The sequence below is a fragment of the Capra hircus genome, chromosome 19 (genome assembly GCF_001704415.2).
Source record: "Capra hircus breed San Clemente chromosome 19, ASM170441v1, whole genome shotgun sequence".
In the NCBI taxonomy this organism is placed as follows: Eukaryota; Metazoa; Chordata; class Mammalia; order Artiodactyla; family Bovidae; genus Capra; species Capra hircus.
The window spans coordinates 8744660-8815902 of NC_030826.1; the positions used below are offsets into that span (position 1 = coordinate 8744660).

At 45.8% G+C, this 71243-nt stretch overlaps 3 protein-coding genes across 4 annotated transcripts; 2 read left to right on the forward strand and 1 right to left on the reverse strand.

Annotated features, from left to right (window-relative positions):
- On the forward strand, nt 5672–8770 carry LOC102186717 (olfactory receptor 4D2-like). Its single transcript, XM_005693182.2, has 2 exons — nt 5672–5731; nt 7817–8770. The coding sequence occupies exons 1-2, from the start codon at nt 5672–5674 to the stop codon at nt 8768–8770; spliced, it is 1014 nt and encodes a 337-aa protein (XP_005693239.2).
- LOC102186992 (eosinophil peroxidase) lies at nt 17139–28298 on the forward strand. The gene is given in 13 exon segments (XM_018063986.1): nt 17139–17847; nt 22298–22463; nt 22607–22723; nt 22818–22912; nt 22915–22946; nt 23866–23923; nt 23926–24062; nt 25587–25639; nt 25641–25874; nt 25876–25892; nt 27410–27549; nt 27896–27967; nt 27969–28298. Coding segments are annotated over 13 exon segments (2160 nt in total).
- Nucleotides 36464–48180, reverse strand: MKS1 (Meckel syndrome, type 1). Of its 2 annotated transcripts, XM_005693100.2 has the most exons (18): nt 48040–48180; nt 47421–47530; nt 46130–46197; nt 45536–45691; nt 44389–44486; nt 44061–44189; nt 43701–43805; nt 43393–43501; nt 42807–42863; nt 41563–41605; nt 41240–41305; nt 39374–39444; nt 38959–39028; nt 38756–38863; nt 37956–38089; nt 37381–37463; nt 37198–37295; nt 36464–37088 (listed from the first exon to the last, which is right to left on the reverse strand). In XM_005693100.2, exons 1-18 carry the CDS (start codon nt 48117–48119, stop codon nt 36997–36999), a joined length of 1677 nt encoding a protein of 558 aa, XP_005693157.2. In that variant the 5' UTR covers nt 48120–48180; the 3' UTR covers nt 36464–36996. The 2 variants fall into 2 exon arrangements, with proteins under 2 accessions (XP_005693157.2, XP_017919602.1); XM_018064113.1 differs by lacking the exon at nt 37381–37463 and having other exon boundaries at nt 48040–48172.

Consider the following 71243-nt stretch of genomic DNA (forward strand, 5'->3'; position numbering starts at 1 on the left):
TGGAGAGATTCTATCCTTTCTGATCTTGGTCTCCTAATCCTTGTTGTTCAGTCTCTCAGTCTTGTCCAATTCCTTGTGACACTATGAACTGCAGCACACCAGGCTTCCCTGTCCTCCATTATTTCCTGGAGTTTGCGCAAACTCATGTCCATTGAATTGGTGACTCCATTCAACCATCTCATCCTCTGTCATCCCCTTCTCCTCCTGCCTTCAGTCTTTCCCAGCATCAGGGTCTTTTCCAATAAGTCAGCTCTTCGAATCAGGTGGTCAAAGTATTGGAGCTTCAGCATCAGTTTCAGTTCTTTCAATGAATATTGGGATGATCCCCTGGAGGAGGAAATGGCAACCCACTCCAGTATTATTGCCTGGAAAATCCCATGGACAGAGGAGGATTAGGCTATAGAGAAGACTCTCGAGAGTCCTTTGGACTACCAGGAGATCAAGCCAGTCAATCCTGAAGGAAATCAATCCTGAATATTCATTGGAAGGACTGTTCCTGAAGCTGAAGCTCTGATACTTTGGCCACCTGATGTGAAGAGCTGATTTATTGTAAAAGACCCTGATGCTGGGGAAAACTGAGGGCAGAAGGAGAAGAGGGCAACAGAGGATGAGATGATTAGAGAGCATCACTGACTCAATGGACATGAATTTGAGCAAACTCTGGGAGCTAGTGGAGGATAGAGGAGCCTGGTGTACTGCAGTCCATGGAGCTGCAGAGTTGGGCATGACTGAGGGACGGAACAACAAACCTAGGGGCAGAATTTCTTGGTCATATCATAGTTCTAGGGGCTTCCCTGGTAGCTCAGATGGTAAAGAATCTGCCTGCAATGCAGGAGACCCAGATTCGATTCCTGGGTCAGGAAGATCCCCTGGAGAAGGGAATGGCACCCCACTCCAGTATTCTTGCCTAGAGAACCCCATGGACAGAGGAGCCTGGTGGGCTATAGTCCATGGGGTCACAAAGAGTCAGACATTACTGAGCAACTAACACACACACATGATAGTTCTATTCTTAGTTTTTTGAGTAACCTCCATACTATTTTCCATGTGGTTGTACCAATTTATAGTCCCACCAATAGTGCACAAGGGTTCCCCTTTTCTCTCAATCCTGGCCAACATTTGTTATTTGTGCTCTTTTGGAGTGATAGCCATTCTGACAGCTGTGAGGTGATGTCTCATGGTGATTTTGGTTTATATTTCCATGAGGATTAACAACATTGAGCATCTTTTCATGTGCTCGTTAGCCACCTACATTTCCTCTTCAGAAAAACATCTATTAAGTTTTACAGACTTTTTCATTGAGTTGTTTGTTTTATTGAGATTGAGTTGTATGAGCTGTTTACATATGTTTGATATTAATCCATTATCAATTCTATTATTTGCAAATATTTTCTCCTGTTCAGTAGTTGTCTTTTCATTTTATCAATGATTTCCTTTGCTGTGCACAAAGCTGTTAAGTTTAATTAGGTCAGTTCAGTTCAGTTCAGTTGCTCGGTCATGTCCAACTCTGCGATCCCACAGACTGCAGCACACCAGGCTTCTCTGTCCATCACCAACTCCTGGAGCTTATTCAAACTCAGATCCATTGAGTTGGTGATGCCATATAACCATCTAATCACCCATCTTCCTCTTCTCCTCCCCCTTTCAATCTTTCCCAGCATCTGGGTCTTTTCCAAGGAGTCAGTTCCTCTCATCAGATGATGAAAGTATTGGAGTTTCAGCTTCAGCATCAGTCCTTCCAATGAATATTCAGGACTGATTTCCTTTATGATGGACTGGTTTGATCTTGCAATCCAAGGGACTCTCAAGAGTCTTCTCCAACACCACAGTTCAAAAATATCAATTCTTTGGTGCTCAGCTTTCTTTATAGTCCAATTCTCACATCTGTACATGACTACTGGAAAAATCATAGCTTTGACTAGATGGACCTTTGTTGGCAACGTAATGTCTCTGCTTTTAATTTTAATTTATTTATTTTAATTGGAGGCTAATTACTTTACAATATTGTATTAGTTTTGCCATACATCAACATGAATCTGCCATGGGTTGCTGTCTATGTTGATCATAGCTTTGCTGCCAAGGAGCAAGCGTCTTTTAATTTAATGGCTGCAGTCACCATCTGCAGTGATTTTGGAGCCCAAGAAAATAAAATCTGTCACTGTTTCCATTTTTTCCCCATCTGTTTGCCATGAAGTGGTGAGACTTGATGCGTGAAGTGGTGGGACCTTCAGTTCGGTTCAGTTGCTCAGCCGTGTCCGACTCTTTGCGACCCCATGAATTGCAGCATGCCAGGCCTCCCTGTCCATCACCAACTCCCGGAGGTCACCCAGACTCGCGTCCATCGAGTCAGTGATGCCATCCAGCCATCTCATCCTCGGTCGTCCCCTTCTCCTCTTGCCCCCAATCCCTCCCAGCATCAGAGTCTTTTCCAATGAGTCAACTCTTCACATGAGGTGGCCAAAGTACTGGAGCTTCAGCTTTAGCATCATTCTTTCCAAAGAAATCCCAGGGTTGATCTCCTTCAGAATGGACTGGTTGGATCTCTTTGCAGTCCAAGGGACTCTCAAGAGTCTTCCGCAACACCACAGTTCAAAAGCATCAATTCTTCGGTGCTCAGCCTTCTTCACAGTCCAACTCTCACATCCATACATGACTACTGGAAAAACCATAGCCTTGACTAGACGGACCTTAGTCGGCAAAGCAATGTCTCTGCTTTTCAATATACTATCTAGGTTGGTCATAACTTTTCTTCCAAGGAGTAAGCATCTTTTAATTTCATGGCTGCAGTCACCATCTGCAGTGATTTTGGAGCCCCCCAAAATAAAGTCTGACACTGTTTCCACTGTTTCCCCATCTATTTCCCATAAAGTAATGGGACCGGATGCCATGATCTTCATTTTCTGAATGTTGAGCTTTAAGTCAACTTTTTCACTCTCTGCTTTCACTTTCCTCAAGAGGCTTTTTAGCTCCTCTTCACTTTCTGCCATAAGGGTGGTGTCATCTGCATATCTGAGGTTATTGATATTTCTCCCAGCAATCTTGATTCCAGCTTGTGTTTCTTCCAGTCCAGCGTTTCTCATGATGTACTCTGCACAGAAGTTAAATAAGCAGGGTGACAATATACAGCCTTGGCACACTCCTTTTCCTATTTGGAACAAGTCTGTTGTTCCATGTCCAGTTCTAACTGTTGCTTCCTGCATACAGATTTCTCAAGAGGCAGGTCAGATGGTCTGGTATTCCCATCTCTCTCAGAATTTTCCACAGGTTATTGTGATCCACACAGTCAAAGGCTTTGGCATAGTCAAGAAAGCAGAAATAGATGTTTTTCTGGAACTCTCTTGCTTTTCCCATGATCCAGCGGATGCTGGCAATTTGGTCTCTGGTTCCTCTGCCTTTTCTAAAACCAGCTTGAACATCTGGCATTTCATGGTTCACATATTGTTGAAGCCTGGCTTGGAGAATTTTGAGCATTACTTTGCTATCATGTGAGATGAGTGCAATTGTTCGATAGTTTGAGCATTCTTTGGCATTGCCTTTCTTTGGGATTGGAATGAAAACTGACCTTCCAGTCCTGTGGCCACTGCTGAGTTTTCCAAATTTGCTGGCATACTGAGTGCAGCACTTTCACAGCATCATCTTTTAGGATTTGAAATAGCTCAACTGGAATGCCATCACCTCCACTAGCTTTCTTTGTAGTGATGCTTTCTAAGGCCCACTTGACTTCACACAGCACGATGTCTGGCTCTAGATGAGTGATCACACCATCATGATTATCTGGGTCATGAAGATCTTTTTTGTACAGTTCTCTGTATTCTTGCCACCTCTTCTTAATATCTTCTGCTTCTGTTAGGTCCAGATCATTTCTGTCCTTTATCGAGCCCATCTTTGCATGAAATGTTCCCTTGGTATCTAATTTTGTTGAACAGATCTCTAGTCTTTCCCATTCTGTTGTTTTCCTCTATTTCTTTGCATTGATCACTGAAGAAGGCTTTCTTATCTCTTCTTGCTATTCTTTGGAACTCTGCATTCAGATGCTTATATCTTTCCTTTCCTCCTTTGCTTTTCGCTTCTCTTCTTTTCACAGCTATTTGTAAGGCCTCCCCAGACAGCCATTTCCCTTTTTTGCATTTCTTTTCCATGGGGATGGTCTTGATCCCTGTCTCCTATACAATGTCACGAACCTCATTCTGAATGTTGAATTTTAAGCCAACATTTTAGGTTCTATATGTTTATTTGTGCTTTTATTTCCTTTATTTTAAGAGATGCATTCAAAAAAATATTGTGGCATTTATGTGAAAGAGTATCTGCCTGTGTTATAGTATATGGTTTACATTTAGGTCTTTAAGCCATTTTGAGTTCATTTTTGTGTATTATGTGACAGAATATTCTAATTTCATTCTTTTCCATGTAGCTGTTCAGTTTTCCAAGCACCAATTATTGAAGAGTCTGTCTTTCTCCATTGTGTATACTTCCATCCTTGTTGGAAATTAATTGACCTTAAATGCATTGGTTTGTTCCTGGCTATCCATGCTATTCCATTGATCTATGTGTCTGTTTTTGTGCCAGTACCATTTCTATATTTTTGTAGTATACTCTGAAGTCAGGATGCATAATTCTCGTTCTCAAGATTGTATTGGCTAACAGTGGTCTTTTTCACTCCCTACAAATTTTTAAATTATTTGTTCTAGGTCTGTGAAAAATACCACTGGCATTTTGATAGAGATTGCATTGAATCTAGGTTGCTTTGCAGGGTATGGTCAAATAGTAATTCTCAAAGACATAGAAAGTTTTTGACAACTCCCATTGTTCCCTCGTCCCCAGCAGGACTCATTCCATCTCTGCTTCCTGTGCCCAGTTCAACAATTTCTCCCTGAGGATGCACACTCTTCCCCAGAGTCATGCCCATTAGTCATGTGTGTGAGGGATGGGCAGAGATCAGGAAGCTGTGAAGCTGCATAGAGAGGACCTTCCAGAAAGATGTAAGACCTCAAGTCTCTTTTGCATTTGGGCTGTAGGAAGGTGAGAGCCTGAAGGTTTCCACATCTGCCAATAGATCAGTGGTAATTAGGTTCTTTAAACACCTACTAGAGGCTGGAGAGAAAAAACAAGTGATAGACTTGATGGTACCAAGTTTAAAGTTGGAGGAGAGCCTTGGGAAGTAACTGGGGTGAATATGCTTTCAAAATAATTGCTTCTGTTTGCATGTAAAACCCATTAAGTTTAGTAAGCACGTATAGATCTGACCTTGTGAGACAGGGAACAGAAGATAAGGAAATTCAGTTTAAAAATCTCCACATAGTCAGTTGCCCACTTACTACATTAACTTGACAATATTTGCAGAGCATGTGCTGTATCAGAGTTGCTGTTCCAAATTACAATGTAGGGAATAGAGGAGGGAAGCTGAAAAAAAAAAAAAAAGAACGATGGTAAACCTATAACAGAGGTCAGTTCAGTTCAGTTCAGTCGCTCAGTCGTCTCTGACTCTTTGCGACCCCATGGACTGTAGCACACCAGGGTTCCCGGTCCATCACCAACTCCCGGAGAGGAGGTAACAGGGGTAAATCCAAAATATTATAATATTATAAGATTTATTATAAGATCTGAACAACAGAGGTAAATTCAAAATATTATAAGAATTCAGAGAAATGGGAATTTGTTCTGCATGGGAGAAATGGTGACAGCAGAGACAGAGAGGGTGATGAGTAAGTGGGGCTTTTCCAAGCTTTCGGAGGTATGAACAGAATTCCAGGAAATAAACCTGGAAACAAAAAAAATATGTGGCATATTTAAGACTATAATCCATTAAAGAACTAGTGGCTCAGCAGAGGCACAGATGCTGACTTGAAACACAGAAGGAGGTTACGTTCTATAGCCAGGTATGACATGCTAAAGTTGCATGCACACGTGTATTTGTTTCTACCCTGACTTGACCCACAAAGTATTGGATCCACAAAGCCTAAAAGGCTCTGGTGGAATCACTACAAGAATAGATATGAGAGGGGACAGTGATCAGATCAGTGTTTAGAAAGGTCTCATGGACAAGCTATGTAGAAGGTGGACTGGAGTGAAAGAAGATGAAAGTGAAAAATAAGAAGGCAGTGATCTCTAACGGATAATGGAATGGGGGAGGTCGGGGTGGGAGCTAAGTGGAAGCAGGGGCTGGGGAGGGTGCTTACCCTCACCTGTCACCTCTGTCTCTAACCCTGAGTCCTGTTTCATCTTAAGTCCCATTCACCTCCCCCCACTCCCCCCCCCCGCACTGCCCACATCACCTCTCCATTTCTCTTCTAGTCCTCCATTTTCCTCTCTTGTAATTTCCTTCCTCCCTTTAATTCTTTATGTATTTCCATTTCTTTCCAACATTCTCTTCCTCTTCTACCCTTGGATTCAATATCATCTTCTAAAACTGCTGTTCTTTCAGAAGAACTCTAAGTCTAATATATTCATCTATTTCTTCACTAATGTTGTTACCCCTATGCCTCTTGTCTCCATCTATGACCTGGGGAACTTCACCAAGTAAGGGGCCACCTACTGTGGAGGATGGAAAGAAATGGAATTCCCAGGTGTCCAGCTGTGACTGGAGGCTATTCTGCATGGATCTGCACACACAGTAGTTTTCACCCACTCAGCAGTTAACATCAGGTATTTATTAAGTACTAACTATGAGCAACAGAGAAAGCAAGGGCATCCCCACTCCAGTACTCTTGCCTGGAAAATCCATGGATGGAAGAGCCTGGAAGGCTGCAGTCCATGGGGTAGCTAAGAGTCGGACAGACTGAGTGACTTCACTTTCACTTTTCACTTTCATGCATTGGAGAAGGAAATGGCAACCCACTCCAGTATTCTTGCCTGGAGAATCCCAGGGACGGGGGAGCCTGGTGGGCTGCCGTCTATGGGGTCGCACAGAGTCGGACATGACAAGCAACTTAGCAGCAGCAGCAGCAACTATGAGCAAGCCCCAAGGAAGGGCACAGAAGGGTACAAATAAATTGTGACTCAAGACCTATGTCTGTAGCACATTATGAATTGGAGAGGAAAAGGGGGACACATGAGAAGTTCATTAACATTATGATGTGTTAACTATTGCATGAAAAATGATTGGTATAAAAATCATATAGAGGCTGGAAGAAGGGAAGATCTTTAGAGTAGGAGAATACACAGAGGAGAGTGATTACAATTTAATATTCCAGACACTGTTCTAGGAACCTCATGTGTTACTTTACTTAATCTCCTAGACCAGCAGTCCCCAATCTCTTAGGCATCAGGGATCTGTATTTGGAAGACAATAATCCCCAGACCGGGAAGAAGGAGATGGTTTCTGGATGACTCAGGCACATCACATCTATTGTACTTTCTATTTCTAATTGGAGGCTGCTGCTGATCTGACAGGAGGAACCGATCCATAGCCTGGAGGTTGGGGACCCCTGCCCTAGACTATTTCTACTAAGAAAACAATTGCTATAGAAGTGGGAACTGAGATTCAGAGAGATCAAGCAACAAGCTCAAGGCCAAATCTCAAGGAAATAGAGGCTGTGAAATTTGACTGCAGGTCTTTTGCACCCCAAGTGTCTTCCCACCAGCATATTTCACTGAATCTTTGAAAGGCAAGTTACGTGTGTCACTGGGTGGCTCTAAGATATCTCAAGAACGTATATTCCAGCACTAACTAGTGAACTCTCCAGAGACAAGGCCATGTAATCAGCACCTGGTATTACAATCTGCGCATAAGCATCCATTATCTAGACCGGGACAATAAAAGCACTAAAAGGACAGGTAACAATTTCACGCATCTCTCTCTCTGGTGTGTTTCCTTTAGGTGTATGGAGAAGACACCACGGCATCAGGGAACCTCACATGGGTGTCAGAATTTGTCTTCCTAGCGCTCTCCCAGACTCAGGAGCTCCAGCTCTTCTTGTTTCTGCTGTTCCTGCTTGTCTACACCACCACTCTCATGGGAAACCTCCTCATCATGGTCACAGTGACCTTTGATTCCCGGCTCCAAACACCCATGTATTTTCTGCTCCGGAACTTGGCTGTGTTAGAGCTCAGTTTCTCCTCAGTCACTGCCCCGAAGATGCTGGCGGACTTCCTCTCTAAGAAGAAGACCATCTCCTACCAGGGCTGCATGGCCCAGATCTTCTTCTTCCACTTTCTGGGAGGTGCCATGGTCTTCTTCCTCTCAGTGATGGCCTATGACCGCCTTGTTGCCATCTCCCGGCCCCTTCACTATGTCACCATCATGAACACTCAGGTCTGTGTGGGGTTAGTGGTGGCTAGCTGGGTGGGAGGCTTCATTCATTCCATTTCCCAACTGGCTCTGATGCTCCCACTGCCTTTCTGTGGCTCCAACACCCTAGATAACTTCTACTGCGATGTTCCACAAGTGCTGAGACTCGCCTGCACGGACACCTCCCTCCTGGAGTTCCTTATCATCTCCAACAGTGGGGTGCTGGTCCTCATCTGGTTCCTCCTCTTCCTGGTCTCCTACTCAGCCATCCTGGTGATGCTGAGGTCCCACTCAGGGCAGGCGAGGAGGAAAGCAGCTTCCACCTGCACCACCCACATCGTTGTGATGTCTATGGTGTTTGTCCCAAGCATTTACCTCTATGCCCGGCCCTTCACCTCCTTCTCCGTGGACAAGGCTGTGTCCATTAGCCAAACTGTCGTGACCCCCATGCTCAACCCCATGATCTACACCCTGAGGAACCCGGAGATGCAGGCAGCAGTGAAGAGATTAGGGAGGTGCCCTCTGGCTTACAGAAAGGAGTGACAGCAGGTGGGTCACTTTGGTTTTCTTTTCCATTTATAAGGTAGAGAGAGAGTTGCTGTATGCCTCTTCATAGCTTTGGAAATGTTGTGAATTTCATCTTAGAACTTTATAATTTTGAAATTAAGCAACTCAGATTTTTAGGAAAAAGGATAACTTCCTTATTATTTTTGTGTGAAGGTTGATTTGAACATTCCTATGACAATAAGATATGTTCTCTTGGAAAGCCACACCCTCCTTTCTCTCTTTTGGACAGTTTCCTCTTAGGATGACAGCATTTCCCCAGAAGAGAAGTCCTGTTTTCTGCATTTTGACCTCTTTGCCCAATAATCCTTTTGTTCTTTGTTCAGAATGATACAGCGCAGAACTTGGAGACTTAGCCCTAAACTGGGAGTCTTTGACCCACTATTTAACATACTAGTAACCTGGAATGATCCACCTGGTCTCTCTTGGAGTCATGAATTCTTCCTCACCAAGCTAGCATAAAACAATATCTGTCTCATTAATCTCACTTTTGTTAAAGATTCAAATAAAAAATGTGTAAGATATATTTTGCAAATCATAGAACCTATGTAAGGATTATTTTTATGGTTATTATTCTGAAACTGTTCTTTATCAGTTGAGTAGTGTTTTGGAAGTAGGGCAGCTCTTCCTCAGTGCAGTGAGGGAGGTGTGGAGAGGGTGAGGGCTGGACTCCAGAGGGGCCGTGCAACATGCCTAAGGGTGCTATTGAGATTAGAGAGTGACATCAACTGAGGGCTTTGTCTGCAAGACTCTGACTGCTTACAGCTACTACCCCATCCACCCCAATCTTCAGACTCAACACTTTTTGCAACAGGAATGGGAAGATCCACTCACTTCCTCATTCATTAATTTGTATTTGTAAATATTCCAGCATCCATTTGGGACTTAAGGCATTACTTTATCCATAGCAAGTGCTCTATGAAGGTCTGTTGATTATCTATCTCTCTATACACTCCTATTCCCCTTCCTCTTTCCCTCTGTCCCTCCCTACATGATTTCTGCCAGTTTAGCCTTCCTATATCCATCTGAGCCTTTTCCCCCAATTCACTGGTGTGCCTTGCTTCCTTTTTGCTTGGACTTTCATACCACACACCTGTCATGTCTTTCCTGCACTATCAAACTGGGGCTTTGGGGTCAGGTTATTAGAGTTGAAGAGAAGAAATAGCTTATGGTTAGAGTTGCAAGGGGCTATGAACCCAATAAATTTAAATAAAAAGAAGCCATTTATTTTAATGATGTAAAGCTGTCACTGAAATAAGGTGAAGTCAGGTATTATGGGAATAAACAACTGTCAAGACTGACACAGCTGGTCCTCCTCCCCCCTCCCTCCATTCACCATTCCCTGCCTATGCAGTCACCTGTGTATGGCTCAAACAGGAGCCTCTCCCAAAAAAGCTGAACTTTTCTTTCTGCTTTCACAATCAGCTAGCTCAGTCTCTCTGGATTCAAGTTCCAAAGTCTTTTGTTGAGGTTGGACCATGTATCCCAAGTGGCTGAGGAACGTAGGGGTCATGTGATGTAAGCCCACCCCTTGAGCAGGGATTGTGGGTGAGGGTTGTCCCCGAGAAGGAGCTTGTGGGTGCCAACTCCCCCAAAGCATGTCTATCATGAAAGGAACAAGCAACATGCCTCTTACATGGCACCATCCAAGAAACTTGTCATTAGTTATGTCTAGACATGTATGCTTTTATTCATTCATCAGATAAGTATTTACTGTCTACAATTTCTCCTTCTGTTCTACTTTGTTCTCTTTGCCCCCTAGGTCTTTGGGGAAAGCTCCCGAGTTTGTTTTGGCTGAACCAATTAAAGGAAGGACAGGAGCCTGAGGAAGTAGGGCATTCTAGGAGGACAGGTGGCTGCGGCTGCGGCAGTGGCAGGGGCTGGCCCAGGAGGAGCCATCAGCAATTTCTGAGAGAGCTGGAATGGAGAGGGAGCTACGGGCAGGAGGAGGCAGCTGGACGCCCAGAGACAATGATGCGACGTCTGCCTGCCGGGATCTCCACCCCTGGCCGTGTCTTCTAACTGCTTTGACACTGGCGCACACCAAGTACAAGGCAGAGGGTGCCCATGCAAACCAAAAGTGTTTTCTGTTTTCTTGTTGAATTTAAAAACAACAATAAAACTGACTAAAGGTGCTTGTTATAATTACTGTGTTCATGCAACTCTAAATCATGTCAGCACTAAAACAGTCCTTCCTGTCAGATGGGTTGTTCCTACCACCCTACTCCTCATAAACCCTGTGTGTTTGTGGGTGTATGTGTGCATGCGTGTGTGTGTGTGTGTGCACGCACGTGCGTGTGTGTGTGCATGTGCGTGTGTGAGACAAACAGATGGGGTCCTGAGAATCTGGGGGTAAATTAGAATTAGAGAGGGAAGATCAAAGGTATTATGAAGAGGAGTGTTAAGTGGTTGAAAGAGGTGATCACATATACTTCTGGACTCTTCAAGGGTGTCAATAAAGCAGGCAAAGGCTTGGGTGAGGGAAAAGGTTGAGTTGGAGCCTGTCTCCCATGACAGAGAATGTGCCCCAAGATCCCCTGTACAGCTCTCCCAAGAATCTGAACATGGTCCCATGGCCTTTGGTTTGACCAGCAGCATGAACTTGATGTAGGAGATAGATGGGCTCCAGGTTAGACATTTACAACTGGCCTCCTATTTACATTTCATGGGGTACAAAGAAGTGGGCTTCAGGCTGGATACTTAAAACTGTTAGCATTTTCTGAGACAATAGATAGGTGGGCTCCAGTTAAGGCATTTACAATCAGCCTTCTATTTGCCCTCCAAAATGGAAGTAACAAAAGAAACAGGGTATAATAGGCATTTGTCTCTTGTATATATCTTAAGGTAATAATCATGGCAATGGTCAAGGTTAATAGCTGCGGCAAGGACAAAGAAGGGAAAACCTTGTTTGAGTGAACGATTAAGGGATCTGCTTCCTCCCTCTTTTGGGACAAGAGAGACACTACACATGCACAGAAAGACTCCTTGTGGGTTAAAAGTCAGGGGATAACACCAGACCGTGATGAGTCTTGCTTCTCCCAGAAGCCTTCACTTTGAGATCCACCTCGGCTGAGGTGTGCATGGGCACCCCAAGGGAGGGTCCTAGAGTGGGTCAGGTGTGGGAAAAGAAGCCAGATAATTGGCCTGAGTTCAGTTCAGTTCATTTGCTCAGTCCAGCTCCACCCCACAGCCTGCAGTACACTAGGCTTCCCTGTCCATCACCAACTCCTGAATCTTGCTCAAACTCATGCCCATTGAGTTGGTGATACCATCCAACCACCTCATCCTCTGTCGTTTCTTTCTCCTGCCTTCAATCTTTCCCACATCAGGGTCTTTTCAAATGAGTCAGTTCTTTGCATTAGGTGCTACCAATGAATATTCAGGACTGATCTCCTTTAGGATTGACTAGTTGGATCTCCTTGCAGTCCAAGAGACTCTCAAGAGTCCTCTTCAACACTATAGTTCAAAAGCATCAAATCTTCAGCACTCAGCTCTCTTTATGGTCCAACTCTCACATCCATGTGTGACTACTGGAAAAACCATAGTTTTGACTAGATGGACATTTTTTAGCAAAATAATGTCTCTGTTTTTTATTATGCTGTTTAGATTTGTATTTGTTTTTCTTCCAAGGAGCAAGAGTCTTTTAATTTCATGGCTGTAGTCAGCATCTGCAATGATTTTGGAGCCCAAGAAAATAAAGTCTGTCACTGTTTTCGTTGTTTCCCCATCTATTTGCCATGAATTAATGGAACCAGATGCCATGATCTAGTTTTCTGAATGGTGAGTTTTTAGCCAGCTTTTTCACTCTCTCCTTTCACCTTTCTTTCGCTCATTAAGAGGCTCTTTAGTTCCTCTTCACTGTCTGCCATAAGGGTGGTGTCATCTGCATATCTGAGGTTATTGATATTTCTCCCAGCAATCTTGATTCCAGCCTGTTCTTCATCCAGCCCAGTATTTCACATGATATGCTCTGCGTAGAAGCTAAATAAGTAAGGTGACGATATACAGCCTTGACGTACTCCTTTACCAATCTGGAACCAGGAATACAAACACCTGGAAGAACTGACTTATATAAATCACTTAATCGCCTCTTTACTCTGCTCCTCCTCCCTAGAGGTGATGCCCACACCCTTTCTCTCTAGGTGTGCACCTCTGCCTTGCTTCTATCTCAACTAAATAAACCATTTCTCTGGGTGCTCTCCCACCTATTGTGCTGTCTCTAATAATAAACTTGTATCTCCATTGACAATTTCTGCCTTCATGATAAATGCATATTTCCCTGGGGGCAAAGATCCAGGGAAAATAGCTTCTAGCCTCTAGCCCTTGGTGGTCTGGTGGTTAGCATTCCTGGTTCTCATCCAGGTTACCCAGGTCCAATTACAGGGCTGGGAATTAAGATCTCACTTCACACCATCGCTCACGGCCGCCTTGCTGAGACCGAACTGACAGAGCAGCCACAACGACCAGGAGACCTGCTACTTTGCGCTGGGAACTCTCATGAAGAAAGGACGTATTGTTTCCCTGTCTCATCCTCCCCACATCAACGCCAGACAGGAGGGGCTGGAAAGAAGAAGAAAGAAGTGTGAAGGACACTTGGTCAACCACTTGTAAAAGAATGAAACTAGATCACTTTCTAACACCACACACAAAAATAAACTCAAAATGGATCAAAGATCTAAACGTAAGACCAGAAACTAGAAAACTCCTAGAGGAGAACATGGGCAAAACACTCTCAGACATAAATCACAGCAGGATCCTCTATGATCCACATCCCAGAATACTGGAAATAAAAGCAAAAATAAACAAATGGGATCTAATTAAAATTAAAAGCTTCTGCACAACAAAGGAAACTATAAGTAAGGTGAAAAGACCACCTTCAGAATGGGAGAAAATAATAGCAAATGAAGCAACTGACAAACAACTAATCTCAAAAATATACAAGCAACTTATGCAGCTCAATTCCAGAAAAATAAACGACCCAGTCAAAAAATGAGCCAAAGAACTAAATAGGCATTTCTCTAAAGAAGACATACAGATGGCTAACAAACACATGAAAAGATGCTCAACATCACTCATTATCAGAGAAATGCAAATCAAGACCACAATGAGGTACCATTTCACACCAGTCAGAATGGCTGCGATCCAAAAGTCTACAAGCAATAAATGCTGGAGAGGATGTGGAGAAAAGGGAACCCTCTTACACTGTTGGTGGGAATGCAAACTAGTACAGCCACTATGGAGAACAGTGTGGAGATTCCTAAAAAAATTGCAAATAGAACTGCCTTATGACCCAGCAATCCCACTACTGGGCATACACACTGAAGAAACCAGAATTGAAAGAGACACATGTACCCCAATGTTCATTGCAGCACTGTTTATAATAGCCAGGACATGGAAACAATCTAGATGTCCATCAGCAGATGAATGGATAAGAAAGCTGTGGTACATATACACAATGGAGTATTACTCAGCCATTAAAAAGAGTACATTTGAATCAGTTCTAATGAGATGGATGAAACTGGAGCCTATTATACAGAGTGAAGTAAGCTAGAAAGAAAAACACTAATACAGTATACTGACACATATATATGGAATTTAGAAAGATGGCAATGATGACCCTGTATGCAAGACAGCAAAAGAGACACAGATGTATAGAACAGACTTTTGGACTCTGAGGGAGAGGGAGAGGGTGGGATGGTTTGGGAGAATGGCATTGAAACATGTATACTATCATGTAAGAAACGAAGTGCCAGTCTATGTTCGATACAGGATACAGGATGCTTGGGGCTGGTGCACGGGGATGATCCAGGGAGATGATATGGGGTGGGAGGTGGGAGGGGGATTCAGGATTGGGAGCTCGTATACACCCGTGGCGGATTCATGTCAATGTATGGCAAAACCAATACAGTATTGTAAAGTAAAATAAAGTAAAAATAAAATTTTAAAAAGAAGTGTGAAGGACAGATAAGCAATAAAAGTACAAATAAGTAAATAAGATAATTTCATGAAATAAAAGCTTTGAAGGAAATGCTTTGGGGTAATGTGACTGGTAGGATGGGCAGCATTATAAAATGTGGTCAGGAAAGCACTCTCTGAGGAGGGGATATTTGAGCAAAGACCTGGACAAAGAGAAGGAGACAGTCAGACAAAGGTCCATGTGATGGGCACGTATTCCAGAAACAGCAAATGCAAAGGTCCTGAGGTAAGAATGAAGTTGGTACCCAAAAGAGAAAGAAAGAGGTCAGCATAACTGGAATGTGATGAACAAAGAGGCTCTTGGGAGGAGGCGAAGTCTGAGGTGTTGTGTTAGTTATCTACCGCTGCAGCTAAAAACAAAGTATGTTTTATCTCTCATAGGGTCTGCGGGCCAGGAATTCTGACAGGGCATGGTGGAAACAGCTCATCTCTGCTTCTCGAAGTCTTGAACCTCAACTGGGAGACTCAAGGCCAGGGACGGAATGGCTTGCAGTTTCATTCTCTCACATTGTCCAACTGTTGAGGTTGGTGTTGGCTGGATGCATAGCTGAGGCTACTGACGAGTCTCTTCATGTGGCCTGGGGCTACTGTCGCACCAGCAGTAGCAGCTATTGCTAAGTCACTTCAGTCGTGTCCGACTCTGTGCGACCCCATAGATGGCAGCCCACTAGGCTCCTCCGTCCCTCAATTCTCCAGGCAAGAATACTGGAGTGGGTTGCCATTTCCTTCTCCAGCGCATGAAAGTAAAAAGTGAAGGTGAAGTCGCTCCGACTCTTAGCAACCCCATGGACTTCAGCCTTCCAGGTTCTTCCGCCCGAGGGATTTTCCAGACAAGAGTATTGGAGTGGGGTGCCATTGCCTTCTCTGTCACAGCATGGTAGCTTCCAAAGGACAAGTGTCCTAAGAGAGAGAGAGAACCATGTGGGAGCTCAATTCTTTTTACATCTAACCTCAGAAATCACACAGCATCACTTCCACCACATTCTATTAGACAGAGTGAACAATCAAGGAAGGGGAATTAGACTCCATTTTTTGAATGAGGAATATCAAATGATTTGTGGGCATACCTTTAAATTACCAGCAATTGGATAGGAATCAGATCATGAAAGAGTTTTAATTTTATTCTAACTGCATGGAAAGTATTAGGAGGGTTTGGGTGTAGAAAGGAGTGGTGGCACTATAAAATTTACATTTTAAATAGGCAATATTGGTTTCTGGGCAGAGGATGGTGACAGGGTCAAACCTGGTGGAGTGGATTAAGAACTTGACTTGGATTCAAATTCAAGTTCCTACACTAATCAGCTGTTCATTTCAGTCACCCAGTTGTGCCCGACTCTTTGCGATTCCATGGAGGCCTCCCTGTCCATCACCAACCCCTGGAGTTTGCTCAAACTCATGTCCATCGAGTCAGTGATGCCACCCAACCATCTCATCCTCTGTCATCTTGGGCAAATCGCCTAGCACTGGAGGGTAGGAGGACCCTTTTGCATTTATATGGATTTACCTAGAGTTTTTCCTTCCGCAGACCTGCAAGGGCATGTTTGTTTCATGCTTCTCCTTTGTCAGATGGCTGTTTCTGTTCACTACTATAACCCTACCACCAGCGCAGGCCCTGGATTGTGAAGACTCTCCATAAATTTTGGTCAAAAACATAAACAAATAAATAGTACTGTAAACCCCTCATTAGTCCTGGAAGATGGTATGCATCAGCCCAATCAGCTTTCAGTAATTAGGAGAAGCGTCAGGGGAGCACCTGGCTCCATCTCTTCTGGGATAATCCTGTGGCCACGCTGGATGTGAGGCCTGATTCCATCATCACTGCCCAGATGGACACAAAGGAAGCGAAGAGCTGCCCTAGCCCAGAGCCCAGTACAAGTGGCAGACCCAGGGCAGCCCGCTCTGATGTCAAGTCATGTTGCATTCATGAGACTTGTGCCCTCCAGGGATGGGGAAGAGCAGAGAAGGGTCTCATTTCTCCCCATGACCATCTCAGAAGACTGAATTAGGGGTGTAGGGTGGGAAGAGGGGAGAGAGAGAGCAGCCCTCACTTAGCACAGAGGGCTCTGGCTAGCGGATTGTCTGCCCTTGACATTGGATGCTGACACCTGCCACCTCCAGTGCTGCCAAGACACTGGGACCTTTGACCCCCAAGGTCATAACCACACCAGAAGCTGGGGAGGCTGTGACTGGGGTGGGGCGGGACAGGCAGGGATAAAACCTGTACAGTCTTTCATGTCATCATTTGCATTTTTGAGCCTTCTAAATTATAAGTGCCCCAGGCAGAGACTATTGCATTCAACGGGGTGTCTAAATTCCTACAGCTTTCAGGCATTCATTCTTTCCGGAAGTATTGAGATGCCAGGAGGCAAAAATGGATGCCTCAGGCCCTTTCTGGTGGCAGCTGCGCAGCCAACACTCTCAGGCTCCGGGACGCCTCCGCTGCCCACTTTGCTCCAGACTGGCTTTCATCCCACGTGCAGTGGCCACCCTAGAGGTGGGGGGTGGGGATGGGAATGGGAGCAGCCAGGGCGGCCTGTCAGCACTCCCTCCAGGCCCTCTTGGGGGGACCTTCTCAAGCCTGAGGCCCCCTCCCAGCCTGTGGGAGGAGGCTATCTCATCAGGTCTCACCCAAACTTGGGAGAGTCAGACCCAGGTGGAGAGCCCTTCCGGGCTCCAAGATTGTGCCTGCTCTTTCCTCTGTCCCCCAACAATAAAGCTAAGGTCTCAGACAGCCGAACCTGCCTCACAGCGGTGTTATGAGAACTCAGTTCCTGAGCCAGGGGGAGCAGGAAGGCTAGGAGAGTCAGACCCAGGTAGAGAGCCCTTCCTGGCTCCAAGATTACGCCTGCTCTTTCCTCTGTCCCCCAGCAATAAAGCTAAGGTCTCAGGCGGCCAAGCCTGCCTCGCAGTGGTGTTGCAAGAACTCAGCGAGAACTCACAGAGAATGGGCTGGCGGACAGCAAGAACAATGGATCACCCTGAACGAGCTGCAGTCCCTGTTCCTGGAACCCCACCTCCAGGCCTGCTACCCAACCAGTGGCAGGTGTCCTCCGGCTCTTATGCCCCACAGAACCTGAGGTGTAAGACAAGTGGGCTCCAGGCGTGGTATTTACAGTGGGCCTTCTGGTCACATCTCCTGGAGTGAGAAGAAGAGAGCTCCAGGCCCCCATTTACATTTCTGGAAGCAAGAGACAAACAGGCTCCAAGACTACACATTTATTACTAGACTCCTGCTATATTTTGAGATCTATACCTTGATACAAAAACCAGCAACAGGAATAGGGTAAATAACTGGACACTGGGCATTTTTATGGCAGGAAAAGGGTGGGACTAAACCCTTTTAAAAGATTAAAGGTCACACACTTCCCATCCTTGGGGCAAGGAAGACACTGTGCTTGCTCCAAAGTCTTCATGGATTCAAAAAGGTAGGGGATGCCAGGCCATAATAAGTCTTGCTACCCCCACCCATAAGCCTTTTCTGTGAGATCCATCTCCACTGAGGGGGGCGTGTGCACCCAGAGGAGAGGCCCAGAGGCAAATTAGTTATGGAGTCAAAACTACACAACTGGCCACAAAGAAGACAGACCCGAAAGACTGGCCCCTTAAAGAGGACTTAAAGTTTCCAAGAGTGCAACTCTCTCTGAGTTCGCCTGTGCATCTTTCCACATGTACTTATCTTTTCAACAAACTTTTTACTTTACTCTTTACCTTCTGCCTCCTTGCCTGAATTTGTTCTCAACAAGGCAGGCAAGAATGAAGGACTCAGGCCCTCACCGCTAGCCCCTGTGGTCCAGTGGTTAGGACTCCCAATCCCAGAAACGAAGACCTTGCTTCCAGCTACTGCTCACTGCTGCTTGCTGCAAGCTGCCGCTTACTGAGACCTGCCTCCGAGATCAAACCTTCTCACTCCTCACGTTGCTCGTGCACAGCAGAAAGCCCAGGGCCCTCCTCCCCTGCCCCAGGCCCTGCCCTTGGGAGTTTCCTGTCTGATGGAGGAGGCACAGTGCAACTCTCACGTGAGGTCAGGGCAGGAGGGAGGAGAAGGGAGGTGCACTGGCCCTCAGTTGACCCTCATCCCTAGCCTGGACCTGCACATCTATAGTGCTCACCAGGACCGCTCCTGCCTCCTAAATATCCCTGCCCTTTGCTGATATTACCAGCTGATCAGAGAGGTTAGGCAGCGGGGGTGGCATGGTGGGCTCCAAAGCCAGCTTGCCAAGGCCCCACAGTGAGTTTTTCCTGGTTTCACTAAAAACAGAACATTCAGAGCTGCCTCTCTCAGGGGAGTCTTCGGCTCTAGAGCGCACACATATACACTGGCAAACACATGCACACCCCAGCCTGCCCCGGCCTCAAGCACAGCCTGCGGCCGCAGCCAGTCCCTTAGGCCCCCGGCAGGCCTCAGTGTTCCTGTTATAATAACAGAGCCAAGGGCCTCATTCCCAGGAATCCCTGGGACCAGGCCCTGAGTCTTGGCCACCACAGTGTCTCCTCGGGGGTCACTGGAGCTGAGAAGATAAAGAGCTCCAATCAGACCTGTGGCCAACAGTTCCTACAGGCCCGGCAGATGGTTCCTATGAAAGTGGTTGCAGAATCTCGAGGTTTCAAGAGGGCCAGAGGAGGGCAGGAAGAAAGGATCTTGGGAGTCTCAGCTGAAAGATGCCAGGATGGGAAGGCTCCCTCACGGTCAAGGATCTGGGGGTCAGCCTGGCAGGGGCCAGGGCCATAGCATCCACTGCCCCAGGGCTGGCCTGGCCTGGGAGCCACAATACCCCTGACCCGACTCACCAGGTCTTAAAGGGTGTACAGCACAAATCCACCCCTGACCCAAGAGCTGTGACAAGAGAGGCCACAGATGTGTCCCTTCCACAAATACCTGTTCAGGACCTGCCAGCCAGTGGGTTAGGTGCTGAGGCTACAGTGAGCAACACAAGAGGCACGTGTCTTCTCTGTGTGCCTGCCTCTCAGAAACCTAGATTCAAGCACTGAAATACATGTGTAATCACAAAGATGCTAAGCTCTAGGAAAGGAGCTGTAAGAGCTAGGATCAGGAAAACCTGACTTCCCGAGTCATGGCCAGTGGGTGGGGACTGGAAGGTGAGCAGGAACCACCAGGCACAAAGGGAAAGGGGCCTTTGTGTTGAGACCCTTCGTGGCAGGAGGCCTGTCTCTGGAGCCGAAGTCAGGGGTTATGGGAGGGGTGGTTAGAGGACAGAGGAACAAAGAGAAGAGATGGGGCTCTAGAGAGGAGAGGTGGAAGGAGCCAGACTGGGTAAGTCCAGGGAGAGCCCGTCTCCTTAGGAAATGCTGCGTGGAGGACCAGGAGGAGTCCTAGAGGGGCCAGCATGCTGGGACCAGCGGGGTCAAGTCCCTCGTGGCCTTATATGGCCACAGTCACCAGGGAGGGATGGAGGAAGTGCAGTTTGGGATCTGGCTGGTCTGGACCGCAGTCCCCAGACGTTCCCAACCCTTCCTACAGCCCCCTTATTCCTAGTGTCCAGGCAGCCTCATCCCCTGTCCCCCTGTTAGGTAGTTAGAATAGGAAAAAACAGGAGTCCAGAATGGTGATGGCTAAAACATAAGGAAGGAAAAAGCCCACGAAAATAGAACAAAAGATGGTCGGGGACCAGAGTGAGGACCTCAGGTAGAAGGAACAGCGCTCCTGGCTAGCCCAATTTACACGGGGCGGGCCCGGGGGGAGGAAAAAAACATAAAAAGGGGAGCCAAAGGGCCTGGGGGCTCTCTTCCTCTCCCCGGCTCTCAGGCACACTCCCCCACTCTCTTCCCTTCACATCTTTGGGGGAGATAGATTTTCCTGCTATGTTCTAAATAAAATAGAGCTGTAACATGGAGCTATAACACTGATCTGTCCAAAAGCTATAACACGGTCTGTTTGAGACCTGAGAGCTATAACACGGTCGGTCCGAGAGCTATGACACGCCGAGTTCTCTAGCATCCGTGGCTTCAAATTTTTGTTGAGACGAGACAGAACCGAGGAAAATACACTCGCCTGACAACCCCAAGTGATCTTTTTGATGAGTTTCACTACAAATCTTTTTCTCGTGTGGCTCCATCTTGGACCCTCATTTTGCTCATTGTTTTTACCCGAGAAGAGCTCTCCCGCATGACTCCCTAACCCCTGAGGTCCAACTGCTACCGAGTCATGCTCACTCTGCTTGCTGCCGGATAAGCCAATAAGTCTGGGAGATGAGGTGTTGAGGCAAGGGATATGACTTTATTCAGAGAGCTGTTTGATGGCAGACTAATGTCTCAAAACAATCAGCTTGTGGGCACCTGGATGCCAGGTTCTTTTATGGATCAGAGATGGGGGGAGGTGAGGAAACAAAGTGAAAAGACCATTTAATTCTTGCAAATATTTCCTAGACCAGCAAACCTCAGGCAGGGGGTGGTGTTAGTTTCACTGTCTTATAGCCATTTCATGGGTGGTGTGAAATGGAACATCTCCCGTCATATCACAAAAATGCCGTAGCTATCTGCAATTCCAGCCCCTCAAAAGTGAATTTCTGAGCTGGTAAGCAGCAGATAAGTGGAGCCATTTCCCACACAAAGAACTCACAAAGAATGTCACAGTCCTTCACAGGTGGGCAGGGTCAGGCTATCTTGCTGCGAGCCAAACAAAGGCACCCTAGCCCAAGGGTCAGGCGAAGGGGGACAGGGGCAGGGCTCCTTGAGGCAGGCCATTATGTATGCCTCTAATAAGAAAAGTGGCAAAATTAAAGTTAAAATCACAGAAAAAGATTTAGTACAGAGTCAAAATTAACCCACCTGGGTTACATAGCCAGGCCCCGAGCCTGTGAGGAGCCTGGTCCATCCCGAGCAATGGGTTCTGGATTCCTCATATAGAGGGAGGAGCTCATACAGGCCTCATAGGGAGCCAAGCTTCCCAAACAGCCCAGGGGAGTGTTCCACCCTGGCCCCCATGCTCAATGGACCACCCATTCTCATATCCCTCGGGCAGCACAGCTCCTGGCCTCTCGGCCTTGCACCAGAGATAGTCACGGGGCCCACCTAGTGCCCACCCAAAGGCTCCAAGTCACCACCCTGTGGCCCCCAACCTCCTGCGCCACTCTACCTAACTGGCCTAATGGGGTCAAGACCCTGGGAGCTTCAAATTGTTACCTGGAGAAGGTGGAAATCCTATTTGGTGGGGAAAGGGACATGTCCTCCTTTCCAGTGTGAAAAAGGGTGTTTGGTTTCATGCAGTTGAGCCAGGATAGGACAGGACACAGTTTACTTACGTTCCAAACACTGTTTACAAACATTCCAAACACTGACAGGCCCAGGGTACTGGGTCCACAGCTGCAAACAGGGTAGGGCCTGGGGTCTGTATGGCCAGTCCAGAAGGGGACAGCATGCCTTCAGTACAACCAATTATGCAGGGCAATGCCATGTTGGTAGAGAGCTTCCCTTCCATCTCTCCTTCTGTCTGTTTGTCCTGACTGTTCAGCTGGGGCTCTGCTGGATGGTGTGCTTCCTCCCTCCAGCCCTCATTCCTCCTCTGCTGGGCAGCATCAAGCAGCACCTTCGCAGGCTCAGCCAGCCCCATCGACCTCCTGTCCTTCTTCAAACAACCGGTAGCAGCCACCAGGACAGTCGTTCACGTGGCCTTGGGGCTGCTGGAAGAAAAGTTACAACTCCAGGCGTCCAGATCCTTCAGTGTCGCTGGTACTTTGGAGTGGAAGAAAGCCAGATGGTGGGGAAAGGGGTGGGGGTGCAGGATACATTCCTTGGGGTGTTGGGAGGGGAGAGGAAAGGGATGGGAGGTATGGAACAGACCTGCTGAAGAAGCTGGAACCCTGCCCACCACCCCACCCTGAGATGTGCTAATGAACCCCAGCTGCGGCTGCTGTCCAAGGCCAGTGACTGCGCTCCCCAGGAAGAAGCTGAGAATTGTAGTAACCAATATCGCACCATCACCGGGAGACGCAACAACAAGTGGGTGCTGGAGTGGCACCTGACCTGGGAGGGGGTCGGATCCGCCCGCCACTCCTTCCCAACCCTACTGACCCCAACACACCCCCTGCTGCAGGAGGAGACCCTGGCTGGGGGTCTCCAACCAGCCTCTGGTGTGCTGGCTGCCAGCCGAGAACGAAGACAGGCTGTCTCTCCCCTTCGGCTGGACCCCAGCAAGAGATGCAACAGCTTGCCCCTCCCTGTTGTGAGTCAGGACTGAGGGGCTGGAGGATACTTCATCTCTTCTAAACTTGGGGAACGGAAGCACAGCCAGAGTGGGCCAGACAGGGCTTGAACCAGGCTCTCCCGTGGGCTGGCGGATAACTCGGGGCAAGGACTCCAGCTGAGTCAGTTTCCTCAGCTGTAAAACAGCTGTAAAACCCACTCCAGATTACTGTTATGACTATTAAAGTCCTTGATATAAACACCAATATAGGATGTGATATATTAGCACTTGAGTTTCCCTGGTGGCCTAGACAGTAAAGAATCCACCTGCAATGCAAGAGACCCAGGTTTGATCTCTGGCTTGGGAAGATATTAGTAGTAGCCATTATAGTACTGTTTTTTCTGAAAGAATTCATGTCAAAGTACCTTCAAGAGCAATACAACTTAATGTAGCTCTATGTATTGACCTATTTCTCATTTAACAATTTATCAATTTTCTATTCATATGTCAATATCACAATCTATCATCTATCCATCTATCATCATCTGTTTATCGATTTTTCTTCCATTGCTCATTCCATCTATCCATTTCTCTATCATCCATCACCTAGCAACCAATCCTTACATCTCTCAATCAGTTCTATTATCTAATTATCCATTAGTCTGTATAAATCGATCTATCATTTATCTTTCTGGAGGAGCTGGTGGGGTCTGAGTCAGCCAATCTGGTCTGTTCCCCTTTCTTTCCTCCTGGAATCCTCAGAAGCCAGGATGGAGAGCATCTCTGTAGGAATGACAGCCACACAGGAAGTGGGACAAAGCAGGAAAGGGGAGGGGAGGGTGGGAGAGGAGGAGAGGCTATGTTAATGCCAGCGGGGACAACCTGTCGCCCCCTGAGTTCTGGGTTGGCTCTGACATGTGTGGGGTCAGAGCCCCACACTGATTGCTCTCCCCACCAGGTCCAGGCTGTCTCCAACCAGACCATGCACTTCTGCTGCGAGAGGCTGACTTCTGACCACACCGGTCCCTTAAGTTCATGCAGTGTGGCCAGTTCATTGACTGTGACTTGGACTTCCCTGCTGAGTCCCCAGCCTTCACTGAGGGTATTGACTGTGAGAGCTCCTGTGCCCAGCTGCCCTCCTGCTTCCCCATCAAGGTACTGCAGTCTCCCAGGCTCCATCCCCGGCCAAGAGCTGGGGCTGGGCATCTGGAAGCCTAGAGCACCTGCCTTAGGGAGCTGCCTGAGGTGCTAGAGTATCAGACAGCAACAAGACGCACAGTCGGACACACACACGTGGTTCTGTATGTGTTGGAGGGGTGAGGGGAGGGCAACCTGCCCAGAGGTTCAGTGCAGGCTTCACTAAAGGGGAAACAATTGAGATTGGCGTTGAGCTGCGGGTGGCATTCCAACAGGGGAAGCCTCCGGGCTGCTGCTTTTGGAAGCCTTTAAAGTCTCTTAGCGCTTGTCCTTCCCTCCCTCTGGGGTGGGCCGAGGCCCCTGCAGTTCCCACAAATTCCTGGGTCCGGTTGGGAGGACAGTGCTCTGCTTCATGCTGAGAGCAAGGATGCTGCAGGACACTAGGGAAGAAAAGATGGACTCCAGGGAGCAGAGCCTCTGCTGGGCACGGAGCTGCCACACACACCCACCCCCCCCCCCCCCGACACACACACATGTTCGCTCACCCTTACTGTTCTCACAATGTGTCATGTGAGGGCCCCTGGCTGGCTCCTTCCTCTGGCTTCTCTGGGGAGCCATCCGTTATCTTCCTAGTACCATTGCTGACTTCACTGCTGGCTCAGATGGTAAATAATCTGCCTGCAATGCAGGAGACCTGGGCTCAATCCTTGGATCAGGACGATCCCCTGGAAAAAGGCATGGTAACCCACTCTAGCATTCTTGCCTGGAGAATCCCATGGACAGAAGAGCCTGGCGAGCTACAGACTATGGGATCACAGAGTCAGGCTTGACTGAGCAACTAGCACTTTTGACTTTTAAATCTAACACAGCAAACACCACCTTAATTTAAAGTTACATTACTCTATGTGCAGGTCTGTGTTCAATGAACTGCCAGCTTCCTGCAGCCTGTCTGGAGTTTTCTTCACGATCTCCAAGGCCCCCAGCACAGAAAGGGGCTGATGTCTGCTGAACTGAGTGGCGTGAAAGCAGCACAAGCCTTCATGTCAGAGAACTCAGTTTCCGCTCCCCTCTCTCCCCATGAGGAGCTGTCCTTCCTCTCTCTGACCCTCAGTTTCCCTGTCTGTAACATGAGGATCTAAGGCCTCATCCATGTCTAATCTTTCATGACTCCATAGCACCAAGTACTAAGGATGCTTAGGTAACCTGATGAGCAGCCTTTGTCTGGATGAGTCAAGGAGGATTTCCTGGAATAAGAGAGTTTTTGCTTTTGTTTTTAATTGGAGTATAGCTGCTTTGCATGTTGTATTAGTTTCTGCCGTAAAACAACTTGAATCAGCTATATATATACATATGCCCCTTCCCTCCTGAGCCTTCATCCCACTCCTGTAGGCATCACGGAGGCTGGAGCTGAGCTCCTGTGTTATATATAGAGTAGCTAAGAAGGGAGTTTTGGGCAAGGCTCTGAAGCACATAGGGGATGACCTGGAGGGGTGAGCTTGCTCAGGAAGGGCCCCCATGTAAGTGACTCCTCTTCCACCTCAGACCCTGCCCAATGACCCACGCATCGCCAGTCAGCAAGACTGCATCTCCTTCTTCTGCTTGGTACAAAAGCAAAAACAAAGTCCACAACCAGATCAATGGACTCACCTCCTTCATGGACGCCAGCATGTTGTATGGCAATGAGGTTGCCCTCACCATGTAGCTCCGCAACCAAACCAAGTTCCTGGGGCTTCTCACACTCAGCACCCGCTTCCAGGACAACAGCCAGGCCCTGCTGCCCATTGACAACCTGCGCAATGACCCTGCCTCCTCGCTGACCACTCGGCATGCACCCTTGCTTCCTGGCAGGTCAGACTTGGGGGTGGACAGTCTTGTCTCCCTAGGAAAGAGCCAGTCCCAGGTTCCAGGAGGGGAAGCCCAGAGGGTACTCTGTGGGGGGTACTTGGCTTCAGACCTCAATATTAGGCACATAGATCTGTGCGTGGTTCCCAGAAGCAGTATGTCGGAAGGAGTTCTTCTCCAAAACCAGTGTGTGTCCAGAGATCATTGCTTGACTCTCTGCACCAATAAGGGCCTCATCCCCTACACAGTCCATCTGGAGTGGTGCTGGTTGTTTCAAAAGCCTGCCTCATATTGATCCAGCGTCCATCCGTTGCTCTTCACTGAGCTTCTAGACTCTCAGAGAAGAAGCTCTCTCTCTTTTTCTCAGTAACAGCCTCTTTAATTACCTGAAAGCAGCTTTCACTTCCACTAATAATTTTTCTACTGTAGGTTAAATTTCCTTAGGAGCCAGTTTCCTCCCTGCACTAGCTAGACACTGGCATTTGGTACCTTCTTCCAGATGCATAATCCAAAATTTCCTGGGGGTCTTTCCCCTCTCCTCTGCTCTCTATCATCATGATGGCCATCACTTCTGGTTATTTAAGATATTTGAATGTGCCATCTCTCATCCTTTTAGCTGCCCTGAAAAGACAGCATTAGCATCACCCTCATTTTGCAGACGAGAAGCTCAGCGAAGATAACTAACGCACCCCGGAGCAGAGTGTCCGATGGCAGAGTCCACATGGGGACTGGAGTCAGTGCAGTGGCCAGGTCTGGGCTCTTTCCACTCTGCACTACACCTCCTTCATAGGGAGTTGGCTCCAGCCCCCTTTCTAAGGACTGCATGTTTCTTTGTTTCTGTTAAGAGCAGCAGACTGCTTCGTCTGCGTAAGAGTAGATTGATTAAGACCACACACAAGGGCTTAGCTCAAAAACAGCAAATGACCGTGTGTAAGGCCACCTTCAGGACAGCACTTTCCCTCTTGGCCTCGAGGAGAAGGTCTGGCTACAGAAACAGGCTCTGCTTGACTCTCCTTTTTTCTCCTTCCCTGGGGCTCCCTGGGGAGAGCAGCATGATACAAAGCCCAAAGCTAAGGAGAAGTCCAGCCCCCAGGAGAGACCCTGCAGAGGGATGCAACCCACCGGACAGGTGGACTCAGTCTCAAAGGCAAGGCTCCTAGAATCACCCAGGACCCCCACCAGCCGTGGCTCTGGTCATCCTGCCAAGCAGAATCATCAAGCAGAGGTTTTCCTTCCCCAAACCAGCAGCCGCCCCGTGCTTGCCCACTGTACACAAATCCCTTCTAGGAACTTAGGGAGCTGAGACTTAGGCACCACTGTCCTCCTACTCCGGGCTGTTGCATGGGTCAGTGGAGCCTCACAGCACAACTGAGGAGATGGAGGTCCAGTGGGGGCCAGGAATTTGTCTCAAGTCACTAAATCTCACCACCTCTTTCTAGTCCCCAGAGCTGTGTGTGTCTGCCTTAGCAGAAAGACATTTCTCTGGGAAGGACTGTGGTGACTCTGAACTTGGGGTTTTCAAGGTGATACCCGGTCAACTGAAACCCCAAAACTGGCAGTCATGCACACTTGGCTGGTGACTGAGCTGAGACGCCTGGATCCCCGGTGGACTGGAGACAAGCTGCACCAGGAGGCTAGGAAGATCGTGGAGGCCGTGGTCCGGGTAGGAGGCCGTGGGCCGCAGCATCCCTTAGGAGCCATGAGAAGGCACAAACCAGATAGATGTGCCTCAAGTCAACTAGGGTGATTGGGGGTGTTCCTGATCTACAACCTGTACCCTCAACTCTGCCACTAACTCGCTCTGTGACCCTGTTCATGTCATCCAACCCCTCTGGGTGTTAGTATCCCTCATCAGACAATGGGACATTAACACTGTCACAATTAACATAATGCCAAGAAAGAATCAATGTGTCTGAGCACCCCTTCGAAAAAGCAAAACATCTGTCCAAAGATAGTGGAGTAGGTGGGCAGCCACTAAAGTAACTTTCCTCCTCCATTTTTTCTTTCAGATCTTCGCCTACCAGCACTTTCTGCCCCCGGTTCTGGGAGAGAACAGGGCCAGGAAAGCCCTGGGGCCCTCCCAGGGGGTACCATGCCAGTGTCTTCACTCTGGCCTTCCGCTGCAGCCACGCCACGCTCCAGCCCTTCATGTTCCACCTGGACAGCCAGTGCCAGGCCTCAGCACCCAACCCCCGAGTCCCACTCAGCTCTGCCTTCTTTGCCAGCTGGCAGACTGTGTATGACAGTGACCAGGTTCCCCAGGGGCAGGTGGGAGTGGGGGAGGAGCCCAGCTTAGTGCCAGGAGGCCAGGCCTCTGCTGATCGTCTCCCCAGGACCGTGAAAATAAAGCAGGTGCCACCAAGACCCTCAGTCACGAGTCTGCCACCCCCTCCGGGATTAGAGGATTTCTGAAAGGGGAGGAGATGAGCAGCTGTGGTCCTGAAAGGAGCTCGCCTTCCACTCCTTCTCAAAGAAGTGTGCGAGAGGGGAGACTTCTTGCCCTGTCAGCTCCAGATTCCTGCATGTCCACCCAGGCCCCTGTTTTCTGATACAAACCTGATAGATGCAAATGACTGGCTTGTCCAGCTCTGAGCTAGCCTGGCATCGTGTGATGACCTCTGGGCTTCCAGAAGGCTAGTCCAATCTGTGCTGTTCACACTCCCTGCCACCCAGTGGCATTGACCCCATCCCCCGAGGCCTCATGGCCACCACCCCTGCCAAGCTGAACCTTCAAGATTTCAGGTTAGTGATGAGCTCCAGGACCGGCGGTTTCGGCAAGTGAGAAGGACCAGGCTGGACCTGGCTGCTCAACATGCAGCGGCAGCCGGTACCACAGCCTTCCGGGGGAGGGGGCTGCCGGCCCCTCCTCCCAGGCTGCCCCAGAGCAGGGCTGCTGGTGATGGTTGTGGGGAGTGGGGTGGGTCAGGGAAGATCCTCGGTGCCTCCCTTCTGACTGGGACTGTCTATAAGATGTGCTGAGGCTGATGCAGTAAAGCATCCCTGGGACCTCCTTTTTGCTGTCCTGCCACATCTTCTCCATTCTCACCAGCGTCTCTAGATTTAGGGACACAACAGGTTGGACACAGGAGCTGAACAAAGACATCAGGACTTTCCAAGTAGAAAAAAAGAAGAAGAAAAAAAAAAACAGTAGCTTTAAAGGCAGGGAAGAGCTGCCCCTGCCCACCACCCTGGCAAGATCCAGGGAGGAAGTCCCAGGGATACAGAAACTGGATCTTGGCTCTGAGTGGGGAAGGGCAAAGAGCCTGAGAAGTAGGGAACCAGTGGAGTAAAAGTAAGCCTGCCTTAGTTGTTTGGTAAGGACACAAAAAGACTTTATCCCAGGAAAGAAGAAAACTTAGACACTTTGCTAGAATCTTTAATGGACATTAACTCTTCCAATCCTCTCAATGACCTTGCAAGCAGCTGTGACAGCCATTTTATAGATGAGGAAATAAATTCAGAGACATCTAGTAACTGGCCCAAGCCCACATAACTAGGAAGTAGTACAACTCGAATCAGGTTCAAAATTTCTCCTTTTGTCCTCCTGTTCAGTTATTGAAAGTTATTGAGCTAACGGGTTCTTTCTTTGTTGTAACTCACTGCACCTTTGCTCCGTGAGAATGTAACTCTGTTTAATACTTTTTGAGGCTGACATAGATTAGAAATATAAAGAAAAAACACTTCAAGGGAAAATAAGTTTTCTGGTTGAGCAGCTTTTATCAAAAGAGGGTCATAAAATGTCCACAGGCCTCCAAGGCCAGAACCCATTAGCTCAATAATATGTTATTGTTGTTGTTCAGTCACCAAGTCTGTCTGACTCATTGCAACCCCATGGACTGCAGCACGTCCAGGTTCTCTGTCCTTTATCATCTCCCAGAATTTGCTCAGATTCATGGCCATTGAGTCAGTGATGTCATCTAACCATCTCATCCTCTGTTTCCCCTTCTCCTTTTGCCTTCAATCTTTCCCAACATCAGGGGCTTTTCCAGTGAGTCAGGTCTTTACATCAGGTGGCCAAAGTATTGGGGTTTCAGCTTTAGCATCAGTCCTTCCAATGAATATTCAGGGTTGAATTCCTTTAAAACTGACTAGTTGGATCTCCTTGCAGTCCAAGGGACTCTCAAAATTCTTCTCCAGCACCACAATTTCAAAGTATCATTTCTTCAGTGCTCAGCCTTCCTTATGGTTCAACTCTTGCATCCATACATGACTACTGGAAAAACCATAGCCTTGACTATAATGGACCTTTGTTGGCAAAGTGATGTCTCTGCTTTTTAATATGCTGTCTAGGTTTGTCATAGCTTTCCTTCTGAGAAGAAAGCATCTTTTAATTTAATGGCTGCAGTCACCATCTGCAGTGATTTTGGAGCCCAAGAAAATAAAGTCTGTCACTGTTTCCACTTTTCCCCCTTCTATTTGCTATGAAGTGATGAGACCAGATGCCATGATCTTAGTTTTTTGAATGTTGGGTTTTAAGCCAGCTTTTTCTCTCTCCTCTTTCACCCTCATCAAGAGACTCTTTAGTTCCTCTTTACTTTCTGCCATATGAGTGATAATATCACCTGCATATATGAGGTTCTTGATGTTTCTCCCAGCAGTCTTGATTCCAGCCAGTGATTCATCCAGACTGGCATTTTTCAGGATATACTCTGCATATAAGTTAAATAAGCAAGTGACAATATACAGCCTTGTCATACTCCTTTCCCATTTTTGAACCAGTCAGTTATTCTATGTCCAGTTCTAACTGTTGATTTTGACCTGCATAGAGATTTCTCAGGAGACAGGTAAGGTGGTCTGGTATTCCCATCTCTTTAAGAATTTTCCACAATTTGTTGTGATCTGCACAAAGGCTATGCTAAAGCATAGTCGATGAAGCAAAAGCAGTTGTTTTTCTGGAAACCCCTTGCTTTCTCTGTGATCCAACAAATGATGACAATTGGTCTCTGAATCCTCTGCCTTTTCTGAATGGAACTTGTTTATCTGGAAGTTCTAAGTTTACATACTGCTAAAGCTGAGGGATTTTGAGCATAACCTTACTAGTATGTGAAATGCGTGCAATTGTATGGTGCCAGGGTCCAGCCCCAGCAGGATCCAGGAGTACCCTCAGGAGAGACGGCACCAGTGTCAGGAAAAAGAGAAAGAGAGAGAGAGAAAATGACATGGGGTGACCAAGCTTCGGTGAGCGAGGCCCATAACTGTATTTTCAAAAGGAACTTTTATACCTTGACTTGTACATAGAGGGAAATGAAAGATGCAGTCATGCAGAGTCAGCCCAAACATTACATCTGTTTTGTCTTTATTGAAACCAGGATTTTTTCTGCATACCTTTCTCATAAACAATGTTGTGTACATTATCTTCTGGCCTTGGAGGCCTGTGGACATTTTATGACCCTCTTTTGATAAAAGCTGCTCAATCAGAAAACTTATTTTCCCTTGAAGTGTTTTTTCTTTATATTTCTAATCTATGTCAGCCTCAAAAAGTATTAAATAGAGTTACATTCTCGCGGAGCAAAGGTGCATTGAGTTATAACAAAGAAAGAACCCATTAGCTCAAAAGTCTGATGTGGTTAATTCCAAGGCTACTACTTGTTTTTCTTACATTCCAACTATGTTAACTAATGCACTCCCAGGTGCACAATGGATAAGGGATATGGGCACTTGGCAGCAAGCATTGGCTCAACAGTGAAATCCTACACCAGCACTATTCTAATAGTTTTTAACTCTTCAAAAGGCTCTATATTTTTAGAATGTTTTAGGCTTCCCGTGCCTCTCACAGTTGGGAGGCTGTGAACAATCACATGTGTAGCTGCAAGAGTCTGGATAAACCTGCCAAGCAAGCTAGAATGCCAACAGAGGGGGTTTGAATTGAAATTTTCCTTTCATACCCAAGAGACTTATTAGCTAGAGCCCTAAGTTGATTTTCTCCAGAGAAAGGTGGTTAATGTCAGAAGAGTTGATGAAAGGCATAAAATAGTAAGACAGACAGACAGATTCTGGTTTTGGGGTAGATGCTCGAGTAGGTCCAGGGGGTCCCTCGAGTCCTGATCCACCTTGCTCGTCAGGTCTCTTCCACATGACCTTGTCATGGGTGGGATCTTCTGTGCTGGCTCCTGGCAGTATGGTAGTTTGAACATTCTTTGGCATTGCCCTTCTTGGGATTCTTTCTTATCCTGTGGCCACTGCTGAGTTTTCCAAATTTGCTGTCTTATTAAGTGTAACACTTTAACAGCATCATCTTTTAGGATTTTAAAAAGCTCAACTGGAATTCCATCACCTACACTAGCTTTATTCATAGTAATGCTTCCTAAGGCTCACTGAACCTCACACTCCAGGATGTCTGGCTTTAGGTGAGTGACCACAACATCATGATTATCTCATCATTAAGAACTTTTTTGTATAGTTCTTCTGTGTATTCTTGCCGCCTCTTCTTAATCTCTCCTGCTTCTGTTAGGTCCTTACCATTTCTGTCCTTTATCTTGCCATCCTTGGTATGAAATGTACCCTTGATATCTCCAATTTTCTTGAAGAGATCTCTAGTCTTTCTCATTCTATTATTTTCCTCTATTTCTTTGCATTGCTCATTTAAGAAGGCCTCCTTATCTCTCCTTGCTATTCTTTGGAACTCTGCTTCAGTTGGGTATATCTTTCCCTTTCTCCCTTGCCTTTCACTTCTCTTCTTTTCTCAGCTATTTGTAAAGCCTCCTCAGACAACTAACATTTGCCTTCTTGAATTTTTCTGTGAGATGGTTTTGGTCAAGTCTTCTGTACAATGTTACAAACCTCCATTCATAGTTCTTCAGGCACTCTGTCTACCAGATCTTATCCCTTGAACCTGTTTATTATTTCCACTATACAATTATAAGGGATTTTATTTAGGTCATATCTGAATGGCCTAGTGGTTTTCCCTACTTTCTTCAATTTAAGCCTGAATTTTGCAAGAAGGAGTTCATGATCTGGACCACAGTCTGCTCCAGATCTTGTTTTTGCTGACTGCATAGAGTTTCTCCATCTTTGACTTCAAAGAATATAATCAATCTGATTTTGGTATTGACCATCTGGTGATATCTGTGTATAGAGTTGTCTCTCATGTTGTTGGAGAAGGGTGTTTGCTATGCCCAGTGTGTTCTGTTGACATAATGATGTTATGGGAAGGCTTTGGCCAGAGCTCTGCTTATCTCTCCCTCTCCCTATCTCCTAATTTCCTGTCTAAATGCAACCTGAAGCCCCATCTCCCTCTGCTAATCTTTGGCAGTATATAGTAAAGGGTGGGCAAATTCCTAGTGCACCTAACACAGGACCAGGCAGGCACATAGCAGACACTCAAGAACCTGAGTGTCTTTCCTTCCCTCCGTTTTGGTGCTCTGACAGAGTGGTGGCGCCTCCTGCTGGAGATCTGAGATTGCTAGCTGCCCAAGTTAACCACACAGCAAGTTGCTGTTCCCTTTAAGCTGTTTCATCCTAGCTCTTACAGTCTCCACTAATCCCTTCCCAAGTCTAATACCCAGTCTGGAGTTGGAAGGCCTGGTTTGAGCTCCATGGAATGGTGGCGGTGTCCTTGGAAAAGTCACAGTTGCTCAAGCTCAGCAAATACCCATTGATAGCATGAGGATTATAAAGTACTTCAGAAATGTGAGGATCCTGAGGATATTCACACAGCAGTGCCTATTAATGGGAAACATCACATGGTTTTCCTTTGTTCAGCTTGGGGATGGTGTTTGGGAGTTGTAGTTCAGTGGACAGCGTTTGGAGTCTCTTTGGGTCATGGCAAAGCTATCTCCTATCCTGATGGTCCCATCATATCATGTGATTTGGTCCTGGTGTGGGATCCTGATGGCTGAGAAATCAATATGGCTAATCTTTGTTCATTTCTGAGTGGGTAAAAAATATTTTTAATTAAAATTTTAATTAATTTTTAATTTAAAGTTTTAATTAAAATTTAAAATTTTAATTTTAATTTAAAACTTAATTTTAAATTATACTGATATATAATTAATGTATCATAAATTTATCCTATAAAGTATATAATTCAGTGATTTTAGTATAAAGTTGTACATCATATGTAATATCAGAACATTTTCATCACTCACAAAAGAAACAGTAATAATAGTCACTCCCCACCCCCACCCCAACCCCTGACAATTACTAATCTAGCTTTACATGTTTGCCTATTCTGGACCTTTCATATAAATGGAATCATGCAGCAGGTGATCATCTTCTGAGCAGCTAAATTTTATCCATGCTCTTCATTTCTTGGTTTGTTCATTGACTTACTCAGTCATTCTACAAATCTGGGAGTCTTTATGTTCTGAGTACTGTCTTACTTATGCCTAGTTAATGCCATGATCGTATCATTGTGGTGGTGAGTGTTGGTTTACAACAGCTTCCTACATTAGGACATACTCCACAGTGTACGCACAAAACACAGCTGTCTGCTCAAATTGAAAACCAGAGAGCAGTGGTTTAGTCTTTGGAAAGTTCAAGGCCTCTTCTGCCAGCAGGGATTTTGTTCTGCCCAATATTGCCTGACCAAACAGCTCTCCTGGGACAAATCAGGACAAACTGTGGTGAGCAGACGCCAGTGGGAATCTGCAGGGGGAAGACAAAACTGCTCCTGCCCTTTGCCCTACAGGGTACAATGCTTAGAGGCGCTTCTGTGGGCTCTTTCAGCCTCAGAATCTGGCACAGCTTAGCCGGGTTCTGAAAAACAAGAGTCTGGCAAGGAAGTTCCATCACAGAGCCTCTTTTGCCAGGGGCCCGAGTGGGGCCTCTTCTGGCTTGTCTTGAGAACCAGTTCCGAAGAGCCCAAGATGGAGACAGGTAAGTGACCCTCCCCTAAAAGGACCAGCCCTGGAGGCAGGGCAGAAAGGCACTAGAATTTCAAGACTTGATGAGAGAATATTCTTTTTAGCTTCATCGCTTCCAAGTTCATAGGATCTGAGACCAGGAGGCTTGGTCAGAGGGAGAGAGGCCACTTGCTTAAGCTGGAGGCACCTTTAACCCAGGAGACAAATGTCTCAGCCTGGCTCTTTCAGGCTTGAGGATCCCAGAAAACACAGGCATAACAAGCTATTAATAAATCTGATTTCCCACCACCAAGTTTGTGGTTTAAGACTTGACTCCTCATTTGGATTTGGCATTGACCTGGGTTCAAATCTAGTCCTGGATACTTAAAATTACTGTGCACTTAAAACCAAGGCAATTTATCTGACAGCTGAACACATTTCTTCCTTTATAAGATGGGAACCATACCTATTTTGCAGGGATTTTGGAGAATTGAATGAAATAATGTCGCCCTGTGGTTAAACTCCCTCACACACAGCAGGTGCTCACTTCTGTTCATCCCCCGCAACCTTCACCCACGTCTCTCCACTGTCCTGGTAGGTTCTGGGGGCAGAATTGAGGTGTTTTCACCGAGAGACAGTGCGTGACCCCGAGCCACATCTCCTTGTCTCGAACTATGTGTGACAACCCTGGTATCGCCACCGATCCAAGAGGCATCTTCAGGGCCAGCTCTGCCTCCAGGGTTTTGTGCCCTGCTCCTACATCCCCGGCCTGAACATATCTGCCTACAGGGGCAGATGAGGCCTCCCCAGGTAAGGGGGCCTCCTCCCACAGCCTGGGCTGGCTCAGGACTTCACATCCGTCCCTGGACAGGACAGCCGAGTCCTTTCAGGCCTCTAAGCAGGAAACACAGAACTCGTCTCGAGGGACAGGACATGCTTTCCCAGTGGCTCCCCAGTATGCTAGCCTCTGGGTTGATAGCTACTCCCAGGGCCCAGGGCTTTGGGGGGCAGTTAGGAAGTATTCACCTAGCCTCAGCTGAGTCATCAACGCCCTAAAAGAATTCTGCTTTTGGACATCCAGCAAGTCCCTCACTTGTCCGCTTGTGCTGCTTCCGCAGGAGTCTGGCCCAGGCCTCTCACCTTGGAGACCAGGAAACCTGGGGAAGACCTCAAGGCTACCTTCTCACCTGGAGCAACCATTTCCTGCTCATGCTTTTGCCGGCTGTGGCTGGCTCTCTGGCTGGGAGTGGCAGCCGGGGTGACCAGCAGCGATGAACCCTTCCACCAGGCAACCCTCTCACATGTCAGGTCACACATCAGCACCACGTACAAGGGCTCAAGAGCCAAGCAAGGGGCTCTGGGAGGCCCAGGCAAGAAGGAGGGTTTCTAGCCACTTTCGTCCACTTTCCAGCCTGTTCCTAACCCCTGCCCAGAAATAGGAGGCCAGAGACCCAGCCTCCAGCCACCCCACGGTCTTCCTCTGAAGCCTGCACGGTTGGCAGCACTCACTGCTTCTCCCAAGAAAGCACCGCTGAGGGCAGAAGCTGTTTCTGCTTTGGGCTAGGGATGGAGCGGCGTGGAACCTGTCATATACTTAACTCCAGATGTTTCAGAGGAACGCTGCTAAGACACAGCTGGCACTAACCTTGAAGACCCTCCTAGGGGCTGAGTTTGGAGAATCCAAAGAACCTCTGGAATAGGAAAAGGCAGGGAAGGGCGGCAGTGTTAGGGGCCCGGACATTAAGGAGAATTACCTTGGCCACGCCAGAGACTTGAGCAGAAAACAAGCCGATGGAACGTCAGATGGTAGAAAACCTTTTTATGTACAAAAAACACAATAAAAGCCACTAGCCAGCTAGCAGAAAGGACTGGACACTGCCTTCAGCCTTCATTTACTCCGGCAGCCAGCGCCCGGCAGGAAGAAGAGGCTGGGCTCCTGGGCTGGGGATGGAAGACCTCCCTCGCCTGCCTTCTCTCTCGGGCCCCTACGTGCGCAGCAGGTGCAGAGCAGGACGGACCACTGTGTTCTGCCCCCGAGACCCAGAGAGCAGGCGGTGCCGAGGACAGAAGTGACTCTGGCCTTACCCTCAAATGGGTCTCAACCCCGACACACCTGTCCTCCAGTGAGGGGCACATGCAGGGGCTGACATATCAAGAGCGGACCACCTGTGGGCATTTGGCAGCTGAAGAGCAGGTGGGGGGGTCAGGATTCTCAGCTCCTCTGGTTCTCACCAGGTCAGTGGGGTCTCTAACCAGAAAGACGAAGAGGTGGCAGGGCCCAGGCCGTGGTGGGTATCACTCATCACAGAGGCCGGGGCTATAGCAAGCTAGGAGACGGAGGTTTCCGAGGGACTCACAAGGTCCTGGGGGAGGCTTTCTCGGGCTTCCTGCATACGGCGCCGGGCTCGCCGGAAGGCCTCTGTGAGGGAAGCAGACATGGAGTCAGGACCATGGTGTGGGGGCGATGGGGCCTACGTGGATGTCGGGAGGGGCAGGGTGGCTGGACTTGGGTGGAGGGGGAAGCCTACCCAGCACATTGTGAATGGAACTCTGCTGGCTGAATCCCTCCAGACGGTCCAACACACTCCGCATCCTCTTCCGGAGGGAACTTGACTCCATGAAGGCCCTGTGGGGGAGACAGCCACCTGACCACGGCTGCTCTGCAGCCCTGGGGACCAGGAGCCCTGAGGCGGAGGGCCGGGGCCACTCACCGGGACTGCTGCAGACAGTGCAGGCGGAAAGTGACGCTGCCTGTGGTCTCGGTGCGGAGTCCGAAGCGGCTCAGACGCTCCCCCTGTGGATCCGGTTAGTGTCAGGCTGCGGTTGGTTTCCAGACCCCAGGCACCATGCTGGCCTCACTCCCATTCTTATTCCCATTCTTGGGGAGAACAGGTCTGTTGGGGAAAGTTCATCCCAACACCCAAATGCCATCACCTCCCGACTGTCAATCAGGGAACAGTCCAGCCTCATTTGAGAATTAGCAGTCTTCTAAGAAGCTGGCTGACCCTCTGCTTCCTGAGGTCTCAGGGATGGGCTGGGGGAAGGAGCCGGTTACTCTGACGGGGACCAGGGGAAACCTCTAAGTGTCCTACTTCTCAGAGCTCTCCAGTGACACCTGTATGTGCTTCAAGATGGGGCTGAGATCTCCCACTGGGGCCACAGAAAGGAAGAGACTAAGCCCTGACGAAGCAATGAACAGTTAGGGGGCCTTAACCCAGACTGCACCTTTCCCAGAAGACAGGGGCATAACTTCCCAGGGTGAAGTCTACCTAGAGACAAAAGTCACCTTGAAGGTTCCTGGTATCCACACGTAGGAGAGGTCCTCCAGCTCCAGAGAGCCACCAATGAAAAACCTCCGCAGTTCAGCCACTGGGCTGAGCTCCAGGGGCCTCCAGGTGGAGACCGTCAGGGTGTGAGAGCCTGGACAGAAGAGGAAGCAGCCAAGGCTGGAAAGGGCCCGCGGTCCCTCACAGACTCCCCAGCAGTGACACCGGCCTTGCCACCACTAAAACACCTGGTCTGGGGACGGCCTGACCTCTGGTGAAGGTCACCACGGAGGTTTAGGGGACCCACGTGGGAATCAATCAGACAGAAGCTCAGATCTTAGCTCTGCCAGTTACTACCTGGGCGCTGGCGCAAGTTTCTCAGCCTCTCTGAGCCCGATTCTCCTCGTCTAATAAAACGGAAATAATACCAACACCTATGCCTCAAAGAGTGGTGGGAAGAATTAAATGAGAAGCACTCAGCACACTGCCTGGCACACAAGAGAAGACAGTGGCTATTATTTCTAAAGGAACGGTGATCCGCTTAGTACATGTCTGTTCAGAGCCCATCTTGACACAGGCTGCTCCCCCAAGGCTGCAGGTCAAATCAGAGGAGCGGGAATCAGAGTCCAGGGCTGCTCAGCTGTCTCTAACAGAGACAGAAAATGCCCTCAAAAGGAGCACAGAATCTTGCAAGTTAAGTGCTTCTAGTTCCCAGTCATCCCCGCTTCTCCCAGGAAGTGGTCGAGTCCTCTGAAGCATCAGCCTTGCATCTAGGAGCGGGGGCAGGCAGGCTGTATGCAGGGCAGGGCCAAGAGGTCACCTGGGGTGGCGGGCAGCACCACAGCCCCGTAGCCTTCCACGCGGTACCGCTGCCAGAAGTCCAGCGAGAGGACCTCGCAGTAGAGCACGGGCCACTCTGGGAGCGCATCTGCGGAGGGGAGAAGTGGCCAGGTCCTGGGAGGCCCCCACAGGAGAGGGCGCGTCTGAGGAGTCCCAAGGCCGAGGACCGGCCGGCCCACTCACCGACAGATTCGTCCTCGTGGAGGAAGGAGGCCTCGAACGTGAAAGGGTAGGAGAAGTAGGCCACGTTATCCTAGAAAGGAGGGCTGTTGTTTTGTACTCGGTGCCACAGAGTGGCAAGGCCTCACTTGGCACTCATTTTTCCTGTGGCCAGTGACAAGGTCACGGTCCCAATGGAAAAGGAAAAACTATCACTCCACACAGGAATTAAGAGGCTAAGAGGGGAAGGGACACCCAGACGCAAGCTGCTGCCATTCTCAAAAAGGCAGAGAACCGTGGGGCCAGGCAGCCCTGCAGGGCCCACAGCAAAGCACCAGACCCAGCTCTGGAGTCCTCCCCGCGCTGTCAGCCCGATCATCTTTGGATGTCATGCCGGGAGCAGCCCTGTTCCCTCCAGGTGCCCCTCTTGTTGCCATACCATCCCCCGGGACTTGGTGGCACAGGTCTGTGTTATTCCTGAGAGCTGCTGGAACGCTGGGCTTGACCAGTCTAAAAGCCAAAGACGACACGGAGTAAGTCGACCTGGGAGGAAGGCGAGCAGCTGAGAGAAACACAAAGCTCCTTTCTGCATTCAGTCACTCAGGCACGTGACCAATCACTCACGCCACGTTCACTGGGCCCATTGTGTGCTATGACCGGCCCCTGGGGACACTGCAGTGACCGGACAGAAAAGCTTCCTGTCTCTCAGGGGGCTAACCTTCCAGCTGGCGGTGAGAGGGGGCACAGAAAGCCAACCAACAACAGACCGTCAGGGAGTGATAAAAGCTAAATATAGAACAGTGTGAAGAGATTGAGAGGCCTGGAGGCCCATTTAGGGATGCTGAGGGACCCTCGGAGGTGGCACTTAGGCTGAGACCTAAACTGAAGCAGAACCAGTCGTGCAAAGATAGGATTCAAGAGGTTTCGGACAGAGGAAATGGTCCTGAAAAGGCCCTAAAGTGGGGATGAACTTGGCCTGCTGAGGAACAGGAAGCATGACTGGAATGTTATAAGGGAGAGACAGGCTGGGGCCAGCTCTTTCAGGGAATGGGGTCTGGACTTTGCTCAAAGTGGGAAGGGAAGCTGTGGGGGCTTTAAGTTGAAGAGAGACATAGCTGGTTTACATTTTGAAGGCTCGGTTAAGCTGTGGTGTGTGTGGCAAATGAAACGTAACAGGGGCCTTCCCTGGTGGCTCAATGATAAAGAATCCACCTGCCAATGCAGGAGACACAGGTTCGGTCCCTGGTCCAGGAAGATTCCCACAAGCCGAGGAGAAACTAAGCCCGTGCGCCAGAACTAGGGAGCCTGTGCTCCAGAGCCTGGGAGCCGCGGCTGCTGAAGCCTCAGTGCCCGAGGGCCCGTGCTCTGCAACAGGAGAAGCCACTGCCATGAGAAGCCCAAGCACCCCAACTAGAGAGGAGCCCCTGCAAGCAGTGAAGACCCAGCACAGCTAAAAATACACAGATAAATACGAATTACTTAAGCAAAGAAAAGAAGCATAAGAGCAAGATAGGAAGCAAGAGGAGAAACTGGAAACTTCATGCTGTGGCCTAAGTAAGAGATGATGGTGGTTTGGTCCAGGGTCCTGAAGAGAACAGGTAATTCGGGACATCTTTGGGAAGCAGACCTGACAGGAATTGCTGATGGCATGAATAGTGGTAGGGAGCTAGAGGAAGTGGGGAATCAAGGATGTCTCTTATATTCCTGGTATTAGAATCCAAGGAGATGACACTGTGGTTCTGCTAAAATGGAGAAGACCGTGATGGCAGGTCTGCGGCAAGAGGAGGAATCAAGGATGCTTTTGGTCATGTTAAGCGGAAAGAACAAACAGGTCAGTGGGCATCAGTCTGGAATTCAGGGAGAGGCTAAGACTAGAGAGAGAAGTCTGGGCATCTGAGACACACACAGTACTGAAGCCACAGGAAGGATGAGGCCACCTAGAAAGACTCTGGAGAGACGGTAACAGAAGGCCAGGCCCGGCCTTGAATGTTCTAATAGTTTTAGGTCAACAGCAGATAAGGAAATAGCCAAGGAGGCTGCTGAGCCACCACCAAGAGAGCAGGGAGGAGCACGGAGCCCGAAGGCAAGAGGAGAGGGGCAGTGAGGAAAGTGAGCTGTAGCAACTGGGAGACCAAGGAGGGTGAAGGCAGACACGTCCCCACAGGATTCCACATCTTGGAAGTGACCTGTGACCTTGAAAAGAACGGTAACAATTTCAGTGGAGGAGTGGGGAAGGAAACCTGACTGAATGCTTCTGGAAAACTGTCAGAAGGAGTAAAAAGAGAGACTTGTGAATACTACTTACTAGAAGTTGGCAATTCCACAAAGAAGTGGACGTAGAGGTTGTCATACTCATAGCCTTGGGCTGAAACTAAGAAAACAGGAAACAGTTTCAGTTTATTGCCCTATCACCCCTAACGCCTGACCCAGTCCTGCAGGACCTACCCACTTGTGGAAGCAAGGCTCCCGAGGGCCGGGAATTCTGTGTTTCCGGGAAAGACTCACACCTGAGTCTCCCGAGCACTGAGGACAACCCAAGGCCACTGCTGGGGTGGGGAGGACTATTCCACACTGCTCTCCCTGGCACTTGCCAAGCGTCAGGGGACCTCTGTCTGGTGAGAAACTTACCCACCTCTCCATTCACAAACAGCCGGAGGGCACCTGGTACAGTCTGGGGTAGAGAGAAGTGGGGACCAGTCAGGAGGTCTGAGGGAAGCGACGCCTCACCTCCAGCCTGTCCGTAAACCCCCACAGGACCTGACATGAGACGTCCAATTCTGGCAAGTAACTACCCACGCTTCCTCCCCACCTGCCATTTCTCCACAGATGTGTTTCGTTCATTTCTCAAATGCATAACATAGGGAGAAAGCACCTAATTTAAACGGTGGAAGGGGCAACGGAGTGTGGGGACCTTATGAGAATGGTCAAGAGAAGCAGGCACAGCTGCCACTGCCCTACAGCAAGAGGCCGGAGACTCTGCTCCCTCTGGGGGCTGAGGCCAAGAAGCTAGGCAGTTTCCTTTTAAATTATTTGTGTCTCTATCTTAGCTAACTTTTTAACACTGAACATCTGTTGCTAATACAATATAAAAATAGTGAAAGCTAATTTTTTACAGACAGAGAGGGGGACCACCAGCTAACTCTATCTCCATTTCTATCTAGAAATGGAACTCCTAGAATAAGAGAAGACAAAGAATAGGAGCACAGGATTATGGATTTAAACTGTTTTCTCTTAAAAGCCAAACTATCTGACGAACAGAAATGAGATGCCTCCCTCCTTTATGGGGCATGTAGGGGAAACATCTACATTAAGAGTGAGGAAGACATTTTTCATCTTTATACTTATTTACAAAAAAAATTAATGGTTAGATAGCATCACTGACTCAGTGGACATGAATTTGAGCAAACTCCAGGAGACAGTGGAGGACAGGGAAGCCTGGCATGCTGCAGTCCACGGGGTCACAAAGAGTCGGACACGACTGAGCGATTCAACAGCAACAATAAACTTAATTACAAAGTAATACATGAATGCACCACCACTGATAAAAATTCAAAACTACCTAAGTTTAGAGAATAAAAAGGAAACATTCCTGACATATCCTTCTCAGCTCTCAATAGCCACCTACTGTCTCCCAACTCCACCCCCTTCCCAGAGAAAGCCCCCAGAAGGTGTGTGCCCTTTGAGACCTCTTCCCATGATCGACAGTTCTATATTAACATGCAACGCTTCAAAAACACAGCAAGGACTATACTCATGTTATTTTCTACTCTCTTTTTACACTGAAGAGTGTGTCTTGGGGACCTTGAATGAGGACCGTCACTCAGCTAGAGTCAGAGCGCTCTTATGGTGGTGCGGGAAGCTGGGGTACTCACCATCTCAAAGTCAGTGCCCACAAGGCTGTTGAGATACTCCTTGTGCCGGCCGTAGAGCTGAGGAAACAAACCACACCGAGACTCAAGATGCAGTCCCAGGCAGACCAGGGTTCAGGTCTGAATGGGAGGGAGAAACGCAGCAGGAAAGGGAAACTCCACAGAGAGCTGGGCCTGAGCGCTCCTGCCGCCGACATCCGACAGCGAAGCACAGAGGCTCTGGAGTCCACTGGCCTGGGGCCAACCCGGCTCCCACGCTGCTGCGACCTGGGGCAGACTGCGTAGCTTCTTGGTCTCCATTGCCTCACTTATAAAATGGTCATAAACTAAGCATTCCCTCGAAGGGCTGTGGTGCGGTCTAAATGAAATTAGGCACGTGAAGGCCCTGGCACAGAGCACAGGCCATGCTCAGATAGATCGTCATTAGTATAATGATTTAATAACAGGCTCAAAGCCTCGTGTCTGATAGGTTAGAAGGGCTTCCCAAGTCAGGAGAGGCCATCAAGAGCAAGACCCGGCCGCTGCTGACCCACCCTCAGGCGCGGCCTCAGCTCCCAGCTCTCCGGTTCTCAGGTGAATCAGCACTCACGTCCTTGAACACGCGCTGTTCCCGCTCCTCCTCCTCAGGCTGGGCGAGGGAAGACACGTTGTCGATCGTATACTTCCACAGCTCCTGCTTCTCCCCCTCTGTCTCGATTCTGTAAGGTCAAAGCCACAAAGGGAGTAACTGGGGAAACAGGAGATGAGGCCCTCCAGACCCAACCCAGGGACAAACTGTCGGCCGGGAATATAAACGTTAGGAGAGACGAAGGGCTTTCTGAGAACCTCCTCAACTCGAGGCAAGAAGTGAAGCCCAGGAAAGGAATGCTAGTCTCCACCGCCTCTTCCTCTTCTCACCTGTAGGGTCCTTTGGAGCCAGTGAAGTCAGGTTTTACTGTGATCACTCCATTGCTGTCCACCTTCAGAGTACAGAGGACATGTTCATGCTTCTTATAGCCAAGCCTAGAAACCAGGGGTAACACCAGAGTTCAAGATTGCTGGCCCCATTTCCAGGAAAGAGGACGAGGTATTCCGTTCACATCAGGGGAAAAGACAGAGGCTGGGGTGAGAACAGTCACAGTAAAACATTTCCTTCCAAAGAAATAGAAGGAAACAAAATCCCTCCCTCCCATACCTGGGATGACCGTAACAGGAGGGTGATGGTTAGTGACAGAAGAGGATGAAGGTCTGAGTTGGGCAGTGAGAAGCTTCACTCACTTTCCGTAGGGCCCCAGGTCTGCCATGATGTACATGGTCTGGAGAGCGGTGTTGATGACATGGTTGTTCTTGATGAATTCTTCTGAGGGCTCCCAGGTGACGATTCGTGACTTAAGAATGCCACCTTCCCTGGGAGACGCCACAGGAAGGGTCACTTCCCTGGCACCCCCTGAAGAGCCTGAAGGAAGAACGCAAGGGAGCACACCCAGGAGGAGTACAGGGGAGCACCCCACTGCAGAGTGGGATACTTGCGTCGGTGAGCACAGCAAGACCACGGGCACAGAAAGGACACAGGGACCTCCCCAGCCCCGGACACACTGGCACTCACATCCCTCGCCTGTCCTGCCGTCGCCGCCTGACATTTGCCATTCGCTCGACCAAGAAGGACGGCATTTCACTGGCTGCGGTGGTCATTTTCTGACAGTGCTGGGAAAACAGACCAGCTTGGTATAAGCCAGCTGCTCAGGGCCACGTGGGACCAAGCACCTGGAGGGAAATCTTCCTTCTGAAACCTCACAGGACCTTAAGAACGCGCCCACCTCACAACAGCACATGCTGATGGAGGGCGCAGTGGCACAAACAGATCAGAGAAGAGCCCGACCAAGCCCTGATTTGCCCTAAGGTTGTAGCAGCACATTACTCTTGAGAAATGAGTCTGCAGTCTATAAGCCCGTACCAACAGAGCTGGGTGAGTTGACCCAGTAGATGCTGACATCACTAGGTGGTTGGAAGATGCCAAATGTAACACAAGTATTCCGTGAAAAATGCTCCCACAGGTAACTGAACACTAACTGTAATTTTCCTTTCTTTACCAAAACAGACAACCTAAATTTTGCATGCTACCAACCCACAACTTTCAAAAACATTCACTAAACACCTGGCTTAGAAATCTACAGGCTCATAGACAAAAATCCGCAAATATAGGCTCTCCCCTCCTTCAAGGAGTTTAGAATCTCACTGAGAAGATAGAACCTATCATACAGTGACTGAAGAAAATCTAAAGCGAGGCCACAAGGGTACGCTGTCATCGGCACACTGAGGACATAAGCCATTCCCTATACAGTACTGAATTCCTCTTCAAATGTGTATGTTCAGTTTTGGCTGAATCCCATGAATTCAATCTAGATGGTTCTAGACTCCATCCACCTGTCTGATCTCATGATGCACAGGGGAAATCAAACCTAGTGGCTATTCCCCGCAGTGTGCAGTCTGCAAGCCTAGCATCAGAGACACTGCTGGCTTCCCAGTCCCTCCAGCAGATCGGGCAGGGAGCAGCAGCCACATCACCCACAGGCTGTGCCCACCTACCTACCCCAGCCTGGCTGCCAGAAACACACGGGAATTCCTAGACAGGCTCACTTAACATGCTTCTGAGTTAAAACACGAGGCCAGAAAGCCAGGGGAAACCAAGGTGAAGGGAGATACAGAGCATGGGTAAGTCTACCTGGGTCTGTCTACTTGGGAAAGAATGGTACCTCCTCCAAATTGGTGTATCTATCAGAGTCAGTGTAGGTAAAGATCCGTCGGTTCTTCCTGCCACCTGAATCTTCCAGCTTCAGAATCTCTTGATGGTACTGATGATCCAAAGGGCTCTGACAGGCTGCTTCATTTTGGTACAGATCTACTTCAAACTGAGGTCACAAAGAAACAGAGTTCCACCGAGAGTATTTTAATTTTGTCACTACAACTGTTTGGTCAAAGACCATTTGTCATGATGTTTTATCTAAACTGATGGAGGACAGAAAAGCCAACGAAGGTTAGAGCTACAAGGAACCAGAGCGACAGTCTAACTCAATTCTGCTGTTATAGAATTGACATACCAAGACAGTGATTCTGCTATTTTGGTATGCGGCCCAGAGGTAAAAAGCATGTTACTCAAGATCATAAAACTGGCTAGTGGCAGGCACTGCATTACACTGATCCCGTACACACAGCAGTGGGACGCATACACTGTTGTAACTTTTCTGGAAGTCAGTTTGGTGATATGTATCAGGAACCTTTCCCTGCGACCAGGCAGGTAGACGTGGGCAGGGTGCAGGGAGATGGAGCAGACAGGGACACTAGCCCACCTGGCTGAAGAGCTTCTCTTGCCACCCAATCACAGCCTCCTCTTCTTCTTCCTCTGGGCGGTGTCCACCTCCAAAGAAAACAGAGTGAGTCAAATGTTTGAGCCAACTAGCACCACTTCTTGCTCTCTGGTTGGTTATAACCAAAGTCTGTGCTCTTATATTTGCCACAAAACCAGTTGGAGTTCACTGATTATGATGTACTCACTCTAGAGAGGCAGTAGATATGTGCAGAAGCCAAGGTTAAGACCCATGAAGTTTTAATCACCCCTCTAACTTTAATAAAAGAAATCACGTCCTCCAGGAATTATTTAATCTAATTCAGAGTCAAGAGCTGAAATTTAGATATAGGCTGAACAGCTCTTTCTCAATCCCAATTGTCTACATTTGCTATGAACCATAGCATTTTTATCTTCAATATTTCTGAAGCCATAAATCTAGAATCACAAACACTGTAACTTTAAGAGGCCAAGTATTACGAGAGAAAAGGAAAGACATATAACAGATTTCTTTTTAAGAACCAAATCTAGTATGTACACTCCTAGATGAGTATGCCTTTTCCAAAGATACATGCTTCAAAACCCACCAGCTCACACTTTTACCCAGAAATATTTCTGAACAGAAACAACAAAAGCAAAGAGACTAGTGACCTAACACAAACACACTGTCTTCTCTTTCTCAGTTTTCTGGCTTCTCAGAGAAAGAAAAAGGCTAGAACACACATAATACTAATATGTACATTTTCTGGGACTTCCCTGGTAGTCCCATGGTTGCATTGCAGGGAGCATGGGTTCCATCCCTGCAGGGAAAACTAAGATCCCACATGCCACACAGCAAGGTTAAAAAAAAAAAAAAGTGCATTTACCATGCAGACCCAAATGTTTAACGTGTTTTTAAAAAGTGTTTATATTCTAAGTTTCAAGTTTGGAGTGTTATTTTCTCAGGAAAAAAAAAAAAAAAGGTCAGAAATGGCATTTGGGTTTAGAGGTAAATTTATAATATACCCAAAGCACAGTATTTGCTATTTCACTACATTTGACCACAGTTCAGATCAGCTTCTTGATGATAGGAATCATTTCTTGAATTCAATTTTCACACAACATAATGTAGTAGTTAAAACTGCCTGGGATCAAATTCTGACTTCAACAGTTAGTAGCCCGGTGACCTTGGACAAGAAACCCAACCTCTCTATACCTCAGGCTATAGACCTGGGTCTACTCTGTCTTAAGAAGTAACCTCCGCCCTAGGCCCTTCCCCAGATCCCTAAGGGGCCGCATCACCACCATACACCCACTGGCCGTTGGGTGAGGCCTAAAAGTGGCCAAGTCTATGAGATCCTTCCCCAGCTGGGCAGCAGGCTGGCAATGGAGGTAGTTGCTTGATGTGATTCTTTGCAGGTGGACTCTGCCAGGAAAAAGAGAAACCCAAAATACTGTTACAAGATATGCAAGCAGGGGACGAACACACAGCAAGGATGGGGAACAAACACTGAAGAGATTATGGCTACCAGGAGATGTGGCGGGATGCAGGCAACAGAGGGGAGGCAGGGGGCATGGGGCCCCAGGGAGGAGAGGATGCGAGAGTGTATTGGAGGGAGACTTAGGGCTCTGAGGAATTTGAGGGGCGGAGAATCCCAGGGACGGGGGAGCCTGGTGGGCTGCCGTCTATGGGGTCGCACAGAGTCGGACACGACTGAAGCGACTTAGCAGCAGCAGCGGCAGGGTCCTGAAAGGGTGAGTCTAGGAAGTTGCGAGTGAAGAGGGTTCCAGGTAGTGAGGGAAACGCGAGGAGACCGGGGTGACAGCGGTCAGTACTGCAAAAGGGAAATGAGGGCCCCAGCAAAGCAGAAGTGTAATTCAGGCTCCAATCATCTGAGAGCATGAAAGCACGGGGCTCTGGGGTGAGGCGACTACCGGAGGCGGAGGTTGCGCACGGGGTCCCGGGAGCGGTACACGGCCTCTCCGGTGTCACTGCTCCAGATGGCCTCCGCCATGACAGCTGCGCCGCGCACGACTGCGCCGGAAAGCGCACCGCCCCGGTTCCCCTGGCAACTGAGACGCCATCCGGAGCCTGGAACCCGGTTTCCTAGGCTGCGCGGCAGAAGCCCCGCCCATCGCGGGCCCTGCCCGGGCTGAGCCCCTGCCCACCGCGGCTGGGGTGGTCCTGCGGGGTTGCCACGGGTCTTTAGTGCGAACAAAGCTCGCTCACACCCAAGGCCCGGCTGGATGCGCTTGACGAATGAGGAAACTAAAGCAGCGCTGTCGGCCCCCATTATGTAGATTCGGACAGAAATGGTCGTGGGCCCCAAATCCGAGTGTCCTGAGTTCTCAGCTACTACTTTTCCCACCACACCACAGTCTTACACTGAATCCTGGGACACTTTGGCCTCAGAATCGGTTAACGGGGACTCACAGGATGCACCCATTCTTCCCAGAGGAGTGACGGGAGGTGAAGACAGTTACCCAGACCTGAAAGTATTTTCTTGGAAGCAAACAAAAATGTCAGAAGATGTATTAATCCTTGCGTTGGCATTCACTGAACCAGAGAAAAAAGAAACAAGGAAGCTAGCAGTAAGGAAGGAAAAGATGTCATTATTGCACTGGTTTTTCCCCTACATGTGTTATTTCCCCATTTTTAAGCCACCTTAGATACCGCACTGACCTTGAGAAAGTCAATAAAATGCCATCCTGAAGACGTGCTTCATTGGGCTGCCAGAGGCGGAACACACCTGTGACCTCGAGTCCGGCTCTCTGGCATCTTGGGCATGGCAGCAGTTATCAGCCTTTGTCATTTGCTGCTTCTTGTCCCCTGAACCCAATTTGATTATATGGCATTGGGAGCCATCAGCAACAAAGCTGCTCTTGTATAACACTAAAGACTCACTATAACAATAGCCCTATTTATGTAAGATCTAATAGGGCTGCTTGTTTATATTGTCCCTAATCCTCCTAGAAATCCCTTAAGTAGGTATTTGTTATTCTCATAGCCAATGAAGTTATTGAAGGCCAGAACTTAAAGGTTGAACTGGAGTAAGTGGTAGAGGAGCTGAGACTCCAGCCCAGGCCTGTCTTTTGAAGCATGAACACCTTCTACCTTTCTTCACAACCCCTCACCTACCAATTTATTCTGTAAGAGCACACAATTCCCAACCTGGGAAATGGTAATAATTATTTCAACAGGTGAAACCGTGAAGGCAGAATATCAGTTCTTAAGAAAAAAAAAAAAATCTAATTTTTTCTTTTAAAATTGTGAATAGGCAACATTTTGCCATATGAACCACAAATGATAAAGTTGGAGCCTGAACCAACTTTCATTTTACACCAAATCTAACTTAGAGCAAAGTCAACCTGACATAATTATAAGCAAAGTACTGTATCACATGACATCCAAATATAAGTGATTTGTCTAAGAACCATAATTATTTTTAAACAGGTAAACTATATTTTTATTCCTTTTATTTACTGATATAAATCAGGATTCTTAAAACTGGGGTCCATGAGCAGAGTTCAAGGAAGGGGTCTATTGATTCCCTTACCCAGCGGGGAGAGGGGAGGGAGAGTGGCAAGATAGGGGTATGAGATTAGGAGTTACAAACTACTATGTACAAAATAAATAAGAAACAGAGATATGTTTTATAACACAGGGAAATATAGCTATGGTTTTACACCTTAAACTGACAATCTAAATTGACTGTGCTATGCTTAGTCACGCAGTCGTGTCTGACTCTTTGCAATCCCATGGACTGTAGCCCGCCATGCTCCTCTGTCCTTGGGGATTCTGTAGGCAAGAATACTAGAGAGGGTTACCAGGCCCTCCTCAAGGGAATCTTCCCAACCCAGGGGTTGAACCCAGTTCTCCTGCATTGCAGGTGGATTCTTTACTGTCTGAGGCACCAGGGAAGCCCAAATCAACTAACTATACGTCAACTAAGTAAAAAACGAAACTCCCTAGGGACTTCCCTCATGGTCCAGTGGTTAAGAATCCACCTTGCAATTCAGGGGACACGGGTTTGGTCCTTGGTGTGGGAACTAAGATCCCACATGTCACAGGGCGACTAAGACGGCAGGCCACAACTTCTGAGCCTTTGCACCACAACTAGAGAATCTATGCACCACAGCGAAAGATCCTGCCTGATGCAACAAAGATCCCACATGCTGCAACTAAGCCCTGATGCAGACAAATTAAACAAACAAACAAACAAAAAACCCTCCTCGAGTTTTGTGTGGGCCATTTTTCTAGAAAAAGTTCATGGCTTTTATCAGATTCTGGAAGGAGTCTGTATCCTGATAAGAAGAGCCTGATCCCCACTATGTTTATGTACTGATATCTTGTTAAAAATGTAAAGTTTGGATTACATAACATAAAGGCCAAAATCCCCTGTACCATCACCAGCAACCCTTCCTCCCCTATCCCTAATCAGGAACGTTTAGAGTTGATATTTACTGTGTTCTCCCTAAAATAGTGCCATTATTTGGATAACTTTTTTGGTTAAAAAACGATTGCACAATCATGAAGGGTAAACACGGCTTCCTTTTCACACGTTTATAAGCCAAGACATTAATTGTATTTCTCAATCTTATGACCAGGAAACATAGAGCCTGGATTTATGTTCAAGATGTTTTGACTCAAACCTATGAGCTCTCCTATGAAGTGGGCTGTCTCCTTACAACTACTCCCATTCCCAAGCCCATTTTTTTCTTTCTTAAACTAGTTGCGCCTGAGCTACAGCATAACAGTCCAATCACTCTCTTTCCCCTCTCCAGCTGATACTTTATAATAACTTACTTGGAAGTTATAAAGTTAGTTTTTATTCTCACAGAGGAGGAAGAATGTCATATGCTTCTTCCAAAGTTCTTCTGTGTCCCACGGTGTCTGTGCTTTGTGTCTATTAACTGTCCTTTGAACTGACCTTGGTCCAGAGAAGAGATTCTTCTGGAATGGAACAATCTTATGAGGAATAATAGACTTGACTCTTGCTTTTCTCCCTCTTCCTCTGACTTTGACGATGGAGGTGAAGGCCTTAAAAATACCATAAAGCAGAGATTGTCAGATTGGATAAAAAGCAAGCTCTGATCGTATGCTGTCCATGAGACACTGGCTTTAAATATAAAGACATTCATAAGTTAAAAGTTAAAAAATATAAGGAAATCTTGCTATTGTGACAACAAGGTTGTGGGGATATTGTGCTGAGTGAGGTTATTATGCTGAGTGAAAAAAGGTCAGAGAAAAATAAATACTTTCATTTCATTTATATCTGGAGTCTAAAAACTAAAACAAGTAAACAAACACAACAAAATAGAAACAGAATTATAGAGACAAAGAACAAATAAGAGGTTGCCGGGAGAGGGGAGGAAAGAAATAGGTGAAGCAGATTAAGAAATACAAACTTCTACTTGCAAGGTAAACTAGTCATGAGTATGAAATGTACAATGTGGGGAATATAGTCAATAATTTTGTAATGTTGTATGATGAGAGGTCATAACTAAACTTATCATGTTGTCCATTTTGAAATATACAGAAATATCAAACCACTGTTGAATAACAGAAACTAATATAGTGTTGTAATTCAGTTATATTTTAAAAATAAACTCATAGAAAAAGAGATCAAATTTGTGTTTATCAGAAGTGGGAGGCAGAGAGAGGGGGAATTGGATTCAGACACTCAAAAGGTACAAACTTCCAGTTAAAAGAAAAATATGTGTGTGTAAAGTAAAACGTAATAAATAGAATTAACATTGCTGTACATTACATATGAAAGTTATTAAGAAGGTAAATCCTAAGCAATCTCATCACAAGGAAAAATATTTTTTCTATTTCTTTAATTTCGTGTATGTACTTTTGCATTTTGTAATTTTATATGAGATTATGGATGTTCACTAAACTTACTGATAATCATTTCATGATGTTTATAAATCAAATTATTATGCTGTACACCTAAAACTTAAGCAGTGCTGTATGTCAGTTAGATCTCGATAAAACTGGATGAAAACAAAAGTAGAAATGAAAAAGAAAAAAAATTAGTTTTTTAAAGTTAAAGGATGGAAAAAGATGTACCAAGCAAACATTAATCCCAAGAAAACTAGAAAGGCTATCTTAATAACAGACAAAATAGATTTCAAAACAAGGGATATTACCAGGAATAAGGAAGTATATTTTGTAATGATAAATGCACCAGTTCATCAAGAGAACATAAGAAAACTAAATATTTATGCACTTAACAATTTCAAAATACATGAAGCAAAAAATTGATAGACATGAAAGGGGAAATAGGCAAATCCAGTTATAGTTGGAGATATTAACACTCTTTTTTAAAAACTGAAGTATGATTGACATAATATTTTATTAATTTCAGGTGTACAACATAGTAATTCAATATGTTTATAGATTATGGACCAAAGTTATCGCAATATTATTGACTAAATTACCTATGCTGTACATTTATCCCTGTGATTTATTTATTTTCTAACTGGTAGTTTGTACCTCTTCATTCCCTTCACCCATTCTGCACATCCCTGCACCCTCCTCCCTTCTGGCAACCCCAAGTTTGTCTTCTGTATCTGTAAGTCTATTTCTGTTTTATTCTACTTTTCTTTTGTTTTGTATTTTAGATTCCTGATATAAATGAAAACATTCAGTATTTGTCTTTATCTTATTTCATTGGAGAAGGAAATGGCAACCCACTCCAGTGTTCTTGCCTGAAGAATCCCAGGGATGGGGGAGACTGGTGGGCTCCTGTCTATGGGGTCGCACAGAGTCAGACACGACTGAAGCAACTTAGCAGCAGCAGCAGCTATCTTATTTCACTTAGCATCATACCCTTTTGGTACATGCATGCTGTTGCATATGACAAGATTTCATTCTTCTTATAGCTGGGTAATAATCCATTGTGTATATACACCACATCTATTTATTCATCTACTGATGAACATTAGGCTGCTCCTGTATCCTGGCTATAATAATTATAAATAATGCAACAGTGAACACTGTGGGTATACATCTTTTTGAATTAGTGTTTTAATTTTCTTCAGATAAAAACCCAGGAGTGGAATCTCTGGATGGTATGGTAGTTATAGGTTTAATTTTTTGAGGACTCTCTATATTGTTTTCCACACTGACTGCAACAATTTGCATTTCTACCAAGAGTTTATGAGGGTTCTCTTTTTACTACATCTTCACCAACACTTGTTATTTGTTCTCTTTTTGATAATTCTTTCTTTTTAATGTATTTATTTTAATTGGAATCTAATGACTTTACAATATTGTGGTGGTTTTTGCCATACACTGACACGAATCAGCCATGGGTGTACATGTGTTCTGCATCATGAACCCCCCTCCCACCTCCCTTCCCATGCCATCCCTCAGGGTCATCCCAGTGACCAGAAAGGTGTGAAGTAATGTCTCATTGTGGTTTTGCATTTCCCTGATGGTTAGCAGCTTTTCATGTCTCTTGGCCAACTATATATTTTCTTTGGAAAACTGCTGTTTCAGGTCCCTTTTAAGTCAGATTTTTATCTAATGAGTTGTATGAGTTCTTTGTATATTTTGGATATTTACCATTAACTCCTTAGTAGACATATCAGCTGCAAATATATTCTCCCATTCAGTATGTTCCTTTCCATTTTGTCCACAATTGACTTCACTGTGCACAAGATTTTCAGTTTGATATGACCTCTCTCTCTCTCTCTTTTTTTTTCACTTTTGTTGCTCTGTTCTGAGAAATAAGATCCAAAAATTATTGCTAAAATCAATGTCAAAGAGTGATTTTTCTTCTGGAAGTTTTATGGTTTCAGGTCTGATGTTTATGTCTTTAATCCATCTATTTTGAGCTTATTTTTGTGTACATGGTGAGAAAATGGTCTGGTTTCATTCTTTTACATGTAGCTGTTCAGTTTTTCCAACAATTTTTCTCTCCAAAAGAGAGACTATCTTTTCCCCAATATATATTCTTGCCTCCTTTGTCATCAATAAATTGATCATATGTGCAAGAGTTTATTTCTGGGCTCTACTCTGCCCCATTGATCTATGTGTGTGTATGTTTGTGCCAGTACCATACCATACTATTTTTCTTAACCATTGTTACATGTGTGCATTTTATTTAACAGTGCTGTGTACATAGTGGACAATCAAGTTCTTATATGAATATCTAGTCCTTCTAGATATTTAGAAGTGCTTGATGCATTTAAAAGTAGAAGTAGTAGAATAATGCTATTTATAAATAGCTTTTTTATAGTATGAATTAAAATGATTCATTTCTGGAGAATTACAGAATCTCAAGGAAGTTTTGTTGATTGTAATAGCACTTCTTAATTATGAAAATATGATAGATAACACATTTGCAGGAGACTTGGAAAATACAGAACAAAGTTACACACAGTTCCACTATATATTATAATTATTTTAAGTAGATAAATTAAGATTTTTAGTTGGAGTTTCAATATCAAACTATCTAACACCATACACAAAAATAAACTCAAAATGGATTAAAGATCTAAACGTAAGGCCAGAAACTATAAAACTCCTAGAGGAAAACATAGGCAAAACACTCTCCGACATAAATCACAGCAGGATCCTCTATGACCCACCTCCCAGAATACTGGAAATAAAAGCAAAAATAAACAAATGGGACCTAATTAAAATTAAAAGCTTCTGCACAACAAAGGAAACTATAAGCAAGGTGAAAAGACAGCCTTCAGAATGGGAGGAAATAACAGCAAATGAAGCAACAGACAAAGAATTAATCTCAAAAATATACAAGCAACTCCTACAGCTCAATTCCAGAAAAATAAAAGACCCAATCAAAAAGTGGGCCAAAGAACTAAACAGACATTTCTCCAAAGAAGACATACAGATGGCTAACAAACACATGAAAAGATGCTCAACATCACTCATTATCAGAGAAATGCAAATCAAGACCACAATGAGGGAACATTTCACGCCAGTCAGAATGGCTGCTATCGAAAAGTCTACAAGCAATAAACGCTGGAGAGGGTGTGGAGAAAAGGGAACCCTCTTACACCATTGGTGGGAATGCAAACTAGTACAGCCACTATGGAGAACAGTGTAGAGATTCCTTAAAAAAACTGGAAATAAAACTGTCATACGAGCCAGCAATCCCACTGCTGGGCATATACACTGAGGAAACCAGAATTGAAAGAGACACGTGTACCCCAATGTTCATCGCAGCACTGTTTATAATAGCCAGGACATGGAAGCAACCCAGATGTCCATCAGCAGACGATTGGATAAGAAAGCAGTGGTACATATACACAATGGAGTATTACTCAGCCATTAAAAAGAACACATTTGAATCAGTTCTGATGAGGTGGATGAAACTGGAGCCGATTATACAGAGTGAAGTAAGCCAGAAAGAAAAACACCAATACAGTATACTAACGCATTTATATGGAATTTAGAAAGATGGTAACGATAACCCTGTATGTGAGATAGCAAAAGAGACACAGATGTAAAGAACAGTCTTTTGGACTCTGTGGGAGAGGGAGAGGGTGGGATGATTTGGGAGAATGGTGTTGAAACATGCAAATTAACATATGTGAAATCAATCGCCAGTCCAGGTTTGATGAATAATACAGGGTGCTCGGGGCTGGTGCCCTGGGATGACCCAGCGGGATAGGATGGGGAGGGAGGTGGGAAGGGGGTTCAGGATGGGGAACACATGTACACCCATGGCAGATTCAAGTCAATGTATGGCAAAACCAATACAATATTGTAAAGTAAAATAAAGAAATAAATGATTTTTTTTAATTAATAGAATGAATATACAGAGAAGTAGATAGATATAGTAGACCTGAAAAACACAGCGAACCAATTCAACATAACTAAGATTTATACAATTTTCACACAACAGTAGGAAACAGATTCTATTCAAGTTCCCATAGACTATAAACTAGGAGACATATCCAGGACATAAGACCAGATATTAATTTCTCACTTAAATGCTTTCTTCTCTGCAATCACCTCTGTGTTTTTCAGTCTTCTTTAATCTGATTATCTGCTGATGGGTGGTGTTGCACTCCCTCCCTGTTAGTTGTTTGGCCTGAAGTGACCCAGCCCTGGGGCCTACAGGCTCTAGAATTAATGGTGACCTCCAAGAGGACTTGGACTTCCCTGGTGGCTCAGATGGTAAAGCGTCTGTCTACGATGCAGGAGACCTGGGTTTGATCCCTGGGTTTGATCCCTGGGTTGGGAAGATCCCTTGGAGAAGGAAATGGCAATCCACTCCAGTACTATTGCCTGGAAAATCCCATGGACAGAGCAGCCTGGTAGGCTACAGTCCATGGGGAGTCGCAAAGAGTCGGACACGACTGAGCGACTTCACATTCCAAGAGGACTTAAGCCAGGGAACAGCTTTCAGGACTGCTGCTACCAGTGCCCTGGTTCCTGGGGTGAGCCACTGCCAACCCATGCCTTCCACAGGAGACCTTCCAACACCTGCAGGTGGGTCTGGTTCAATCTCCTGTGGGGTCATTGTCCCTGTCCCTTGGGTCTTGGTGAATGCCAGATTTTGTTTGTACCCTCCGAGAGTGGAGTCTCTTTTTCCCCCAGTCCTGTGGAAGTTCTGTAATCAAATCCCACTTGCATTCAAGTTCAGATTCCCTGGGGATTTCCAGTCTGTTTGCCAGAGCCCCAAGCTAAGAAGCCTGACATGGAGCTCGGACCCTTCACAGCAGTGGGAGAACTTCTTTGGTATTATTGTTCTCCGGTTTGTTTGTCACTCAGCCGGCAGGTATGGGATTTGATTTTATCATGATTGCACCCCTCCTACCATCTTGCTGCAGCCTCTCCTTTGTCTTTAGATGGTGGGGTATCTTTTTTGGCGGGTTCCAGCATTTGCCTGTCGATGGTTTTTCAACAGCTAGTTGCTGTTTTGGTGCTCTCGCAGGAAGAGATGAGGGAACATCTTTCTACTCCACCATCTTATGTAAATCCAAACCACATTATTTTGATTACTATAATTTTGTAGGGTAGTTTGAAGTCAAAGAGTATTTCCAGTATTTTCAAGGAGAGTATAAAAGATAAAGTTTATTCTTCTTTATCAAGATTGCTTGGGCTATTCAGCAAGCAGTAGTTCCACACAGATTTTATGGTTATTTGTTCCAGTTCTGTGAAAAATGTCGTTGGTATTGATATTTTGATAGGGATTGCATTGAATATATAGATTGCCATGAGTAGGATGAACACTTAACAATATTAATTTTTCTGATCCATGATCATGGTATAGCTCTGTTTATTTGTGCCATCTTTTTTTCATCAAGGTCTTATCATTTTCAGAGTACAGATTTTTTTATCCCCTTGGTTAAATAATATTTATTATTTTTGATGATATTGTAAATGGTATTGTTTTCTTGGTTTCTCCTTCTGATAGTCCGTTATAAGTGTATAGAAATACAAAATGTTTCTGTATATCAATTTGGTATCAAGCAAATTAATTGAATTCATCTATTAGCTCTAATATTTTTGGTAGAAGCTTCATGGTTTTCTCTATGTAATATCACGTCGTCTACAAATAGTGATGGTTTTATTTCTTCATTTCTAATTTGAGAGTCTCTTATTTCTTTTTCTTGTCTAATTACAGTGGCTAGGTCTTCCAGGACTATATTGAATAAAAGTAGCAGGAATGGGCTTACTTGTCTTGTTTCCGATCTTAAAGGAAAACCTGTCAACTTTCGACCATTGAGAATGATGTTAGCTTCTAGGTTTGTCATAAACGACCTTTTATATGTTGAGGTGTGTTCCTTCTATGCCCACTTTGTTGAGATTGTTTTTTATCATGAATGGATGTTGAATTTTTTTCATTAGCGTTTTCTGCATCTATTGAGATGATTATGTGACTTCGTTGTATTAATGTGGTGTAACACATTGATTGATTTATGGATACTGAATGATCCTTATATTCCCAGAATAAATTCCACTTACTCATGATGTACAATACATTTAATGTATCATTGAATTTGGTTTGCTAATGTTTTGTTGAGGATTTTTGTGAACACATCCATCATTGATATTGGGCATAATTTTTTGGGGGGGTGGTAATGTCTCTGGTTTTGATACCAAGATAAATGCTGGCCTCATAGAATGTATTTGAAAGCATTCCCTCTGGAGTTGCTGACAAAGGTCCATATAGTTAAAATTCTGGTTTTTCTAGTAGTCATGTATGGAAAGCTGAGTGCCACAGAATTGATGCTTTTGAATTGGGCTGGAGAAGACTCTTGAGAGTCCCTTGGACAATAAGGGGATCAAACCAGTCAATCCTAAAGGAAATCAATTCTGAATATTCATTGGAAAGACTGATGCTGAAGCTGAAGCTCCAATACTTTGGCCACCAGATGTGAAGAGCTGACTCAAAAGCCTGATGCTGGGAAAGATTGAAGGCAAAAGGAGAAGGGGGTGGCAGAGGATGAGATGGTTAGATAGCATCACCACTCAACGGACATGAATTTGAGCAAACTCTGGGAGATAGAGAAGGACAGAGGAAACTGCCAAAGAATTCCTCAAGGGATTGCAGAGTCAGATATGACTCAGTGACTGAACAATGGCAAATAATGATAAAGGGGCAGCATAAAGAAACTAGGTGTGGGGTAAGAAACTGTCTTATATGGAACTATGTGGTATACAACTTAAAATCTATAGAACTGTGTGTCACAATGAGTGGGTGTCCTTGTATGTAAATTGTAAACTATTTACCAAGTTGTGAGTGTGCTTAGCAGGCTTCCCTGGTGGCTCAGATGGTAAAGAATCCACCTGCGATGCGGAAGACCTGGGTTTGATCCCTGGGTTGGAAAGGTCCCCAGAGGAGGGCATGGCAACCCACTCCAGTATTCTTGCCTGGGGAATCCGCATGGACAGAGGAGCCTGATGGGCTTCGATCCATGGGATCCAAAGAGTTGAACACAACTCAAAATCTAAAGAACTGTGTGTCACAATGAGTAGATGTCATTGTATGTAAATTGTAAACTATTTACCGAGTTGTGAGAGGGATCCAAAATGGAAGGCAGACTATGACCAAGAATTCTATCTTAAAAGTGACTTACATAACCATACTGAAAGGAGTGAGAAAATAAGGAACTAACTGAAATAACTCTGGAAAGTAGTGTTTTGATGGGGTCACAAGGGTAAAGACAAAAAGAACTATCCATAAACACTGTATTCTAGTTAGTAAATTTATCTCTCAGAGGATTATGGGTTCACAATTCTGAAAATACTTTACTTGTCTGCTGCTGCTGCTGCTGCTGCTGCTGCTGCTAAGTCGCTTCAGTCGTGTCCGACTCTGTGCGATCCCATAGACGGCAGCCCACCAGGCTTCCCCGTCCCTGGGAGTCTCCAGGCAAGAACACTGGAGTGGGTTGCCATTTCCTTTTCCAATGCATGAAAAAGTGAAAAGTGAAATTGAAGTCGCTCAGTCGTGTCCGACTCTTTGCGACCCCATGGACTGCAGCCCACCAGGCTCCTCCGTCCACGGGACCTTCCAGGCAAGAGTACTGCTGTGGCGTGCCATCGCCTTCTCCGTCATTTGTCTGCTAGAGTTGAACAAATAAGTAATCATGTTGTAGATAACAAGAATCATGCTTGTCATGGTCTGAGAAAGAAGTTACAAATAAGAAAAGGGGGTAAAGCAGAGAATGAAGCCTGTGGTGCTGGATCAGATTTGGAGTTAACAATAAAACTCCTGGAGATTAAAAAAAAATATGTACAAAGACAGAGTCAGACATGAATATAGCTATGTAAGTATGTACGTATGTGTATTTGCATGAGTTCCATACATACGTATAGTTCCCAGCTCTGTCCATCCAAAGAGTCCAGAAGCAGTCACTCTTCAGTAGAAATGAGCATCCCTAGTAACCAGATTTTGTTTGTATATATCATTCTTCGTTACAATGGATCAGATCTCCTTGGAGAATTGATTGATTTCCTGGAAGAAATAGAATGGAACCTCTTAAGAATCACTGGGCTAGATACCTTCCATCAGCCAAGGACAATCTGAGGTGAGTGCATGTATGAGTTGTTAACAACCAACATGCTCAGCAGCTGGTCAAGGGGACCTGGGCAGGGTGCCAGCAGCATCTGCTGCAAGTGTGTTTTGCTGATCCCATGAAACGCTGGTACAAGAGTGCTATTTACAGGACAGCTTACCCAGGGCACCAACAGAGGAAGCATCCTCACCTTTCCCCAGCCCTTTCCAGGCAATGAGTCAACAGTGGAACAGGTGGGACCACGTGGGTATTACCGCATGGACATTACCAGAATCAGTAGGAAAATAAAGGAGATCAACAGTACCTAGCCTCTGAAACAGTTCATTTGTGGGCCCTAGCCAGAACGCAAATACCTTTATTTAAGAAACATACTCGGCTTTTGATAATCAAATGCTTTTATCTTGGGCAGCCCCATTTTCCCTACAATGTGTCCCAACAAGTTGGCCCTGGTCTTCAGTGACACGTTCAAGATTTGGAGCAAATGAGTGTTCTCAGTGGTAGGATTCTGATGACGTTGGCTCCTATGGCCCTCCTCCTCTGAGAAATGATTTCAATTCTTGGAAACACAGGGACTTTTAAATTTTCTTTCCACGCTCCTCCCTTTCTTGGCATTCTCCTGGAAATACAGAAATACAAAGAAATTTATCTCTTCAATAAATTCTAATAAATGGCAGAACTTTCTGCCAACTATGAGTCTTTCAAGTTTAATTTCATTAAAGTCCATTGACTCCCCCCAAATCAACAATGACCTTTTGAAAATCTGGATCCAATTATTGTGTCTGTATCTACACAATAATTTTGAATCAAGTTTTTGGCTATTGCCTCAAAAGAATCATTTGGCTATAGCTACTAAGGTTGAAATTAAGTGATGATACAAATTATTTTGAGTATGAATTCTTAACAATCCTCTCTGGGCCCCTAAAGATGTGATAGTTATAAGTTTGGTCCACAATTTATTAATTAATTCACTTGATTCAACAAATATTTATCATTGGTGTTTTGTGTATAGGCCACTGTGTAAGCTCTGCAGATATGTGATATACTAAACATTCTCTGACCACGTGAAATTTACATTCTAAGTAGACCTGAAGACAGTAAACAAAGAAAAAGGTAAAACATGGTACAATATTGGGTGGCCAGTTCCATGAAGAAAAATCAAACAAGGAAGGATAATAAGAATTTTGGGAGTAGAAGAGCTTGAAATACTTTTACGGGAAATCAAATCCCTTATGATTATCCGGTGGAGGTGACAAATAGAGTCAAGGGATTAGGTCTAATAGACAGAGTGCCTGAAGAACTATGGATGACAGTTCATAACACTGTACAGGAGTCAGTGGCCAAAACCACCCCCAAGAAAAAGAAATGCAAGAAGGCAAAGTGGCTGTCTGAGGATGCCTTACAAATAGCTGAGAAAAGAAGGGAAGTGAAAACACAAAAGAAAAAGGGAAAGATATCCAACTAAATGCAGAGTTCCAGAGAACAGCAAGGAGAGATTTAAAAAAAAAAAGTGTTCTTAAGTGAACAATGCAAAGAAATAGAGGAAAACAGTAGGATGGGAAAACTAGAGATTTCTTCAAGAAAGCTGGAGATACCAAGGGAAATTTCATGCAAAGATAGGCACAATAAAGGACAGAAACTGCAAGGACCTAACAGAAGCAGAAGAGATTAAGAAGAGGTGGAAAGAATACACAGAATTGAGGGCAGACACACTGAAACCATACTCACAGAAAACTAGTCAATCTAATCACACTAGGACCACAGCCTGTTTAACTCAAAGAAACCAAGCCATGCCCGTGGGGCAACCCAAGACGGGCGGGTCATGGTGGAAAGGCCTGACAGAATGTGGTCCACTGGAGAAGGGAATGGCAAGCCACTTCAGTATTCTTGCCTTGAGAACCCCATGAACAGTATGAAAAGGCAAAATGATAGGATACTGAAAGAGGAACTCCCCAGGTCAGTAGGTGCCCAATATGCTACTGGAGATCAGTGGAGAAATAACTCCAGAAAGAATGAAGGGATGAAGCCAAAGCAAATACAATACCCAGCTGTGGATGTGACTGGTGATAGAAACAAGGTCCGATGCTGAAAACAGCAATATTGCATAGGAACCTGGAATGTCAGGTCCGTGAATCAAGGCAAATTGGAAGTGGTCAAACGAGAGATGGCAAGAGTGAACGTCGACATTCTAGGAATCAGTGAACTAAAATGGACTGGAATGGGTGAATTTAACTCAGATGACCATTATATCCACTACTGCAGGCAGGAATCCCTCAGAAGAAATGGAGTAGCCATCATGGTCAACAAAAGATTCCGAAATGCAGTACTTGGATGCAATCTCAAAACCGACAGAATGATCTCTGTTCATCTCCAAGGCAAACCATTCAATATCACAGTTATCCAAGTCTTTCCCCCGAAAGGTAATGCTGAAGAAGCTGAAGTTGAACGGTTTTATGAAGACCTACAAGACCTTTTAGAACTAACACCCAAAAAAGATGTCCTTTTCATTATAGGGGACTGGAATGCAAAAGTAGGAAGTCAAGAAACACCTGGAGTAACAGGCAAATTTGGCCTTGAAATACGGAATGAAGCAGGGCAAAGACTAATGGAGTTTTGTCATAGCAAACACCCTCTTCCAACAGCACAAGAGAAGACTCTACACATGGACATCACCAGATGGTCAACACTGAAATCAGATTGATTATATTCTTTGCAGCCAAAGATGGAAAAGCTCTATACAGTCAACAAAAACAACACCAGGAGCTGACTGTGGCTCAGATCATGAACTCCTTATTACCAAATTCAGATTCAAATTGAAGAAAGTAGGGAAAACCACTAGACCATTCAGGTATGACCTAAAGCAAATCCCTTATGATTATACAGTGAAAGTGAGAAATAGATTTAAGGGCCTAGATCTGATAGATAGAGTGCCTGATGAACTATGGAATGAGGTTTGTGACATTGTATAGGAGACAGGGATCAAGACCATCCCCATGGAAAAGAAATGCAAAAAAGCAAAATGGCTGTCTGGGGAGGCCTTACAAATAGCCGTGAAAAGAAGAGAAGCGAAAAGCAAAGGAGAAAAGGAAAGATACAAGCATCTGAATGCAGAGTTCCAGAGAATAGCAAGAAGAGATAAGAAAGCCTTCTTCAGCAATCAATGCGAAGCAATAGAGGGAAACAACAGAATGGGAAAGACTAGAGATCTCTTCAAGAAAATTAGACATACCAAGGGAATATTTCATGCAAAGATGGGCTCAATAAAGGACAATAATGGTATGGACCTAACAGAAGCAGAAGATATTAAGAAGAGGTGGCAAGAATACACAGAAGAACTGTACAAAAAAGAGCTTCATGACCCAGATAATCATGATGGTGTGATCACTCATCTAGAGCCAGACATCCTGGAATGTGAAGTCAAGTGGGCCTTGGAAAGCATCACTACTAACAAAGCTAGTGGAGGTGATGGAATTCCAGTTGAGCTATTTCAAATCCTGAAAGATGATGCTGTGAAAGTGCTGCACTCAATATGCCAGCAAATTTGGAAAACTCAGCAGTGGCCACAGGACTGGAAAAGGTCCATTTTCATTACAATCCCAAAGAAAGGCAATGCCAAAGAATGCTCAAACTACCGCACAATCGCACTCATCTCACATGCTAGTAAAGTAATGTTCAAAATTCTCCAAGCTAGCCTTCAGCAATACGTAAACCGTGAACTTCCAGATGTTCAAGCTGGTTTTTTTTTTTAATTTTTTTTTCAAGCTGGTTTTAGAAAAGGCAGAGGAACCAGAGATCAAATTGCCAACATCTGCTGGATCATGGAAAAAGCAAGAGAGTTCCAGAAAAACATCTATTTCTGCTTTATTGACTATGCCAAAGCCTTTGACTGTGTGGATCACAAGAAACTGTGGAAAATTCTGAAAGAGATGGGAATACCAGACCACCTGACCTGCCTCTAGAGAAATCTGTATGCAGGTAAGAAAGCAGCAGTTAGAACTGGACATGGAACAGAGTGGTTCCAAACAGGAAAAGGAGTACGTCAAGGCTGTATATTGTCACCCTGCTTATTTAACTTCTATGCAGAGTACATCATGAGAAACGCTGGACTGGAAGAAACACAAGCTGGAATCAAGATTGCTGGGAGAAATATCAATAACCTCAGATATGCAGATGACACCACCCTTATGGCAGAAAGTGAAGAGGAACTAAAAAGCCTCTTGATGAAAGTGAAAGTGGAGAGTGGAAAAGTTGGCCTAAAGCTCAACATTCAGAAAACAAAGATCATGGCATCTGGTCCCATCACTTCATGGCAAATAGATGGGGAAACAGTGGAAACAGTGTCAGACTTTATTTTTTGGGGTTCCAAAATCACTGCAGATGGTGATTGCAGCCATGAAATTAAAAGACACTTACTCCTTGGAAGAAAAGTTATGACTAACCTAGATAGTATATTCAAAAGCTGAGACATTACTTTGCCAACTAAGGTCCTTCTAGTCAAGGCTGTGGTTTTTCCTGTGGTCATGTATGGATGTGAGAGTTGGACTGTGAAGAAGGCTGAGCGCTGAAGAATTGATGTTTTTGAACTGTGGTGTTGGAGAAGACTCTTGGGAGTCCCTTGGACTGCAAGGAGATCCAACCAGTCCATTCTGAAGGAGATCAGCCCTGGGATTTCTTTGGAAGGAATGATGCTAAAGCTGAAACTCCAGTACTTTGGCCACCTCATGCGAAGAGTTGACTCATTGGAAAAGACTCTGATGCTGGGAGGGATTGGGGGCAGGAGGAGAAGGGAATGACAGAGGATGAGATGGCTGGATGGCATCACTGACTCAATGGACATGAGTCTGAGTGAACTCCGGGAGTTGATGATGGACAGGGAGGCCTGGCATGCTGCGATTCATGGGGTCACAAAGAGTCGGACACGACTGAGTGACTGAACTGAACTGAACTGTACAAAAAAGGTTTTAGTGACCCAGATAACCCTAATTATGTGATTACTCACCTAGAGCCAGACATCATGCTGTGTGAAGTCAAGTGGGCCTTAGGAAACATTACTATGAACTAAGCTGTTGAAGGTGATAGAATTCCAGTTGAGTTATTTCAAATCCTAAAGATGATGCTGTTAAAGTACTACACTCAATATGACAGCATATTTGGAAAATTCAGCATTGGCCACAGGATTGGAGAAGGTCACTTTTCATTTCAATTCCAAAGAAAGGCAATGCCAAAGAATGTTCAAACTACTGTACATTTGCACTTGTTTCACATGCTAGCCAGATAATGCTCAAAATACTTCAAACTAGGCTTCAACAGTACATGAACTGAGAACTTCCAGATGTACAAGCTGGGTTTTCAAAAAGCAGAGAAACAAGAGAACAATATGCCAACATTTGTTGGATCATACAAAAAGCAAGAGAATTCCAGAAAAACATCTACTTCTGCTTCATTGACTGCGCTAAAGCCTTTGTCTGTGTGGATCACAACAAACTGTGGGAAATTCTTGAAGATATGGGAATACCAGACCACCTTATGTGCCTCCTGAGAAACCTGTCTGCAGGTCAAGAAGCAACAGTTAGAACCACATGTGGTACAACAGACTGGTTCCAAATTGGGAAAAGGATATGTCAAGGCTGTATATTGTCACCCTGATTATTTAACTTCTATGAACAGTACATCATGCAAAATGCCAGACTGGATGAAGCACAAGCTGGAACCAAAATTGCTGGGAGAAATATCAATAACCTCAGATATGCAGATGACACCACCCTTATGGCAGAAAGTAAAGAGGAACTAAAGAGCCTCTTGATGAAGGTGAAAGAGGAGAGTGAAAAAGCTGGCTTAAAGCTCAGCATTCAAAAAACGAAGATCATGGCATCTGGTCCCATCACTTCATGGCTAATAGATGGGGAAACAATGGAAACAGTGACAGACTTTCTTTTCTTGGGCTCCCAAATCACTGCAGATAGTGACTGCAGCCATGAAATTAAAAGACATTTGCTCCTTGGAAGAAAAGTTACAACAAACCTAGACAGCATATTAAAAAGCAGGAACGTTACTTTGCCAACAAAGGTCCATATACTCAAAGCTATGGTGTTTCCAGTAGTCATGTATGGGTGTGAGAGCTGAACCATAAAGAAAATTGAGCACTGAAGAACTGATGCTTTTGAACTGTGGTGTTAGAGAAGACTCTTGAGAGTCACTTGGACTGCAAGGAGATCAAACCAGTCACTCCTAAAGGAAATCAGTCCTGCATATTCATTGGAAGGACTGATGCTGAGCTGAAGCTCCATTACTTTGGCCACCTGGTGCAAAGAGCTGACTCACTAGAAAAGACTCTGATGCTGGGAAATATTGAAGGCAGGAGAAGAAGAGGACAACAGAGGATGAGATGGTTGGATGACATCACTGACTCAATCAACGAGTTTGAGCAAGCTCTGGAAGATGGTGAAGGACAAGGAAGCCTGCTATGCTGCAGTACATGGGGTAACTAAGAGTCAGACATGACTGAGCTACTGAACTCAATTGATATATATACATATACACTCTCCCTCTTGAGTCTCCCTCCCATCCCACCCCCCACCCCCCAATCCCACCCCTCTAGGTCATCACAGAGCACCACGCTGGATTTCCTGTGTTAAATAGCAGCTTCCCACTAGCTATCTATTTTACACATGGCAGCATATAAACGTGAAAGCTACTCTCTCAATTCACCCCCTCCCAGGACTTAATGTCAGTGTCACCAGGCAGAAAACTGAAGAATCAGAGTATGAAGACCTTATCAGTTGCTAGCAAGTCTGCAAAGAACAAAAGGGGCCAAGGCCACACAGGGCAAGAAGCAAAATTTCCCAATTCAGTTAAGGGCAAGAGTTGAATGCCCAGGTACAGGAGGAAGAAAAAAGGGATTTCAGAGATAGACTTCGATTCCTCCCCGCTCCTTTGCAGCCCCAACATCTCAGTGGAACTCGCTGACTACTGTGACCTAGGTTTTGTTTGTCAGTTCTGCTGGTGGTAGTGATGGTGGTTGGTAGGTTGATTATCTGCTTGTTTGTTTTAAAAAGAGCTTATTAATTTCCTAGGAGGCAAGGAAAATCCAGCCTTCCAGGACACAAAGCTTTTAACTGCTCTCTTCAGGGAGGGTGGAAGGAAAAGTATTTTTATCCTTTCAACAGAAGAAAATAATGAAGATCTCCATCAGTTTGGAATGCTGCAATGAACAGATTTTAAATCTGATGAAATTGGCTGACCTGGAAAGATAGGGCTTGATCCTGGGCTGGAAAGTTAACAATCCTTTTGGGAATTTAGCATCCCAGCTCCCAGTGCTGCTGATCCATGGACCACCCTTTGTATAGCAAGGTGTTAGGCTGGCGTCCTGGAAGAGGGTCCATGTGCTGTGCTTGCTGTTGTATTAGGAGGAAGTACAAGAAACTCAGGATGCAGGATTGTGTTGCCAACTTCTTATAGCCCTTAGTAAGCCTCTTTTTTTCTACAAAAAAAAAAAAAACACAAAAAACGCATGCTTAGCCTCACACTGGCTTGTGTGAAAACAGAGAAAGAACAAAACACATTTCTGTTAAGAGAGGTGCTCGTTGCCTGTGAGCTACAGTTTTTAAAAATGGCTAAAATGTACTTTTCACAATAGCCAAGATATGGAAACAACCTAAATTCTCATCAACAGATAAATGGACGAAGATGGTGAGGATGATGATCACATATACACACACAAAATGGCATACTACTCAGCCATAAAAAAGAAAGAAAGAATGCCATTAGCAGCAACATGGATGAGCCTAGAGATGATCGTGCTAAGTGAAGTAAGTCAGAGAAAGACAAATACCATATGAAATCGCTTACATGGGGAGTCTGCAGTATGACACAAAGGAGCTAATCTGCAGTTCACAGATTCACAGACGTAGGGAGCAGATTTGTGGTTGCCTGAGGGAGAGAGGGTGAGTGGGGGCTGGATTGGGAGTCTGGGATTAGTAGATGCAAAGTACTACATGTAGAGCAGATAAACAACAAGGTCCTACTGTAGAGCCAGGGAATTATATTCAATATCCTGTGATAAATCATAATGGAAAAGACTATGTGAAATTGACTCACTTTGCTGTGCAGCAGAAATCGACACAACATCGTAAATCAACTATACTTCAATAAAATATGTTTTTAAATTTAAACGGCTGCAATGTGATGATTGTTTCCCTTGTTCAACTTTTTAGAGTGTGCCCATAGTAACAGAAAATACATGTGAATGAGTGAATAACTGAACTCACTCCAAGAAAGAGCTACCCAGTCATTAGAACCACCCACTAAAGAAGCAGGTTGCCATGTAATGAGGTCTCCAACCAGGAGTTTTAAGCAGAGACTTGGTGATCTGTCAAAGATGAGATAGAGCGGTACTTCTCCAGCTTTAATGTCAGTGTTATCTGGGGACCTTGTGAAAATGCAGATTCTGATTTGATAGGTCTGGGGTGGGCCCTGGGAGTCTGTATTTCAAGATAGCTCCAGAGGATTCCAATGCTGCAGGTGCAGACTCTTCTATTCAAAGTGCAGACCACACTTTAAACAGGAAGGATATAGCAGGGGATCTCATAGATAGATAGAAAGGTCAACTACGTTGCGTGCAAGCCAAGTCGTGTCCAGCTCTATGATCCCATGGACTGTTGCCTGCTAGGCTCCTCTGGGCAAGAATACTGGAGTGGGTTGCCAGGCTCTCCTCCAGGAGATTTTCCCAACCCAGCGATCAAATCCATATCTCTTATGTCTCCTGCATTGGCAGGTGGATTCTTTACCACTAGCACCACCTGGGAAGCCCTCTACTAGGTTATTAGTTTCCAAACCCGCCTGCATGTCAGACTCACCCAGGAGATGTACTAGAAATGAAGGTTCTTAAGCTCCAATGCCAGAGATTCAAATTCTGTAGGTGAGGAACAGAACCTGGACCCTTGGATTTTTAACAAGCTGTCCACTGATTCAGATACACTCTTTGGGAAACACTGAACCAGAGGCTTCCTAAATTTATTTCAAACTCTACACTTCCTTCTCTCAAGAATCTGACAAATATAAATCAGAATGGGGCAAGTGTAGGCTGACAGCAATCCTCCCGCTGTACGTGTGTGTGTGCTTAGTCGCTCAGTCGTGTCTGACTCTTTGGGACCCAGCAGACTGTAGCCCGCCAGGGTCCTCTGTCCATGGGGATTCTCCAGGCAAGAATACTGGAGTGGGCTGCCCTGCCTCCTCCAGGGATCTTCCCAACCCAAGGACTGAACCCAGGTCTCCCGCACCGCAGGTGGATTCTGTACCATCTAAGCCAATGGAGAAAGCTGTCCTCATGTATAGATGTTGTAAATAGCACAGGGTCAGAACACATCCCTGCTCTCTAGGAGTCCTAGCTTTACACTTATTCCCTCTCCTGGGAATTTGGCATTTTCCATCCTTTTGCAGAGTAGACTTTCGTTGTACTCTCAAAATAGCTCGATTATTGATTCTTTCCTTGGAAGAAGGGCTATGACAAACCTAGCCATCATATTAAAAAGCAGAGATGTTACTTTGCCGACAAAGATCCCTATAGTCAAAGCTATGGCTTTTTCAGTAGTTACACATGAATGTGAGAGCTGGATGATAAAAAAGACTGAGTCCCGAAGAACTGATGTCTTCGAAATATGATGCTGGAGAAGACTCTTGAGAGTTCCTTAGACAGCAAGGAGATCAAACCAGTCAATCCTAAAGAAAATCAACCCTGAATATTCATTGGCAAGACTGGTGATGAAGCTGAAGCTCCAATACTTTGGCCGCCTAATGTGAAGAACTAACTCGCTAGAAGAGACCCTGATTCTGGGAAAGACTGAAGACAGGACGAGAAGAGGACGACAGGATGAGATGGTTGAATGGCGTCACTGACTCAGTGGACATGAAACTGAAAGTGAAAGGCACTCAGTCGTGTCGGACTCTTTGAGACCCCATGGACTATACAGTCCATAGAATTCTCCAGGCCAGAATGCTGGAGTGGGTAGCCTTTCTCTTCTCCAGGGGATCTTCCCAACCCAGGGATCAAACCCATGTCTCCCACATTGCAGGCGGGTTCTTTACCAGCTGAGCCACAAGGGAAGCCACAGAGAAGATGTGGTACATACATACAATGGAATACAACTCAGCCATAAAAAAGAATGAAAGAATGCCATTTGCTGCAACGGGGATGGAGCTAGAGATTATCATACTAAGTGAAGTAGTCGGACAGAGAAAGACAAATATCATGTGGTATTGCATATATGCAGAATCTTCAAAAATGATACCAATGAACATATTTACAAAACAGAAACAAGCTCACAGGCTTACAGAATTTATGGTTATGCAGTGGCGAAGGGATAGACCCAGAGTTTGGAACTGATACGTATACATTGTTATATTTAAAATAGATAACCAGCAAAGACCTACTGTATAGCACAGGCAACACTACTCAATAGTCTGCACTAACCTAAATGGGAAAAGAATTTGAAAAAGAATAAACACCCATATATGTACAACTGAATCACTTTGCTGTATACCTGAAATTAACACAAATTGTTAACCAAATAGACTCCAATATAAAAATTTGTTTAAATAAATAAATAGCATTGCCCACACCCTGTTGCTCACAGAATAGAAGGACATTCTATAGCACCTTGAAAACTTGTATTTCTTAAGAGAAGAACAAGAAAGCAAGACCATAAAGGCTCTCTCTCTTCCCCTGGCCTCTGCCCGCTTCTTAGGACTTTGAGAAGAGTGATAGGCAAATAACCACTTAGGCCTCCCCGGGTTCCCAGGAAAGCAGAACAATAGACTTGCTATTTGAGCAAGTCTACTCCAGCACCCCACCCCATTCCAGCCTCACCCCAGTCTTTCAGAGCTCATTTTCTTTGCATATCCCCAAATTGTCTGGGGGGAGCCCCAGGAAGAAGTAGTTAGATCTCAACCATTTATGGCATATCTCAGACAGCCACCACCCACTAGTGCCAGGGCTAGTCAGCCGCTGTGCGGGGTGCCTTCTCGAGAATGTTCATGTGGAATTCCAGCCTCCATCTGGCCAAGAGACCTAAGGATAAAGTTTCACAAGACCGGGGCAAGTGTGTTCTGCTGCTTCTGAAAGATTCTTCCGTCAT

Coding starts and splice junctions, on each gene's coding strand:
- LOC102186717 (XM_005693182.2), top strand. CDS start 5,672: ATGGTGACAGCAGAGACAGAGAGGGTGATGAGTAAGTGGGGCTTTTCC. Junction 5,732..7,816: donor GCTTTTCCAAGCTTTCGGAG/GTATGAACAGAA, acceptor TGTTTCCTTTAG/GTGTATGGAGAAGACACCAC.
- MKS1 (XM_005693100.2), bottom strand. CDS start 48,119: ATGGCGGAGGCCATCTGGAGCAGTGACACCGGAGAGGCCGTGTACCGC. Junction 43,806..44,060: donor GACCTGGGGCCCTACGGAAA/GTGAGTGAAGCT, acceptor CCTGGTTTCTAG/GCTTGGCTATAAGAAGCATG. Junction 39,029..39,373: donor CCACCAAGTCCCGGGGGATG/GTATGGCAACAA, acceptor CCTCCTTTCTAG/GATAACGTGGCCTACTTCTC.